General features: G+C 37.9%; 5 protein-coding genes across 5 annotated transcripts; 2 read left to right on the plus strand and 3 right to left on the minus strand.

The window, feature by feature from the left end:
• The first annotated feature begins 6851 nt into the window (after positions 1-6851).
• LOC108054400 (homeobox protein OTX2-A) lies at positions 6852-8929 on the plus strand. Its single transcript, XM_017137336.3, has 2 exons — positions 6852-7067; positions 7776-8929. Exons 1-2 carry the CDS (start codon positions 6861-6863, stop codon positions 8346-8348), a joined length of 780 nt encoding a protein of 259 aa, XP_016992825.2. The 5' UTR covers positions 6852-6860; the 3' UTR covers positions 8349-8929.
• A 59-nt stretch (positions 8930-8988) lies between these two features.
• Ogg1 (8-oxoguanine DNA glycosylase) lies at positions 8989-10323 on the minus strand. Its single transcript, XM_017137334.3, has 4 exons — positions 10112-10323; positions 9735-10049; positions 9198-9684; positions 8989-9136 (listed from the first exon to the last, which is right to left on the minus strand). The coding sequence occupies exons 1-4, from the start codon at positions 10201-10203 to the stop codon at positions 9050-9052; spliced, it is 981 nt and encodes a 326-aa protein (XP_016992823.2). The 5' UTR covers positions 10204-10323; the 3' UTR covers positions 8989-9049.
• Positions 10324-10905: 582 nt separating this feature from the next.
• On the plus strand, positions 10906-13132 carry Ppt1 (Palmitoyl-protein thioesterase 1). Its single transcript, XM_017137384.3, has 4 exons — positions 10906-11520; positions 12462-12611; positions 12664-12790; positions 12853-13132. The coding sequence occupies exons 1-4, from the start codon at positions 11000-11002 to the stop codon at positions 12973-12975; spliced, it is 921 nt and encodes a 306-aa protein (XP_016992873.3). The 5' UTR covers positions 10906-10999; the 3' UTR covers positions 12976-13132.
• Positions 13057-22249, minus strand: CAH3 (Carbonic anhydrase 3). The gene is made up of 5 exons (XM_017137385.3): positions 21955-22249; positions 15459-15806; positions 14453-14966; positions 13787-13923; positions 13057-13712 (listed from the first exon to the last, which is right to left on the minus strand). Exons 3-5 carry the CDS (start codon positions 14925-14927, stop codon positions 13566-13568), a joined length of 759 nt encoding a protein of 252 aa, XP_016992874.1. The 5' UTR covers positions 14928-14966; positions 15459-15806; positions 21955-22249; the 3' UTR covers positions 13057-13565.
• A 509-nt stretch (positions 22250-22758) lies between these two features.
• Rubicon (run domain Beclin-1-interacting and cysteine-rich domain-containing protein rubicon) lies at positions 22759-27547 on the minus strand. The gene is made up of 4 exons (XM_017137392.3): positions 27173-27547; positions 24340-26129; positions 23738-23891; positions 22759-23677 (listed from the first exon to the last, which is right to left on the minus strand). Exons 1-4 carry the CDS (start codon positions 27431-27433, stop codon positions 23483-23485), a joined length of 2400 nt encoding a protein of 799 aa, XP_016992881.2. The 5' UTR covers positions 27434-27547; the 3' UTR covers positions 22759-23482.
• Positions 27548-51507: the final 23960 nt, after the last annotated feature.

The raw sequence follows: 51507 nt of genomic DNA on the forward strand, positions 1-51507 counted from the left end.
GAGAAATTTAATAGAGTATTAGAAATAATGAAAATTTACTTAATTTTATTTAAAAAAATAAAAGATTCCTGTACACTTATCATACAATTTGGTTTTACTTCAGGAATAAACATAAACAGTTTTATAATTCGAAATGGTGGAGGTAAGGCAAAATTCAAAAAAAAAAATTTAAAATTATTTAATGGTAAAATAAAATAGGCTGTTATGTATTTGTATGGAATTATTTTACCATTTACACATTTTATGAATAATACACAATAGATTTGAATAAATAGTTAAATTAGTATGAAACTAAACTCAAGATAAGCACACAATTATCAAATGAAAACCTGAATCCTTTCAAGAAAAACGTAGCAAAAAAAAGTGTTGCCTACTTAAGAGCGAACATCGGGCAGACGCCATTTTGTTTCTGTTTTGGCGGCATATTAAATCAAAAAGCGGTAAATAAATGGAAGCAGCAGAGGGGCGATAACGAGGGGGGCGGGGGCAGAGAGATAACGAGAAGCGGAAGAAGAGGAGCGCGCTAAAATAAATAATTAACAACGGCAGCAAAAGGCAAGAGAGAGAGGCAACACAACAATGGAGAGCGCGCTCACTCACTCTCACATACATGCAGGCAAACAGGAGCTCACACACACACACACATGCAGAGTGAAAGACCAATCAGCGCGACAAAACAATGGACACACACACACTCGCACACAGGAAGAGGAAACGAGCAAGAGAGAGGGAAAAGTGGGTGGGAAAACTCCTCGCTCAGGTGGAAAGCGCGTTGCCTAATGAATTCCAGCAACAACAACAACAAAGGGAAATGGGGAAACAGGAAACAACCACACGCGCATAACAGCCCAGCATCAAATTACAAAATTAAAAATGGCGCTGAGGGAATGCCAGGAAGAAAGTGGGAGAAAGGAAGGGAAATGGGTAAGAAAGCGGGACGCAGGGTATAAATAGACAGTTAATAAAGCGTGTAAGCTTGCAAGAATTTCAAAGTCTTAGAAAATATTTAAACTTAATACTTACATTTTATACAAAATTAAAAAAAAAAAATAAACCTTTTTATACACAAAATAGAAATTCATTACAAAGTCAACACAACATACTAATTTTTTGTTGTTGTTTTTTGTTTGTTTTTTTGCTATAACTTGGTCAAAAATGGTCCTACACCAAAAATGCATACTGTTTTGAACAGATAACTAAAAAATAAAAAAATCCATAACACTTTCCGGGTGATCCTGCAAAAATAAAATTTTTGCCAATTTTCAATTTTTTTGTAAGGGGGTACCTTATGATTTTTTACGAAAAATGGCAAAAAAATAAAATGTCCGGGCTTAAATGCCAATCGATAGGAAATTTTATAACGAGTTCAGAAAGGTATGACATTCCATATTTGGATCAATATTTCCATTGTAACGGCAAAAAAACGAAGTATTTTTTGTGAAAAATTTGGATCTGGGTTTTTTGGGAAAAATTTGAAATTTTTTCTTTTAGTTTTTTGCTGTAACTTGGCCAATAATGGTCCTACACCAAAAACACATACTGTTTTGAACAGATAACAAAATTTGCTATAAATCCATAAAACTTTCCGTGTGATTTTGGAAAAATAAAATTTTCGCCAATTTTTAATTTTTTTATAAGGGGGTACCCCATGATTTTTTGCGAAAAATTAAAAATGAATAAATTGTCAAGGTTTAAATGCCAATCGTTAGGAAATTTAATAACGAGTTCAGAAAGGTATGACAATCCATACTTTGAATCAGTATTTGCTTTGTTTTAGCGAAAAAACCGGTTTTGTTTTTTATTTTTGGAAATTCGGGATTTCAGTTTTTGACAAAAATTGAAATTTTTTCTTTTGGTTTTTTTGCTGTAACTTGGCCAAAAATGGTCCTACACCAAAAATACATACTGTTTTGAACAGATAACAAAATTTGCTATAAATCCATAAAACTTTCCGTGTGATTTTGGAAAAATAAAATTTTCGCCAATATTTAATTTTTTTATAAGGGGGTACCCCATAATTTTTTGCGAAAAATTAAAAATGAATAAATTGTCAAGGTTTAAAGGCCAATCGTTAGGAAATTTAATAACGAGTTCAGAAAGGTATGACAATCCATACTTTGAATCAGTATTTGCTTTGTTATAGCGAAAAAACTGCAACGTTTTAGCGAAAAAACGGGTTTGGTTTTTTTTTGGAAATTCGCAATTTCAGTTTTTGACAAAAATTGGAATTTTTCTTTTGGTTTTTTTGCTGTAACTTGGCCAAAAATGGTCCTAAACCAAAAATTCATACTGTTTTGAACAGATAACAAAATTTGCTATAAATCCATAAAACTTTCCGTGTGATTTTGGAAAAATAAAATTTTCGCCAATTTTTAATTTTTTTATAAGGGGGTACCCCATGATTTTTTGCGAAAAATTAAAAATGAATAAATTGTCAAGGTTTAAATGCCAATCGTTAGGAAATTTAATAACGAGTTCAGAAAGGTATGACAATCCATACTTTGAATCAGTATTTGCTTTGTTTTAGCGAAAAAACCGGTTTTGTTTTTTATTTTTGGAAATTCGGGATTTCAGTTTTTGACAAAAATTGAAATTTTTTCTTTTGGTTTTTTTGCTGTAACTTGGCCAAAAATGGTCCTACACCAAAAATACATACTGTTTTGAACAGATAACAAAATTTGCTATAAATCCATAAAACTTTCCGTGTGATTTTGGAAAAATAAAATTTTCGCCAATATTTAATTTTTTTATAAGGGGGTACCCCATAATTTTTTGCGAAAAATTAAAAATGAATAAATTGTCAAGGTTTAAAGGCCAATCGTTAGGAAATTTAATAACGAGTTCAGAAAGGTATGACAATCCATACTTTGAATCAGTATTTGCTTTGTTATAGCGAAAAAACTGCAACGTTTTAGCGAAAAAACGGGTTTGGTTTTTTTTTGGAAATTCGCAATTTCAGTTTTTGACAAAAATTGGAATTTTTCTTTTGGTTTTTTTGCTGTAACTTGGCCAAAAATGGTCCTAAACCAAAAATTCATACTGTTTTGAACAGATAACAAAATTTGCTATAAATCCATAAAACTTTCCGTGTGATTTTGGAAAAATAAAATTTTCGCCAATTTTTAATTTTTTTATAAGGGGGTACCCCATGATTTTTTGCGAAAAATTAAAAATGAATAAATTGTCAAGGTTTAAATGCCAATCGTTAGGAAATTTAATAACGAGTTCAGAAAGGTATGACAATCCATACTTTGAATCAGTATTTGCTTTGTTTTAGCGAAAAAACCGGTTTTGTTTTTTATTTTTGGAAATTCGGGATTTCAGTTTTTGACAAAAATTGAAATTTTTTCTTTTGGTTTTTTTGCTGTAACTTGGCCAAAAATGGTCCTACACCAAAAATACATACTGTTTTGAACAGATAACAAAATTTGCTATAAATCCATAAAACTTTCCGTGTGATTTTGGAAAAATAAAATTTTCGCCAATATTTAATTTTTTTATAAGGGGGTACCCCATAATTTTTTGCGAAAAATTAAAAATGAATAAATTGTCAAGGTTTAAATGCCAATCGTTAGGAAATTTAATAACGAGTTCAGAAAGGTATGACAATCCATACTTTGAATCAGTATTTGCTTTGTTATAGCGAAAAAACTGCAACGTTTTAGCGAAAAAACGGGTTTGGTTTTTTTTTGGAAATTCGCAATTTCAGTTTTTGACAAAAATTGGAATTTTTCTTTTGGTTTTTTTGCTGTAACTTGGCCAAAAATGGTCCTACACCAAAAATTCATACTGTTTTGAACAGATAACAAAATTTGCTATAAATCCATAAAACTTTCCGTGTGATTTTGGAAAAATAAAATTTTCGCCAATTTTTAATTTTTTTATAAGGGGGTACCCCATGATTTTTTGAGAAAAATTAAAAATGAATAAAATGTCAAGGTGTAAATGCCAATCGTTAGGAAATTTAATAACGAGTTCAGAAAGGTATGACATTCCATATTTGGATCAATATTTCCATTGTAACAGCAAAAAAACGAAGTATTTTTTGTGAAAAATTTGGATCTGGGTTTTTGGGAAAATTTTGAATTTTTTTCTGTTTGTTTTTTTGCTATAACTTGGCCAAATATGGTCCTACACCAAAACTGCATACTGTTTTGAACAGATAACTAAAAAATAAAAAAATCCATAACACTTTCCGGGTGATCCTGCAAAAATAAAATTTTTGCCAATTTTCAGTTTTTTTGTAAGGGCGTACATCATGATTTTTTGCGAAAAATGGCCAAAAAATAAAATGGCCGGGTTGAAATGCCAATCGACTGGAAATTTAATAACGAGTTCAGAATGGTATGACAATCCATATTTGGATCTATATTTCCATTGTTACGGCCAAAAAACTAATTATTTTTTTGTGAAAAATTGGGATCTGGGTTTTTGACAAAAAATTGCCTTTTTTTCTGTTTGTTTTTTTGCTATCTTATCTTGGCCAAAATGGTCCTTAATTTTCTGAAATTAATAACTTAATTAATAACAACTCTATAATTGGATTTCATGAAATATTTTAAAATTTTTTAAGAAATTCCACAAGTAAATAATTACCGTAGGGCAAAGGGAAAAGTAATTTGAAAATGATAAACATGGCTGAAACAATGCAACATTTCTGTGATAATTTCGCTTAATTTGAAAGAGCCTGTCAACGTCACGCTGTCAGTTGTTTTCAGCTCGTTATCCTCGTTATCCTGGTCAACCCTCACACACACACACACACGACGAGCACTCTCACACACACACAGCGATAAAGGCACCAACACAGGGACATCTGCTCTCGCTTATGATTGGCTTGTTGGCAAAAGGAAGCAAATGAAATAAAAGGCGGCACACAAAAGCGACGGCAGGTGGCGAATAAGGGGGCCGGGGGGCGGCGGGGGGCGGAGTGCCACGCCTATTCTTCATAAATAATAAATAAATATAATTTCCAGCGCAAGCGCACCGCAAAAAAAAAGCGAAGCGAAAAAGGCGAAACAAAAACAAAGCACAATGCCAGGCAAATGAGAAAATTACATCCCTTCATTTGTTTAACACACACACAGAAGAAGGGGAGAGGAGAAGGAGAGACAGTCATTGTTATTGTTTTCCCCCTCCCCTTTGTACTCCCCCCCCCTCCTCTTTTACCCCCCTCTCCGCCCTCATCTTCATCATCAGCTGTGGTGGCAACCTCATTTTCTTATGCGCCCTTTGTGCTTGCTCTTCCTTCTTATCCCCACTCACCTCTCCCCCACCACCCCTGCGTACGTGTGTGTGTGTGTGCGGGGTGTTGCCTTATTGTCATTGTCCTTCTGCCGAAGTCGGCGTCGCTGCCAACGCCGCTGCCGACAGCATTAAGTGATTTGAATTTTATTATTTACAGGTACATTTTCATATACGAAACAATGCAGGCGAAGGCGGCACAGTGGAACAAATAGGTAAAAAATAACATAAAGATAAAGGGTTTTAAAAAATGATTTCAATTTTTTTAAAAATATGAAAAATAAATAAAAGAATAATATAAAACTAGGGTTTAAGTATAAAAAGAACTTAAAAAAATACTTAACAAGGGAAACAAATATTTCTAAAAATATAAAAAGTTAAAAAACTTAAATTATATTTTTATTACGGATCCAAAGTTGAGTTGGGATGTTTTAAAATAGACCTTATCATTAATTTTTGGTTGTCTCTTTGATCTTAATCTGCGCTATTGATATAACATGTCTTCACAACACACAAAATTAAACTATTGGTATAATCGTTTTTTTTTTAATTTAAAAATTCTACCTTATTTTCTCTAGTTTTAGCCCACTGTTCGTCAGAACAACAACGCTTATGAGGTTTTTGTGCTTGTGCCGTAATTTAACGAAGTCAAAACGAGAAGACAATAAACAACGACCAGCCGGGGAGAAAGGAGAAAAGGGAGAAAGCTTTGGCTGCAACAAATGAGAGAGCGAGATTAACAATCGGAGGCTGCGCAGCGTGGCCAAGGAAGGAGAGAGGGAGATGGAGATAGTCAGAGCGAGTGAGAAGGCAAGAGAGCAGGCCAAAAGGTATTTCTATGAAGAAAAAACACTTTATTTTTTAATATAAAAAATAAATAATAAATGTATAAAATAAATATAAATTTAATTTTTTTTAATTTAAACTTTATTCCGTTTTTACAGCAACAGTTAACCGGATTTCAAACTGTGTGGGTAAGCTCCTTAATTATAAAGCGAGTCGCAGGCGCACCCTCACACACACACACACACTGAAACACTTGCACGTATATATTAGCCCAAGTCCTTTGGCAGCTGCATAAAAGCCGCAGGATGCTGCCTGCATTTCCACAGTCGCTGGCCAAACGCTCAGCGAAAAACAGCTCTTCGATAAAATTAAACTAAAAACAATTTCATCGCCTTTAAAAATATATATTTTTTTGGTGGCGCCAACTGGCAACGATTTGAAAAATCAAAATTCAAAAATTCCTTTTTTTGTTTTGTGTGCCGTGAGTGAAAAAAACATGAAAAATAAGACAAAAAATTGCTAAACATAAATAAATGATATAAAACAAACAAAAAACACAATATTTTCTAGTAATCAAAAGTGGAAAATACATAAAATGCAATCTACCATATAGAAAAAGTCGAAATTAAAAAAATATATTTTTTTGGGTGGAGAATTTTGTTAAAGAAATATTAAATGTACGAATATTTTGATCATTTATAAATTTCAAAATACCGTAGAAAAAGTATACTTTAAAAATATCTTCGGAGGACTGAGAACAGTTCTGGAAAATATAAAAAAAAATAAGAAATCCCAGAAAGAGATTGAATAACTAAAACAAAACGCCTATAATGGCTGGTCCGTTTATATCGCCGCTGCCCGGCGATCTGCTCACGGAGTATATGTTCGGCCGGAGGAGGCAGCGCCGGAATCGGACGACCTTCACCCCCCAGCAGCTGCAGGAGCTGGAGGCCCTGTTCCAGAAGACCCACTATCCCGACGTCTTCCTGCGCGAGGAGGTCGCTTTGAGGATCAGCCTCAGCGAGGCACGCGTCCAGGTGAATCCCCCTAAAGAGCAGGCAAAGTATCCAGCCAGTTGGCCAACCTACCGACCTATCGCGATCCGAAGTGATCAGCATCAAAGGATTTCCGAAATTCAAAATTAGTAGCATACTTTTTGGGGTCCATTTCTGATTTGATTTTGTTTATTGATTAAATTATGTAAACTTTTTATTTTATATTGCTTATGGATCGAATATATTTTTGTAAAGCATCTTACTGTTTCCCTTTCTTTTATTAGTTTTATATTGATTAAATAAATATTCATTTTTTTTTGTCTGAAGAATAATTTTTAATTTCGAAGAAAAATTCGACATTAAAAAATGTTATAAAATATTTTATGTATTTAACGTTTGCTTGATTATTTCACCAGTAACTTTTTAAATTATAAAATAAGAGTACTATAAACTTGATTAAAATTCTTTGATAAACTATGCAAATTATTAAATGTGAATATTTTCTTTTGGGGATTAAAAAATAAGAAATTATGTTTTTTAAAAATCTGTGTAAAAAAGTATCATTTTTTATAGTAGGTAATATAAATAAATGTTAATTTGAGTCATGTTATGAGAAAGAAATACTCCTAAAAAATTTAACATTAATTAAAACTAAAGTCACTTCATCGAGTATAATTTCAAAAATTAAAAATAAAAGAAATATATCATAAGTACCTTTTATTAAACGCTTTTCCACCTTGTGATCGGCAGGTGTGGTTCCAGAATCGGCGGGCCAAGTGGCGCAAGCAGGCGCGCCTGCAGCTGCTGCAGGACGCCTGGCGGATGCGGTGCCTCAGCCTGGGCACGCCCCCCGTCATGGGCGGCGGGTCGGTGCAGGGGGGATCTGCCTCCGGAGCTCCTCCTCGTCCCAACAGCCAGACGCCCGAGAACCTATCCTCCTCCTCCGGCAAGGACTCCGACTTGGGGGAGGTGAGCAATGGACCCAGTTCCGGTAGCTTCACCATGATGCATCCGGCATTCCAGCAGCAGCAGCAGCAGCAACAGCAGCAGCAGCACGGCCACCAGCTGGCCCAGGATCAGGAGAAGCTATCGAAGACCTACACGGAACTGAAGCTCTACAAGGCGCCCACGCACGGCATGGAGCTGGGCGGAATGGACGCCCTCTCCGGCCACTCGGACGAGGGATCCGATGGCTCCGATTCCGAGGAGATCGATCTCACTTCCGGCGCCTGCATTGACTTCTCGCAGAGCAGCAAGCTCCAGCAGCAGCAGCAGAGCAATCAGGGGGCCGCAGGATCAGCGGAAGCGAATGGTGTCCTTTAGACAAGGATATTTATAGGGATTGGAACGAATAAGGATACAGCTACTCACACTCGTACAGTGCTCACTCGCCTTAGTGTATTTCTATTCGAAATTCCCTTTTCAAAGCGTAGAACTTTATCTAAAACATGTAGAACATGTAATCGAAAATTTAATAACTTTTTTTTTATTTTTAAAATATCAAAAAAAAATTTTAGAAAGTCGCCAATGGATTTGCTTTTCTGGCAATTATTTTCTATATTTCTGGAACATTTCTTAAATTTTGATTAATTTGAAGAAAATTTTCTTTACCAGTAGAAAATTGTTTTTATTTTAAAGAAAAAAATCGACAGTTAAGCAAATCCATAGGCGATTTTCTAAAATTCAGGGCGATTAATTTTTTTTTGAGTGAATGTAATGAATTTTTCTTTTTTTTTATATTTTCTGTACTTTGAAACCTGCATACCATTTTTACTATATTTCGAAAACTGCACTCCCAAAATTTCGAATATCAAAATTCCTATTTTGAGCGATCACTGTACACATAAAAATGGCGATGTATATAACGGACATTTAATGTGCATTTTATTTAACCATTTACATCTGTATAAGGATTTTTGTTTAGCAATAAAAAAGAATGTAAAAACATGAATTTTGTTTCAATTTTTATTGAAGTTCTTAGAAACCAGCAATATTGCCCTTAAAAACCAAGACTACAAAAATGATTATTTTTTAAGCTTTTTACTTGATTTTGTTGTACAATCAACAGTGGATGTGTTTTGAAATTGTCCTAAATCCGCAGAGAAAAGAATCTGCAATGATGATATAATAAGAGGATCATGCAAACAATAATTCCGAGTCAAGTGAACTTACTGCTTGAGCCCAACCAGCGTATTTTCCGTGTATCTCTTGAAAGTGATTGGAAACTTCGTCATAGATCTTTTTCGATACGTTCTTCTGACCCGTGAGATGTGGCAGGTAGTATTTCTGGGCAATCCTGTAGATGTGTATGTCCACGGGCACGGACTCCAAATGGCCCATTGACATGAGGCAGATGCAATCGGCCACTTTGTAGCCGATTCCGGGTAGTTGGGTCAATTCTTCGCGCGCTTTTTCAAACGGCAAACCCCTCAGTCTTATAAACCAGTTCTGTCCCCCCTTCTTCTGGATCTCCTGCAGAGTCTGGGCTATGAACTTGGCCCGATAGCCGAATTTGGCGGCCCTCAACTGGGCATTTAGATCGTCGCACGAGATGTCCTGGAATCTGTTGAGTGTGGGAAAGGCGAACTCATCGCAGTCGTTGAAATGGCCAATTTTGGCGCCAAAAGTAGCACAGAACCATTGGATCATAGATGATATCCTGCAAGAAATTTAATTTAATGATGGAATAATTTTACTGATTGATAATACCTCTTGATATTATTATTTTGGCTGCAAAGGAAGCTGAAAATGTTCTCGAATGGCTCCTGGGAAAGAACGCGTACGGGTTTACTTAGGAACTTTACAAAGTTCTCATCCCTGTTTAACCAATCTTTTTGGTTGACTTTCAAATCGAAATCAGCCCGCAGATAATCGGATATTAAAGATGTGTAGTCCACTGGGATCAAAGGAGTTGCTCCGTAGGCCTCAAAACTTATAAAGGACTCTTCTGGCTCGAGAACCCAGTAAATGTTGAAAACAACTCCGGAATATTTCGTTCTACTGCCATCACAAATTGAACGCCAGCTGAAAAGTAAGGTTTTTCTTTAAAATTTATAACAATATTATTATTTTTTTAGGCAACCTACCGAAAACTTTGACCTCCCAGCAGAGTTCGTTCCAAATCGCACTCCTCGAGGGATAGTTTTATATTACCACGCTTTAGTAAAATAGCTTTCATGATGGAACTTTAAAACGCAATTAAATCTATAACAAGAACCGGTTTCTTAAGTTTCATTTGGGAGGTTTTCACAGGAAATTAAACGGGAAAAAACTAAAATGCTTGTGCCATCAGCTGTTTTGCGTTTGTTTACCATTTACCAGTTGGGGTATTCCCCTATGTTGTTGAATTTCTGCATGCCGCCAGTGTTGGCAAAGGTATTTGGTTTATGTACCTGTGCGGAGTACATAAACAAGTACCTAAATATAAACATTTAAATTTATAACAATGTTTGGTTCAATTTTTAAACAGATGTTTCATGTTGAGAAGTTTGGCGGAACATAGAACATGTAAAATTAGTCCTTTTTATTTTTAGTTACTGTGTAAAATTGTTAGCAAGGTAAGAAGAGCTACAAATATACTTTCGAATTTGATTTTAAAGTAGGTAATGCGTACTGGTGATACTTAAATGTTACAAAGTTGACATGACTTTTAATAAAATAAGCTGACAACTGTGGTTTTCAACGATTCAACAAAGTTTTAAACAGCCGATCAACAGGTGACCGAAATGTTAGAATTTAAAATTTATATAAATTTAAATAAAGAATTTAAAGCGGTCTAGGGAATTCCCCTAATTGATTTAAGTATCGGTATTTGCGCACGAAATATCGGTACTTTCGGCCATCGCTAGGTACAAATGAGCCCAGGAAGGGGAATACCCCCAATACTGGTCACAGCTGTTGCGATTTTATCACTCCGGCGCCGCTCTTTGTTTTTATATATCTTTTAATTATTACCAAAAGTGGGCTTGCCAAAAATGGGCTGGAAGTTATGGCTCTTCCTGTTACTGCTGGCCCTGGCCCTGGGCAGGATTTGGTGGCGGAGCCAGGAGGGCGGCGAGAATCCGGACGTCCTGCCCGTCGTCCTGTGGCACGGAATGGGCGACACCTGCTGCCTGCCCTTCAGTTTGGGCTCCATCATGAAGCTCATCGTGGAGCAGACGCAGGGCGCCTATGTGCGCTCCCTGGAGATCGGCGGGAATCCGGTGATGGACTGGCAGAGCGGCTTCTTCATCCATCCCGACCAGCAGGTGCAGTACGTCTGCCAGCAGCTGCTGCAGGACGAGCGGCTGGCCAAGGGCTACAACGCCATCGGCTTCTCGCAGGGAGGCCAGTTCCTGCGGGCGGTGGCCCAGCGCTGCCCCCATCCGCCGATGCGCACGCTCATCACTTTGGGCGGCCAGCACCAGGGCGTCTTCGGGCTGCCCATGTGCCCCACCCTCAGCCGGAGTACCTGCGACTACCTCAGCCGGCTCCTCAACGGTGCCGCCTACTCGGAGTGAGTCCTGGTCCTTCTAGCCATCTATTGTCATAGTTCCTATGGCTTAATAGTAAGATGTGTGGTATAAAGGATGAGATTTTGCATCCAGATCCAAAATTATTTCATTACTAAGCCCTTAAGAACATTTAATCCGAGTTCGCATCGTCTAATCATCTAATATCATAGGAAAAAGTATGTTTTCTGGTCAGAAAATAGTAAGATAGGAGGTATAAAGGATGATATTCTGCATATAGATCCGAAATTATTTCATTACTAAGCCCTTAAAAAGATTTAATCTGGCTTCATATCATCGGAAAATATGGTTTCCGGTTCCATCCTAGTAAAACAGATAGGTTTCTGCACCCAGATCCAAAATTATTGTATCAAAAAAGCTCCAAAAGACTTCATTTTAGTTTTTTTTTTCGAAATAATATTGTTTCCGTCCCCATATTAGTAAAATAGATTAGTTATGTGCATCGAAATTTAAATTTATTGTATTAACTAAGTTCATATCCACGGGATAAGTTTGTTTTTGGTCCTATAATAGTAACGTAGATCAAATTCTGCATACAGATCGGAAATAATTCTATTAATAAGCTTCAAAAGATGTCATCTACATTCATATCACCGAAAAAATATGGTTTCCAGTCCTATAATAGTAAAGTAGACAGAGTTATGGATCAGATTTTATATCGGATCCATAAGAATTGTATGAAATAGGTATTTCTGTTAGAAAATGAAAGGCATGCAATATCTTTTTCGGCAACTTTATACAAAAGCTAAACAGAAGTGTAATGTTTTCCCAGGAAAAAGAGTTACTAAACCAATAAACTTGAAAAATAAAGCTTAGGTCAGTCAATTTTAGGGATCCGGATCCGATTGCTTATGTTTATGTTACTCGATACGTTTCGAGTTCTCTCCGTCTCTTTCTAAACGATGTTTATTTTCATTTTTCATAGGGAGGTCCAACAAAATCTGGTGCAGGCGACGTACTGGCACGATCCGATCATGGAGAACCATTACCGCCTGGGCAGCACATTCCTCGCCGACATCAACAATGAGCTGTACTTAAACACGTTCTACGTGGAGAATCTCCACAAGCTGAAGAAGTAAGTTGGATAGCTTGAAGTAAAATAATATCTAATATAATATCCCTTGCAGATTTGTGATGGTAATGTTCCTGAACGACACGATTGTCCAGCCGAAGGAGTCGCAGTGGTTTCAGTTCTACACCAGCGGCCAGGACAGAATCATCCAGCCGCTCAACGAGAGCAAAGCGTACCAAGATGTATTGATATATTTTTTCCATATTTTCGTAGATCTAAATTCTTTCTTTTCCCCCCAACACAGTTGAAATTGGAGAGGATGGAGCGCGAGGGAAAACTAGTCTTTCTGGGCGTCGAAGGTGATCACTTGGCCATATCCAAAGCTTGGTTTATCAAGAATCTCGTGCCCCTGCTACTCGAGAAATGAGATGGGTTTGGGTTTTGGAAACTAAGCAGCCAAACGTGATAGATTAAAATATGTGACAAAGGATTTAAACTCGTATTTAAGTATGTTTTTTGATACAGTATACACCTTTTTACATGTTTAATTAGATATTTAATAAATTCAGTTGGGACATACAAAATGTGTGTGTGTTGGTTTGCTTTTGCTTTTCTCGATTTCTCGCTTTCACTGTTTAACTAATTAACTTAAACGTTAGGATTACGTCTCTTTTAGATGTCTTAAGTAGTTGTGCCCGATATTTCTCTGAAATATTCAATGCAAGGCAACCGCGTGTTCCGACTAAAATGATTCCATACACGTAACCGTATCGTAATTACTCCGTATATATAGTATATTATATATATGTATATGTATGTTTGTTAGGTATATAACGCTATGTACATGAGGCAAATAACAAAAGCAGCTTACAGACAACCATAGACAAAGATATAGGCGTACATATAGAAATAGTTTAGTTAGGATTCACTTTTCACAGGCGATTGATTGGATGGGAAGGGGGGGAAAGTTGGGAGTGCAGCTGGTTAGATCGTAGATTTTATCGCATGGCAAGCACATCATAACTTGGACTTTGGATTCGGATTGGTGTTGCGGGCGAAGAAGATCTCCGGGTCCTTGTGCGGCCGCTGGATCTCGCGATAATTGTTGACTATCTTTTTGGACTCATCTTTGGGACACGATTGCAAATTGCGAAACACCTGAACCTGCAGAGTAGGGAAAGAGTTAATGGGGTTTTAAATGGAGGCTTTCTAGGGGATCCTAGATGATCCCAACTCACCTGACCGCGCGACACGTAAATGGGGGTGCGGTAGATGATCCAGGTGACACTCTCGAAGTACGGCGCCGTGGTCAGCGAACCCTTGTACGTGTAATAATGTTTGCTCAGCTCCTGCAGACCAATCCACGATAGGCAATCTAAATGGGGGATGGATACAATAATATAATAGATTAATTATTTAAAATTCGGTATAGAAAATACAAGATAATAGCTCAAATAATTAAGGGATAGATAGAATAATAAAATTCGGTAATATTAAATAAATAATTAAGAGATAGATAGAATAATAAAATTCGGTAATATTAAATAAATAATTAAGGGATAGATAGAATAATATAATGCATGAATTATTTAAAATTCGGTATAGAAAATACAAGATTATGCCTCAAAAAAAATTTAAAAATTCGGTATAGCAAATACAAGATAATACCTCAAATAATTAAAGGATAGATAGAATAATATAATACATAAATTATTTAAAAATCGGTATAGGAAATACAAGATAATAGCACAAATAATTAAGGGATAGATAGAATAATATAATACATGAATTATATGGTAAAAACTCGTAATTTAAAATTAGATAACATTAAGGAGTTATTAACAGATTTTACAATAATTTATTTTTGATTATTTTAGCCCCGGGAAAAATCATTCCATACGCACCGGAATCCAGCGACGCACTCGTGTGGATCTTCTGAACGATGCGGATGCCCTCGGTGATCTTCTTGAACTCCGGACAGTCCTTCTCGCCGCAGGCCTGAATGAAGAAGGCGACGACGGCCAGGCCGTCCGGTTTGTTCTTGGCCTCCGCGAAGTCCTTGTACTTGGCATTGTAGTGAACGGCATGCGCCTCCATCGAGTACTTCATGCCCTCCAGCGTGTGCTCGCAGCCGGATTCATCGCAGTCCGACCAGTGGAAGTGCAGCTGCTCGAACACATACATGTCCGTGTCCAAGGCACCGCCGATAATGTACGGCTGCTGCTTGCGCTTGCTGAACGTGACCATGGCCGAGGTGCCGGTGTTCTGCACCCGCGCCACGCCCACCGGCTCCCAGTGGCCGTGGTACTCCAGCGGATCGACATCGTCGATGTGCTCGATGGCACGGTTGCTGATCTCGATGGGGGATTGTACGGGCATTGCTGTCGCTCGGTCGCCTTCTCTTGGTTATTAATTATGCTAGAAATAGACAATGAATAATGTTTAATTAGAATGCATATTTATATATATTAAGATGGTAATCAAATTAAAACAAGAGAGAACGCTATAGTCGGGTGGGTGTCCCGACTATCTAATACCCGTCACAATTTTTTTGATTACGCATAACTTTTAAATGAATGGTCCGATTTGAAAAATGTCTTCTACATTTCGGTAGGTATAAAAATACACAACAAAATTGCATTTATACTTCTCGGAAATCTTTAAAGGTGTGGGCGCCAAATCGTTAGTGGGCGATTGTGGGCGTTAGAGGGGGCGTGGCGATCGGCTGAAATAAACTTGCGCTGCGTAGGAAGCCAAAGAATATGTGTGGGAAATCTCAACTATCTAGCTTTTGTAGTTTCCGAGATCTCAGCGTTAAAACGGACAGGCAGACGGACCCTTTAACTCTACGAGTAACGGGTATAATTAATCTTTAAAATATCCCTTAACAATAAGAAAAGTGAGCCCAACCTTTTTCCAGTTTCGAACTCCTAATCCTAACTCCTAGCACCGATATTCCTAGCACCCAGTCCGTCTCCTCCTCCTGGGAATCCCTATGTGATGTGGGCCGCGTTCAGGTATTTCTTCTTCCGGAGCTTGTAGACACGCCCGCGATCGTCGGCGCTGGCGTCCAAATGCTCGGCTGGTGACAGCAGCGCGGCTCGCGGCGGCGGCGGCGATGTCGACGTCGTGGTGGCGACTGCTCCGCTGGGCGCTCGCGTCTCGGAAAAGTTCTCTATGCCGGCGCCTCCAACGACCGACGCCTGCTCCTCCTCTTCAGATCCGCGGATTGATTAAATCCGAGTTGGAGAGTTGCACCTGGAAGAGGTAAAGATTGCGATATAGTCGGGTGTATGAAAAGTGACTTTATTTCAAGAAGAATTGAAAAATGTATAAATCTTTGAAATAAACGCGAATTCTTTAGTTTCTTATGGCAATTAATCAGAAGTAATCAAGTTGAATCAATCTTTAAAATATATATAAGTATAATTATCATATTGAGTTCAAAAACTAGAAACGCGAATTCTTGAGCTTCCCATTGCATTCAATAGAATTTATATATTTTCCCATACAAATCGAAATTTTAGTATTTCGATCGGTACTTTTTGATCAGTCTTTGTTTTATGGCATCAATAGTTTTTATTTTCCACTTGCTTGTCCTATTTGTACGCTTGATATATCTAGTAATATCGGGTTTCTAAAAGCGGTAATTTCCCGTATCGGGAGGGAAACGGGAGCCAGCGATTCAGGGCCACGGAATCAATTAAATGTTTAGCAATTCGCGTGCTGGGGATCCGCCCTTCCCGCCCTCCCCTTTTCCATTTCCCGTGGAAAATTGACACCGCTGCCCAATGCATTTTCATTTTCCACCGCCCATCGGCGTTTGATTAGCAATTTGTGTAATTAAAGTGCGTTGGAGGACGGCAGACAGAAGTCGGAGAAATGTCTTTATTCACACAGAAAAAAAATTCGATATGAAATGGGGTCAACTCTACCTTATTTCATATCAACAAAAAAAAAAAAATATCAACTTGATATTTTATTATAACATATAAAATACCAAATTTAGTTTTTTTTTTACAAATAATGTAATATAAGATAAACATAATCCTTATTCATATCAAAATGATATGAATATTAAAAAAAATAAAATTGAACAGCACATATTAATCTGATCTTTTGTCAATTTTTTTTCTGTGCAGTGGGGAAACCTCCTCTTTTGCCGCTGCTTAAATATTCAGGCGTCGAAGGAACCGCAAAGTTGTCATCTTGTTTGCACAATTTTCCTCGTTATAAAGCAATTTTCATCTATTGATTTTCACTTTATTTCTACTTTTAATAAAACACAATTGAAGCCGGGTTACGAATGAGAACGGTTGGCGCAATTAAATATTGATTGGCAGGGAAATTCTTGCAATTGAGGCAACAAAAAAAAGTGTTATAGGGGAGCATATCCACAAAAATCGAAGGCCAACAAAATATATGGCTATTAATCTAATCGATTTGGGTATGATGGGGGTTTGATGGAAAGATTTGCTAAGAATAAGTGATTAAAGATCATAATAAAAGTAAGGGCTGGCTAAGGATTCCAAAATATAATATTATATCCCAAATAATCAACGACTTTAATACCCCGCAAGTGTCTCGTTTATGGGATTTTATATACGTATGTAAACAAATAGGTAATTTCTAGGCAGGTGTCGAAAGGTAATTAAGATAAGAACTTCGGAAACCCAGCACATAATGTATGAAAGTTACATATTAAATGGCATTTCACAGCTTTTTGGGTCAATGACAGTTTGTTTTTTTGGTTTATAACTTAAAACTAGAAACTCACTTTAACTTTATGCTTTATGCACTTAACAAATTTTAATTAAAACTCCTCAAAACCCAGACAAGAGTGCCATAAAACAAATGACTTTCCTATCGATTTATGGAACTGCTTAGAGCCAGATTAACCCGACGACCAATGTTAAATATTTGCCAACAATAAAACCAAATATGATTTTAATTGGCAGTTTTATAATCCGCCAACCGACGCACTCAGAGATATAGAAACGAATACACTTGTGGCTATAGTCACAGACATCGTACAGGTGCAAGTGTCAAGAAGGCAGACGTGTGAGAAGTGAGGAGCTTGAGCTTATCGCCAGCGATAGGAACTCGGGCTACATATTTACGACAGACATAATGGGGCGACGGCGACTCGAATAAACGAATCGATCATAACGAAAGCATTTCCAGATAATAACTTCTATTCCTATTCCGATTCCTATTCCGTTTCGATTCCCAATCCGATCCAAGGCTAGAAGACTACACAGAAAAAAGATACGATATGAAATGAGGTCAATTCTACCTTACTTCATATCAATTTATGATTCAAACATATCAATTTGATATTCCAAATTCAGAATTTTTTGAAAAAATAATGTAAAAAAAGATAAACATAAGCTTTAAGAAGAACTTGATCTTTAAAAAATATAAAATTGACCAGCACATATCAATCTGATCTTTTGTTAATTTTTTTTTTCTCTATAGGAACTTTCGGCCTCGATTTGATGGTAACCAGAAACTTCCAGAACCACTTGACTCAGCTAAAAATTGCAAAATGCATTGGTCATTGGCCTCTTCATCGTTTAGAAATGCCAAATAACATACATCTGATAGCGATAGCTTATCTGATATCCGATTATTTCGTATTTCGCTCCATACTTTGCTCTCGACGTCACTGATATATATAATACTTCACGTACATAGATGTATCGTTTCTTCTCACGTGATTCTTCGCAAGATTTGATCGCTTGGGGGTAACAAACAAACAGTTTTCAATTAAAGTAGCTATCTTATCGAACATTTTTAATGGATTTTTGTCCAATTTCTTAATTAATAATGCCTATTTTAGACCTGCATTTAATTCGGATTTAAAAGAAATCGTTTCACATATACATCCATTTCGTATTTACACATTTCAGTTATATTTTTATGTTGCGTGCTGAGGCCACTTGATAAGATCTTATTCAACTAATTAAAGCCACTTGCTTTATCCAGTTTTTACCGACATTTCTGTTTGACATATAGAGAAGCGCCTGATGTTTTCGTCCTTATCTTATCCAAGATATATATGATATTTTTTTTGTATCTCTCTGACATCCATATGCATTTATCTTGTATTTGTATGATTCTCCACACGAAGACACAGTGTCTGCCAATTGTATTGCATTGTCTTCATAAAGATTTTTTTATTCCAATTATTATCCTTATTTTTAAAATCTAGCTATCTAAATCCTTTTTCAAATTTTCTTCTTATTCTCTTGGAATTTTGAGGCCTATCGTTATCCACATGGCGCCTACAGTTCCGACCTAAAAAGCAAAGACAGATTAGAAATGGTTTATAGTTCGAGATATCTGCGTTTTCTTACCTTCCCAATTCGGGTTCCAAAGTTCCAAAGTCTCCTTCTCATTTTCGTTTTTCTCCCACTGCAATGATTGTGGTTACATGTCCACTATCGCACTTAACGTTTTTACTATCTGCATAAAATTACACAACTAATGGTGGGTAAACACAGCACACACGGAAAATCGTATTTATAGCCCGGTATTTGCGTTATCATTATGATAGAATTTGCATAGAGTGGAGAGGATTTTATTTTCGGCCATTGATAAGGCGTTGGATTCGGATTGATTCGATGGGTGGAAAATTAACGGAGCCGAATTCAAGTGGCGGATTGATTCAAGTGCCTTCAGCACGTCAACGGAGGCCTTGGAGGGGTGCGATCTGGGTGCGGGATAAGGGGCGTGGCCGGCTAAGTTAGGCGTTTCCACCCAGATAAAAAACGAAACATGACAATCAGTCATGTTTCCGCTATCAAATGACTCTTTGATTTCCGATTCGAATCAGGAGAGTCTTGCAAATTGCTTTTTTTTTATTTAATTTCGCGTTCAAAGGGTACGTTTGCACTTGATAGTGGGATAATGATATAATGGTATTGTGTCATAAGTTAAATAAAAATTTCCATTTCGTGTCATAGCTTTAAAATCGGACTTTGTCTATAGATTGGGGTTTCCAATTAGAAATTAAGTACTACTGTTCTTAAATATTTATATTTCTGTTTAAAAATATTTTCCAGAAACTAATAGTTTAACTATTGGTTATCTTCCAATTAGTTCCAAGATTCGCTATTAAAAGAAATACAATTTATCAATAGTACATTTTCAATTGTCTCCTCATCGAAATCTAATGATATTTTCGTGTTACACATTTTGTTCGCCGTGTAAATTCCTCTTATCGAGATCATGTTGAAGCGAAACGTCAGCAATTCCACTTAGTTGATATCGAATTTGGAGCTTATCGCACCAGATGAACGACTTGTACGTCCGGATGGGAATGGGGATGGTATGGGATCAATGTCTCTGGGGTGGGCGTGTGGAATCAGCGGAATTTATGCGGTTGCAAGTGGCCGTGAAATGGGCAAGTTCATATGTACATGTATATGTACATATCGTATGCGCGGTCGGACCAAAATACTCCGCAATAAATAAATGTGGTTAAGTAATTGCATTGACCGATGGCCCCAGCGAAAGCAAATAAGTCAACAAAACGATACACTAGTCGACGAAATACGAAGTACTTTTGGAAACAGATGGACCTTGAATTCCCACAACTATTTTTAATTAAATCTATGGGGAAAACAAAGCGACTGATGGTTGGAAAAGCTTAGAAAAACCTCAAAATACATCGTTATAATTATTTCAAAAATTGAAATAAAGTAGTTTTAGAGTTTTAGTGGACAGTTCCCAGCCACCTATGACCTCATCCATCCATCAAACGCGTTATCCAACTGGCCATCCAACTAGCATTATATATGGGCAAGTCAACGTTGACGAGGCGGCAGAAGGAGCAACAGGAGCTAGCTATCGACCAAATAACAAATATCCTAACGACTCAAATCCCCTGAATGTCGGAGGCGGGGGTATGTGCATATATATAGATTAAAAGCTAGGCAAGTGCGAAACACTAGACTAGTTGTACTTGTATCTAAAATATATGTGTTTTGGTTTAATTGAAATTGGAATGTTCAACTTGTATAAAGCAAATACCCAAAGGTTCTTTGGGTTGTTATTTTGTCAGAAAATTTCCAATGATTTTGGACATTTTTAAGAATCTAAAAAACAGTTTCTTGTTATATTTTTTAACTTTTCTAAATGATTAAATTATTAATTACTGTAAACCTTATGATTACAATCTTCTTGTTGACCGCATTTAAGTATTTTCTAAGCATTAGAAAATAAGATGCAATTTTCTAAAGGCGTTTCAATTTACAATTGATTATTTCTATTAACACACTGACTCGAATAAAGTATAAATAAACCATTAAAAGGCAAGCAAAAAATCGCATAGTGAACACTCTTATTTGGGGCTTGATTACTTAGGTTGTTCATAAATCCCATAAATCTCAAAACAAATTAAATATTAATTGACTCATAAATCAAATATTTTAAACAGGAAAAACACTAAGTATTTTTATAGTTTACCTAATAAAGTGATATTCAAATTTTAAATGTTTTTTTAATGAGATAGCTTACTATAAATACTTGATTTTCAACAAGTCGCATTACAAAGGGAAATCAAAGCCTAGATACCCTGTAATTTCCAATAAATTGGGGACCCAGTTTTGTATGGATTGTTTACGTTTACGCATGTTCCCCCTGCCCAACAGATGGCGCTATCTTCCCCAATCTATGTATGGGCTCTCTTTTGTTCTCTTTTTCTGCTCTCATTGGCGCTTGTCACGCGACAATTAATGAAGGTACCCTGCTTTTGCAGGGTATTTCGAGTTTAGTCACTGCATCAGCTGTTTTGATTGTGCTTTTTGTGCAGGAAACCGCAAGAGTAGCGAAACAGCGAAATAAAATGAAGCAAATCAATAAAATAATTTTTTCAGCTCCAAGTGCAGGGTCAAAACACACACACACACACTCAACGTTGACCTTCACATGGATGCAGAGGGGGAGAGCGCGAGAGAGAGGGGGAGAAAGAGTGTGAAATTCACGTGAATAAGAAAAGTTGCTGAGTGGGTGGGAGAGGGAGGGGTTTGTAAAGTTATGATTAACGGAACAGCAGACAGCACATATGTATGTAATATCTGCCGCTATCTCGCTCGCTCCTCCGCCGCTCTGTATGCTCTTTTTTATTTTTCGCTCTGCTCGCTCATTCATTTGCATTTCGGTTGTTATTTTTTTCGGTTTTTGGATTTTTGGGACAAGCGGCCGGCGTTGTTGTTGTTCTTTCCTGCTAAGTGTTTGTTTTTTTCCGTTGGCGGCGACAGACATTTTTAATAACCAACATACACACACACACACACTCCTAATTTGCGCATGTTTCCGCGTGTGTGTGCGAAGAAGAGGAAGAGCGGAGTTTTTTGGAAGTGGAAGTTTTGTGTCATCTTATTTCGCTGGCAATATTTACCTGTTGATTTAGTTGGGCTTATTTCTATTTGACGGTCGCCGCTTTTCCCGGTTTTCCTCAGCACTCGCCTCCCCGATAATTAATTAGCAAACAATTGACGACGGCATTTATTTATGCTCGCAATTTCGCATTTGCCGCCGCGCACCGACACACATTTACACACGCACTGCGCAAAAACAAGAACAAAAATCATGTACAAATGTACAGCGCGAAATTGAAGCGAACTTGGGGATTTCAGAACGGGATTAATTCAATGCGCGCAGCGGTGAATTGATTGCGATTGGTAACTAAATTGGAATCATGGTTCACTTCACGTATGAACATATGAACTTGAGCTAGTTCCAAGCGCTCCGGTTCCGAAGTTTATGCGTGCGCCAAGCCACGAACTAGCTGTAGTTCGTGATTTGTGGGGGGTTTTTGATGGCTATGATGTTTAATATGAACAAAAGCAGTAAATGTAGCCTATAAACGAACAATTAAATTATAAACTTTTCTCTAACTGCCATCACTAATTTTTTAAATTCAGGGAAATTCACAAACTAATGACGTGTACCCGCATTTCCAGCAGAATGCACTAACGCGTTCGGTAAAACACCAAGGAACTGGTTCTTTGCGGAACGGAACTAGAATTTAAAATGGGATCTTCGGGATTTTCAAATCTTAAACTTTAATGTAAAAATATAAAAATGTTAAAAGAAAAACAAATAAAAAAAAAAATTTCCCATTCTTATCTTTCAAATATTTCTTACTTATAAATCCCTATACTTACCTTCAAAAACCGCACATAATGCAACTGAGTCAATATGACGGTTAAGAAAATAAAGTTTTTAATCATACAATAAAAGTATGCAATAAATATTCATATCGTAGTTGTTATATATGTATAAAATCAACATGGGTTCTTATCTTTCGCTTGAGGTAAACGATTCTCGTAACAGTTTTGGTAGTTTACACGGTTATGTACAGTATTTGTTTAAATAATTGTAGTTATTATGCAAATGTATTTAATCACTATATAATTCGATCTTGGAAACTATAGGCAAAATATCTGTTTTGGGCTTCTTTACCTTTTTTCTTTGTTAATTTATTACTGGGGATTAAGAAAGGTTTTAAAGGCCTAAACAGATAATATGAATTTCAATTCATTTTAAAGAGAAACTCGGAATTTTCAAACATTCTTACAGATATTTTCAACCAAAAATTTCTTAAAGAATGCAAGACAAAAATATCAAATAAAATAAAAATAAGATTTATAGGACTTTTTGGCCCAAAGAATGTGAATTTGAGACTCATATTGCCTATTCTTAAATCCATTAACAAATCTAGCATAACTAATTAAAAACAATACCATCAGTGATGCAAAAAAAAAAAATGTAAATATTACTATACAACTTCCGAGAGGATTATATTCTAACCCTAATACCAAAATTGTTTTTAATCCCATAGTTTCCAAGTCGAATATTGGCTTCACTTTCTAACCACCCCTTCGATTTTTGGGTTGTTTTCCCAACTCCACGTTGACCGGATGCTAGCTGGCTCGATTCTGGAGACGGGAGCACCGGGGACAGGGGTCGACGAGGCTGCGGCTCCGACTGCTGATCTTCCAGCAGGCGTTGTGGAAGCAGGCGCCGCATCTCTCGCATCGCTGCACCTTCCGCTGCCACGGGTAAATCAGTTCGCCGCCCTTGCAGTGCTCGCAGAGGAAGGCACGACCCGTGCAAAGCTATTTAAAATATATACAACAATAAGTATTAGGTAAAATCATTCCATTCCGATCACTAACCACGCAGTTGTGGACATGCTGCTCGCTGAGAGCAATCACCTCCTTGATAGAGCGATTCATGCTGGTGTTCTGCACGTCCACGAAGTCGCACATGGACCACATGTCCGGATCCTGGGTGATGTGCGCCGGAATGGCCGTGAAGAAGGCCTGCTCCCTGCAAGATCAAGGAAAATGGGTTAAGAACAAAACAAGAGAATAATACAATTTTTTTTGATTGCGCATAACTTTTAAATAAATGGTCCGATTTAAAAAATGTCTTTTACATTTCGATAGGTATAAAAATACACAACAAAATTGCATTTATACTTCTCGGAAATCTTGAAAGGTGTGGGCGCCAAATCGTTAGTGGGCGATTGTGGGCGTTAGAGTGGGCGTGGCGCCCCAGCTGAAATAAACTTGCGCCGCGTGGGAAGCCCAAGAATATGTGTGGGAAATTTCAACCTTCTAGCTTTTGTAGTTTCCGAGATCTCAGCGTTTATACGGACGGACAAGAATATATACACTTTATAGGGTCGGAAACGCTTCCTTCTCCCTGTTACATACTTTTACTCCACGAGTAACGTTTATAACTAGTTGGCTATTTAAAAGAGTGAACTACCAACCTCGTTGCAAACCGACAATTGGCTATGAATCCCTTGACCGCCCTAAGCTGCAGTCGCTTCCTGCGCGCCTTGGCCAGCTCCTTGTGCCTGTAGAGCTGGGCATTCAGATCGGGGACGTGGAAGAGCGGAAAGGCGTACATCTGCTCGATGAGGCGGTAGGCGAAGGAGCACACCGGATAGCAGCGAAAGTCCCAGGAGCGCAGGATGCGGGCGGGTATCGCCGAGATCTGGTTGCGATGGCACCCGGTGCACAGATATTTCCCCAGGTAGCTGCAGTAGCGAAAGTGCTGCTGCAGATGCTTCGCCACCCGCATTCCGCAGCCGGCACAGCGGTGGTTTTGTTTCTCGAGCAGCTTGCCGCGATTCTCGGCGGGATGTTCGGTGAAGATGATCTGCTGGCGCGGCGGCGCCCAGCTGGAGGTGCCTCTGGTGAGGCTAGCCTGCTCCTCCTTTGGCAGGGGCAGCGGCAGCAGTTGCTGCGGTGCCTCCTGCTCCGAAACCAACCACTTGAGGTGGCCCAAACGCGGCAGCTGTTGGTCGCTAAAGCGGCTGATTAGTTGCAGGCCCACCGCTTCGGCACTGTGATTTTGGATAGCACCTGGTATCTGCTCCACATAGGGCATTAAATTCGGTTCCGAGGGATTCATTCGGACCCCTGGATTAGCAGACATGCTCCACTTGACATGCTCGATGGCCGTGATGCAGGCCTCCGAGATCCGAAAGTGGGCATTCTCCTTCTCCAGCTGCGTATTGTTGTGCGTCTGCCGGGACATTTGGAGGAAGGAGGCCAGCGACTGCTGGTCCATCTTGTCCGCGCTGCCCGGCGTGAGGCTCACCGAACTGGAGGTGGAGGTGGTGGAGGAGCAGCCCTGAATGTCCCAGGGCGACGAGGGAGCCGCCGACGTAGCCGCCGCTTCGTCCAGCATGCTGACGCCCTCGAAGAGCGTCTGCTGCTTCTTCAGCTTGCGTCCGTTGACGGGGAGGAAGGTGTCCAGCATGCCGCCGTCGCCGGAGGCATTCAAATCCTCGCCCACGCCGCGCTGAAACCAATTGGTGTAGAGGGGAGGCGAGCTGAAGAGGCTGCCCAGATAGCTGCCCACCGAGGAGGCAGTTTTGGGTGCTTCTAATGCCTCCTGCTTCTCCACTGGCGCAGCTTGAGTTGTTTGATCCGTCCAGATCTTGATGTCATCGCAGTTGATCAGCTGGATGCGCCTAGCTGGACTGGAGCAGGAGCTATCCTCCCTGATTTTCGGACTCCTGGAGCTGCTGAACGTTTGGCAGCGCCGCCTGGAGGAGGCTCCCCTCTCTTCCAGCTCCTCCACCGCCTGGCCGAGATTAGGCAGGCTCTTCAAACGCCGCAGGAAGCTGCGCCGCTGCAGTTGCTCCTCCTCTGGAACCACCTGCAACCTCGGCGAAACGCTGAAGTTGGGCTGCGAGCAGGTGCGTCGATGGCGCAGCTGATGCCGCACCTCTAGCTGGCCCAGCAGGCCGCTCTGGTTCAGCTGGACGGCCGTGAGGCAGACGAACAAGGCGGTGGCATCCGAGGAGCGCCGCAGGAAGGCCTCCTCGCTGGGATAGTAGAGCTCCATGAGCTCCGGATCGGCGACGAGCGACTGGAGGCACTGCGACAGGCAGCGGGCGCGCAGGCAGCGCTTGGTCCACTCGGACAGGAACTCCTCCACTCCGGATGCACTGACTCCTCCTCGGGGGCAATCGGGGGGGCGATTTCCCGCACTCGCCAAGAGGAACTCAAAGTCGTCCGCCAGTCGACGCAGTTCCACGGGCTGCAGCTGATAAAACAGAGAATATACAGAAAATACAGAGAGTGCGGCGTTGCATAAATACAATTCGATTGCAAAACAATGGGGGAAGTGGGAGTGCAAAAGATGTGGCTAGCTGATACCCTCTCTTGGTTTTTTTAAAACTCAAAATCAATTTATAATTAAGTAAATTATATACTTATATAAAAAGCAATGGAAAATCTTTATTTATAAATTTTAAGCATTTTTATAGCCATTTTTAAGCTAATATTTCAAGATTTATAAGTAGGAAGCCTTTTCTATAGAATAAATTTATAATTAAGTAAATTATATACTTATATAAAAAGCCAAATTTTAAGATGTTTTATAGTCATTTTTAAGCTAATATTTCAAGATTTACATATATGTAAGTAGCAAGAATTTTTAAAATAGACTGTCTTCCATTTAAGTTTTATATTTACCAGAAACAGGTTTAAATTATATATTTTTAAGAAAGTTTATTCAAATATTTATTAGAAATGAAATCAACTTTAAATTTTTTATCTATATATATAGAATATATATATTCTGGTTTTAATACAAAACTTAATGATGATATATTTTAAGATTTTTTAATTGTTTAATATATTTATAAAAACAGTATTAACAGATGAATCATATAAAATGGGTTATCTCCGTAATGAAAAGTAACGAAACGCCTTTTGAAACCAATATGCCCCCTCCAAAGAGAAGGGTATCCCTGTTTATAGGGTGTGTTTATATTTACCAGAAATATAAGTAATTTTAAGAAAGTTTATTCAAATAGTTCTTAGAAATAATAAATAAACCTGTATTGCTAAATAATAGTTTGTATATATATATACAATATTTTATGATGATATATTGCAATATTTTTGAATTTTTTTATACACATAAATAAACAATATTAACAGATGAATCATATAAAACGGGTTATCTGCGTAATAAGAGTTACGAAACGCGTCTTGCAACCAATATGCCCCGCCAAAGAGAAGGGTATCCCTGTTGATAGGGTGTGCGTGATGTTCTGGGGATTTCCAGGGCGATTTACTCACCAGTCCATGTTGCAGAATCCGGGTGCAACTTTGGGCCAGCAACTGCAGTCCGTCCGTCGATTTGGCCCGGAACCAGAAGTTCGTCGATCTCCGCAGATCCGCGAGCAGCGAATTCCTGGCCACCTGCGATTGCTGCTTCTCCTTCTGCTTCTGCTGTTGCGGATTCGGCTGCGGCTGCTCCGCTGTTGCGTCGCCTGCTGTTGCGTCCACTTCCACGGCTGCGTCCACATCTGGAAAGGGGGGCGGCGGGGGCGTGGCCATTGCTGCACACTGTCACAGGGGCGGAGGCGGGGGGCGGTGGTGCAGCGGTTGCATATTCGCGGTGCAATTAAATTGAAATTAATTTATTTTGATTATTTTTGTTAGTGATGGCACAGCACTTCAGGGCTGCCAGATGATTTTTGTTAGTGGTGGTACGCCACTTCAGCGTTGCCAGATGAAAATTCAAAAAATCAGTTAATTTGAAACATGTACAATAAATTAGAAATATCTCAATATGATGTTGTAGAAATGTTAAGATTGGAAAATTGGTATTAGTATTAATATTATTTTTTTGATAGTTTTGAAATGTTTTAGGAAGTCACAATATTTAGTGTTTTTGTGGTGCAATGGTTGCTGTCTGTGCTACAAAGAGTAGCTAACGAAAATGCCCGCCAGATGGCGCTGGTTGCCTTGTAAAATTGAGTATTCTACATTTTACTTTTATTAGCCATTTCCATAGTCTACATATACATACACATTTATATAAACCTGCTGTTCCCACTATTACCGTTATTTTGTGTGGGCGTTACCTTCCACTTGCCATCCACACTTTTGATTGCGCCAAGCTGGAATTTCAAAATGTCAAAACGCTGGCCCCGCCCCTTTTTGCCCCGCTTTTTCTTTATTTTTCCCATTGACTGCGCTGCTTTTTGCTACGCTCTTCTTCCTCTTCTTCTTCCGCCTCCTGTGTGTGTGTGTGTGTGTACGCTTGTTTGTTTGTTTGTTTGCGCTTCGTTTGTCGTATAAGTGATGAGTCAATTAACCCAACATTCCTTTCCTGGAGGCACATATTGCTTTAATTAAACAGACAAACAAAATTGCAGCAAAAGCAGCAACAGCAACAACAACAATATCGCACTACTTTTGCCACCATTTTGTTCTTGCCCCGCCCACTTCACACCGCCCCCTTCCGCAAATTCTGACTTTTGCCAAATAAATATTTGCATTTATTTCCACACAAAAGCACACGCACACGCACACGCACACACAGCATACATACACACGCACACTTGCAACCTTGAAACAAAAGCAAGAAGAAGCATCCTGCTGGGCTCTTAATTAAACTTTAATTACTTGTAATTAATAAAGTTGATTGATTTGCCGGCCATAAAATAAACGCACTTTATTTGTACTTTTTTTTGGTTTTTTGTTTTTGTTCTCCTTGTTGCCATGTGAATAATGCACTTGTAAATAATGGCGACTTTTTTTTTGGTAATATTTGATTGGTTCTCCGGCTATTAAAAGCTTACAGTTTTTAACAAATTTATTGTTCGTTATGGCAAAGCTTTTAAATATTTTTATATTTATAAATTTCATTAGAAACCATCTGCTTCTGTTTTTATTTTACACATTTCAGAATCATTTCAAATTTTAAATTTAACCGGAGGTTAAGAGGCAATTACTTTGTTATATTTTTAAATGTTGTATTTTTATTTATATTTATAATTTGGCTTATTAGACATTTGGCTTAATTTAGAAAACAGCTGGTTTTCTTTTTTTTTTACTTAATCTAAAATCATTTTAAATTGGAAATTTAACTGAAGGTTAATTTCCTATTCCCACTATCTGCAGGCAATCCCTTTACTCGATGGTCTAGACATCTTTTCACAATCTTGCAATCAGATTCCCCAACACTTTGCCACAGATAAGCTCTCCTTGTGCAGCAATTAAAATCCCTTGAGCCGGAATCATTCCCTGGATCCTTCTGTAATTATTTCAATGTACCTACCCACCTTCCCCTAGAACCAAAATAAAAAACCCCCCGAAATCTGCACCCCCAAATGTATGCAGCAAATTTGCTTATTAGCTTGCGAAACTTTTTAAACTTTAATTTCAGGGATTTTAATTAATTAAATATGGGAAAATTCCTTAAGATAGAACAACCATTTCCAACTTTTCATCTTTAGATTCCTTTGGCATTTACAGTGCTGTTTTTCCCCGATAAAACTATTAATTTGTAATGCCTGCCGTTTCGGGTTAATTTGAGCCAAATATTTGGACTTTAAGTGGCTCACTTTTGCCTGCCGAATTATGGCCATCAGCCATAATTCTCCGATTTGCATCCAGACAAATTGCCGACTCGAGGGACACTCATTATCCTCCGGCCGCAAACATTCTGCTCCGCAACCACGATGATGATGATTGGATGGATGGGATGTGGACAATGCAGCGTATGCAGACAGAAGCAAGAAGGGGGATTTGGTATATGTATAGATATAGGGATAGGAATAGGGATAGTTAGGATCCTGGAGAAGGGGCATGCAAATTGCCCCGGCCAAATGCAATTGAAAGGAAGCGAGACAAAGGACACAGCAGACGCAAGTAGAAATAGAAATAGAAACAGAAACAGAAGCCGAGAAATGTTGCCACTGCACAGTGGGAAATTCACAATGGCCGAAGCGGAACAATGGGCCCGAACTGAAAACAAATTTTGCATGCTAAATGCAACAAACAAAAATAGTGAGGACTGTCGAAATGGGAATGGGAATAGGAGTAGCTGAATATCGCACTCAATAAAGGATTTCCACTTGAATGTTTTTCGGGAAAAATACAATGGGTAAAATGGGAAAACAAGAAAACAAGAAATCTGGAAAATGCCAAACAAATGGCAATGAAACGAAGCTGCAAAACGAATTTTCTCTTTCGATTTTTTTCTATCTCTTTTTCTGGTGGGTTGTATAAGCCGCAAACTGCGAGCAAAGTGCGTTTCAAAAATGTAAAATAAAAGAAAAGGGAAATAAATCAGTAGTAGAGATGGTAAGTTATTTTATATGATTTATATTCAGCAATTAAAAGAATAAATTAAATATTAGATATTTTTTAGAAGTATTTTAGCTTTATTTACAAGTAAAAAATTAAAAGATTATCATTTTGTTTTATTGAACTTATTTTTAATGTAAGAATGTTGGCCAAGGATATTATTATATTATTTTTCCTGTTTTTTCTAGTATTTATTTACTTGATAAATATTTTTTTTAATATTAATTAATTATAAAATTAGGTATTTAAAATATAAATAAAACACCTTGGAAGCAAAAATACAAAATAAAATAAAAATGTTTAAAAAATCAGCCAAGCAAAATACACTCACGAAACGCACTGTGGCCATGGCCACGAATTCAGATACATAGATATATAGATGCAGTTTCCAGATTGCAGATACATCTGCGCGACGCATCCACACTTGATCGACTTCTGACTTAACGCAGCTCGGGCGTTCAGAATGCAATTTAGCGAGCCTCGCAAATCTCGCCAAGGGGAAAACAAAAAACAAAAAACCGAAAAGATAAAGAAAATTGGGATATGAGAGGGCAATCATCAAATAAATATGTGAGTGCCTCTCCAAAGTCTAAAGTCCCGAGTCCTTTATTTTCCTCCCCGCCATTCGCTATTCAGCATTCGCCAGTCGACAGCGAATGTAAATAGAGAGGAGCTAAAGAAGGAGGAGGATGCAAACAAAGGGAAGGAATGAATGGAAAAAAAGATGAAAAAATCGAGGCCCCGTCAAAGTCGAAGTCCTTTGAAGATATTTGATACAAATTGAAAGCGATGATCTGGAAACGTCGAGTTTCTGTTTCTCAGATGGAAATGGAGATGGTATCTCCACGGCGACGACGATGATGATGATTGTTTATTTGAGGGAATTTAATTCGCCAGATCGATTGCGGTAGTTGATCTTTGGAACGTAATTTGTGCGACTTCCAAAGGGGTATTTTTATATCGATGGATTCGATGGAGTTGCCTTCGTTGATTCGAGTTGATTCGAGTTGAGTTGGCCAAGCGAATGGAATCGTGGATGAATGAATTTCGAGTCCAAGGAGGTGGCATCATTGGATTCATTGAAATGTGAATGGATGAGAATCGTGAATGGAGAAATATGAGTATGTGAACAGACAGGGCAAAAATGAATAGTAAACCTAATAAAATAGCCCTAAATTGAATGGATTACATAAATCCATTAAATATGGCCAATTTAACTTAGTAAGAGATTTTTAAAGAAGAAAGTATTCATCAATAAAATAAATAAAAATTAAACATTAATAAAAAAGGAAAATAATATTAGATCATAAAATATTTTTTTATAACTTCGAAAATAAATGTTATGCCACAAATTGAAGTAAGTAAGAAATTCAATCAAATAAGTAACATATTTATCAGGTAAATAAATATTTAAAAAGGGAAAAATAATATTTCTTATCACACTATATAAAATTTACAAAGTTCTTAATTTTTTACCCTCCTTTTTTCAACACCCTTTCCGCTCTCCGATATTTATGGGATTCCTTTCGATCAGGCATCACTAATACCAATCATTTGCCATCTGCGAGTCCTCTTACCAAATACCAAAAAATTTCCCCTCCTAAAAATGCGCACCTCTCATTTTTTATTTTTTATAACTTCCGCTCGTTGGCCAACACACAAAAAATTGCATTAGGAAAAATCATTTTGGGCACGCATGTGTCCTGCGTCCTGCGTCCTGTTTCCTCTGACCCTCGCTTCCTCGATTTGAAACCGATTCGAAACGAAACCCCCCTCCGATCTTATTCGTCCCCGATTTGGTGTATCTTTTTGTTTTTTGCACGTCGCGCGCCGCCCGCGACGAATTGAATGTCCTCTCCCTTTTTTTGGTATCTCCTCTTCTTCTTCTCCACTGCCTCGACAGGATCCCCGTATCCTTTGTTCCCCCTCCCAGAGAAAAGATATACCGTATATCGGACACGTTTTTGTATCATCTAAGATCTGTTAATATTAAATATATTTTATATCAAAGTCCTTTGAAGATATTTGATTTATAAGCATTGATTACATTTTTAATTTGGGGTTTATAATATTTTTTTTATTAGGTCTATTTTATTTGGGTCTATTACAAAAATGTCTACTTTTTAAGCTAACAAATATAACTGGGTTTTGGATATATATTTTTTAGCTTTCAATCAAAAATACTTTTTAACTTCTTAGAAAAAATTAAGTAGTTAGCACATTTGTGATTATTAAATTAAAATATATACTTCAATTGTTTGAAATAAATAGTTAACCTAACTTACTTAATATTATAATAATAATAAGTAGGTAATTTAAAGATGACATCAATTTAGAATATTTAATACTCGGGTTTCTTTAAATTAATTTAAAATAGTTTTTGCAGCAAAATAATGAGAAAGTGATGTTAAATATTTGGTAAATATACAATATATTTTTTTTCAGTGTGACCATTCTTTTTGTTGCTTTTTTACTAGTGCGTGTGCGTGTGTGTGTGTTCGCCGAGGACAACGACGACAGTTAGTCTGGGCAGAGCGGCCATCATTTGGGATTAGTGTGAGTGCGAGTGTGTGTGCGTGTGTGTGTGTCCAGGCGCGTGTATGTTTGACCTTTTGCATCTGCCAGAGGTCGCTGGGCGTGGGGAGGGGAAAGGGGAGGTGGAGGGGGGTTGCTCGTAACCGTGCTCGTTACGGAGTCACGCTCGTTTTTAGCCGCTTCTTCTTCTTCTTCTTCTGCAGCCCCGACTTCTTCCATATAAATTAAGATCCCTAAATGCTGACAAAGGCCACTAATTCAATGGCAATAAAACGGATATTAAACACACATCGAACTCCGGCTACCGACGAAAGTCAGCCAAAAGGGAGGGGAGAAAGACGAAAGGGGGGGGGGGGTTGGTGATCACCCCCCATGGCTACCGCCCCCCGCCCCTTAATGCACTTAAATAATTTCTTTTAATTTAAATTGAATACTAGAAATAAATACTAGTTTAAGTACTAGAACAATAAATCCTGTTTCTGCCTATTATAAATGTAAGAATATCCTTGAAATAACTTTGTTGAAAACTAAATATATTTTAAAATTTTGGAAATTTTTCTTTGTGTATCCTAGCCCACTCTTTCTATTTCGCCGTGCATCGTTTGCATTAATGAATTAAAAATTGGAGAAAATGGACGGGGGAATATGGTAGCTATGGAAAAATGCGTTCAACGGTTGCTTCTGCTTCTTCTTCTCGCTCCAAACTGCTTCTTTTTGTTGTATATTTTTTATGAAAGAAACAGAAAAATGTGGCAAGAAATTGGTGGGATATACCCTGTAAAAGGGTGTCAATTAATTGGGGAAATTATGAACTCAATGTTGGGGATCACTAAAAAATGTTAAAATATTAACTTATATAAATTTGTAAAAAATAATATATTGAAGAATTTCTTCTCTCGTTTTTCATAGGGGAATTTTTCAAATATTAAAAATCGAAAATCCCAGGGAATCTTCGCTTCGATTTCCCCCTCCTTTGCACTTTTTTATGACCCGGCATTCGAACTGATCACTAATTCATTTTTCTAATTTTCCAAATGTCCAAAGAAAAAGGTGAACCGCAGTGTGTGGGGGTTATCGGAAATATCGGAGGGTCCGAGAGTGGCGATCGATTCATTATGTGCGGTAATTTATGTGCCGCTGTCAACTGTGAACAATTGCGCGGCTGCAACTGGTCTTCAATAGTCTGTCCCCCGCCTAAATATAATTTTCCAGGTTTTCCTGCCCCACAAAGGTCACTCACATCGAATCAGGTGCATCCTCTCTCTCTCTCGTTCAGCGGATCGGGCCTCATAAATTAGCCATTACCAACCAATTATCAAGGCAGCCGTGGACAAAAGGCTGCGAAGAGGAAAACTCTGGGGGAAACCCCGGGAAAACGGCAGGGAAAACAGGAAGTTATCGCCTCTGTGTGTCACCGCTCTTTGTTCCTTAAGGAGTCCCATTCCCATTACCGAATTCGAATGAGAATACTTTTGCGGGGCAGTGTCCAAATCCGGTAGCCGACTTTCACCAGGTCCCTGGATTCACACAAAAAAAAATATACAAAACACATAATTTACCATTAATTATTATTAAATTTAATAACTGTTCTGTTTTTTAAAAATTAATTTTTAAAGTTCTGGAAAGAATCTTTTTGCATGTATTTTTTAGGCATTAAAAAGTTCAAATTGTTGTTTAGAATTTAAAATCGAAGTCAAAATTAAAGTAGTTTATTTTTTATAATTATTATAATAATTTGTGGTATAACGCAGTGTCGTATTTTTCTCGGTGTAGCTACTGTGCGGTCGGCACATTGGAAATGCTTCGATTCTTTGCGCAAAATGCGGCCAAAACATCGATGACAGGAGGTGGAAGCCAAAAGGACGAGGGCGAGTCCTTGCGGAAGTTGACCGGATATTGAAGAGTCTTTGATGCGATGGTCGGGGACGGGGCATCCCGAGATGAGCACTTATACACAGGTGGGTGGTCCGCAAGTCCAATTCCACGGGATCTAACAGAATAATCAGTGAGTAGGTAGTACTTCATTTCATTAAAGGTGAAATGGTGGAGGAAATTAAGAAGAACACTTTATTATTTTATTAAATTCGTATTTTTAAAACCATAGATTTTAGGTATGAAAAGAAGATTTTATTTATAAAATCAATAAAAGACTAGTATACCAATTATTCAACAAATTAAGGCACTTTCAATTAGATAAATCAATAAAAATACTAATTAATTTTGGTTTAATCTATTACATATAATATTCAATAATGCTCAATTAATATTCCCTAAACACTCAAACATTTACCAATTAATTGATGGTTTTGCCGTATTTTCCCAGCCTCCGAAGCCTTCGATTTCCCAGGCTTTATTTGTTATCCCAACCGAAGCGAAACGCATGTTCTATGTCGCACTCCCCGTGACCCCGACTTCCCATATGCCATGTACCATTTACCATTAAGCAAATCAAAAATCATTAAACTTGACCAAACCAAAGCAAAAGCCTCTCGTTCCAAATCAATCAATTTGGACAGAAGTAAAACAGATGCGTTTGCTCTGAAAATTTCCCCCTTTTCCCGCTTTTTGTGTGCGACTACCAAGCGACTACCGACTACCGACTCGATTCTCTGGCCAAGTTAAGGGCGACCACCCTGGGCGCGGCCAAGCAAAAGTCCGGCAGCAAATCGGAGGTAAAAATTTAGGTATTTTTATATGGAGAAGGAGGAGGATGAGGAGGAGGAGGAGGAGGAGGGGGAGGAGCAGCTGGAGAAGCTGCAACCGGTCGCCGGTCCCGAGCTGTCTGCAGCAGTTGGAACCTTTGGTCGCGACCCCAGCTTCAGGGATTTTCTCCAACCTTAACAACTTGGGACTGCAGCTCGTGTGGCAAGTGTCTCGCTCTGACCTTACACTGCGAGAAAATTGGAATGGAAGTTATAGCTTAAAAAATAATAATAAATATTATATTTAAGATGTATAGTGTTAGAAAGGAATACAATAATATTATATTAAAAATTTATAGTAGGTGATATTAAAGATAATTATAATGCTCTAAAAAGGAAACACTTTTTTTATTAGACTGTTGGGTCTTAAATACAAGAATTTTCTTGGCTACCAAATTTTATTTAATAAATCTATAAATTTTAAAGCAAAAGCCTTCAAAATAGTAAGGATACTGTATAAAAATATAATTTATATATTTAATATATTATATATTTAATAGATATCTTTAAAGTTAAATATTTTTATATAACTTTTTTAGGGATTGACTTGGTTTTGGTTGTATATATATTTTCTCTGTATGTATTTTATTTCCCCAATTCCCCCTTACCCCCCGCAGATGCCATGCTGTGCCGCTTATTAATGACACACAATTTTTGTATCATTTACGGGTCACAATAATGTGGCCCGCTTTTCGATCGCTGCGTTTCTACAGACCCAAACTCCAAAACTTCAAACACCCAACTCCCCAGTTCTCAGTTCTTAGTTCTCAATTCCCGATTCTCAGTTCTCATATTTTTTGTTCTCATTTTTTTTTGGGGCCTGCAGTGCACAGAAGCGCATTCTTTAAGCTCCCTGCCCGTCCATAATTTATTATGCGAGAAATCTTATTCACGTGACTTATTTGCTTCTGAATGCCGCCAGAAGAATCGAAATCAGCGGCGGACTCCGAGTTCGAATCTGAATATTCCAAAACGAGCCAGAATCTGTGTATGACTCACCTGAGGGACTGGGAAGCGGAAAAGGGAGGGACTTCGATTCGGATTCAGACCCAGCTAGATAATGGCGGTCGCCTTGATGTGGGTCCCCGATTCCAATAACAATTTCGATACCCACACACCCAGCCAAAACGATCCCGCGAATCCCATTGGGGGGCACAATACATATCAGCAAAAAAAAGTCGAAAAAGAAATAGTTTTTAGTTTCTTGTGACGACAGCGGGCAGAGATCACAAAATTGGTTAGTTAATTCGGGAGAGATATGTGCAAAATACAGGAAATATTTTAAATACCTTAAATCATAATTGAATGGGTTAGGGGTTTGGTTTTTGGATGAAACCTTAAGAGTGGTGAATAGTCCATATTATTCATTTATATGATAATAATACATTTAATAATATTGAATTTAATTGTTATACAGTGCATCATAAAACTCAATATTTTTCTAAAAAAAAAATCATGAAAAATAATTATAATGATAATTATTAGGTATTTAATAAAGGTTGGAATTTCTTTTATTTCCTTAAAGGGCATCATAAAATTCGTTGTTTTTTTTAAATACCTTTCCTCACCTCTCCTCTTTCTCATCCATTTAATATAATTTCTCTCGCTTCGCCTTTGCGCTTTGCTTTAATTTATTTTCATTTGGGGCCGCGTGCGATTTTTATGCTCATTTTTGTCGAAGACATTTAATGATCGCATATATAATTTGAGCGAATGCGCAAAATGCACAGTCGCAGTCCGATTCCCTGGCATTATTGAAATGAGACTGTGGATCCTTGGATCCTCCGTTCTTCGGCTCTTCGGATGGGTGATGGAGTTGCGATCGTGCTGTCTCTGTCGCTCCCCTTTCGCTGCAGTTGCTCATAATTTTATGGGAGCTGCTTCGGCAAATACACTCGCTAAATTTATGCACATTCCTGTCGACCACCCCCCTTTCCCCTTACCCCTCAACCAATTCCCATAACCCATAAGCATGGGCCAAGCTTCCCTCTGCCCCCGAAATACAGCCAATTTGCATACCGAAAGGCGGAACTTGGTCCATTAAGTGGCCACATTTTGATACCCTTTATAGGTAAAATATATAGTTTTTTGACCGTAACAATGGAAATATTAATCCAAATATGGATTGTCATACCTTTCTGAATTCGTTACTAAATTTCCAATCGATTGGCATTTAAACCTGGACATTTTATTTTTTTGCCATTTTTCGCAAAAAATCATGATAGACCCCCCTAAAAAAAATATCAAAATTGGCGAAAATGTAACTTTTTCAAGATCACCCGGAAAGTGTCATGGATTTATTTTTTGTTTTATTATCTGCTCAAAACGGTATGTATTTTTGGTGTACGACCATTTTTAGCCAAGTTACAGAAAAAAAACGAAAATAAAAAAATTCAAATTTTTGCCAAAAAATCAGAACCGAATTTTTCACAAAAAATAATTCGTTTTTTGACCGTAACAATGGGAATATTGATCCAAATATGGATTGTCATACCTTTCTGAACTCGTTATTAAATTGCCTAACGATTGGCATTTAAGCCTTGACATTTTATTTATTTTTAATTTTTCGCAAAAAATCATGGGGTACCCCCTTATAAAAAAATTAAAAATTGGCGAAAATTTTATTTTTCCAAAATCACACGGAAAGTTTTATGGATTTATAGCAAATTTTGTTATCTGTTCAAAACAGTATGTATTTTTGGTGTAGGACCATTTTTGTCCAAGTTACAGCAAAAAAACCAAAAAAAAGAATTTCAATTTTTGTCAAAAACTGAAATCCCGAATTTCCAAAAAAAAAAAAACAAAACCGTTTTTTTCGCTAAAACAAAGCAAATACTGATTTAAAGTATGGATTGTCATACCTTTCTGAACTCGTTATTAAATTTCCTAACGATTGGCATTTAAACCTTAACATTTTACATATTTTAAATTTTTCGCAAAAAATTATGGGGTACCCCCTTATAAAACAAATAAAAATTGGCGAAAATTTTCTTTTTTCAAGATTACCCGGAAAGTTACATGGATTTATTTATTATTTTGTTATCTGTTCAAAACAGTATGCATTTTTGGCGTAGGACCATTTTTGACCAAGTTTCAACAAAAAACAAAAAGAAAAAATTCAAATTTTACCAAAAACCCTAAATCCCTTTAGAGATCATAATATTTGCCCAATCGCTAGAACTTTTGGTATGCAGTCAGAGAACTGCTTTAAAAACCTGGAACCCATACACCCCAACCCCAAAACAGGGTATTTTTCAGTATACCAGGTGCACGGACAACGGATCCCCCGGCACTAAAAAGGAGCCGCTCGCTCAGTTGGAGCTCTTAACAAATTTGTTCGGGGCAACACGCCCAAAAAAATGGCAACAGATCGCGAGGGAGATCCAATATGTTAACCCTTCGGTGCCTTAACCCCGCCTGCCCACATTTCTAATTACGAGCTCGTGTGCTGAGCTGCGTTTCGGCTTTTTTCCGATTTTTATATTTTTTTTTTTGATTTTTAGCTTTTTTTTTTTGTTGGTTTCGATCTGTTTCGTTACGCTTCTGGTTTTTGGTTTTCTTTTCACTTCTGCGCTGCGGTGACAACATGAAGAAGAGGCAGAGGCAAGAGCAACATCTGAAAGGCCGCAGCAACAACAAACAAGCAGGGGAAAAACAACACGGGAAAAAAACATACATATATGTATGTATATAGGGACAAACATATATAACAACAATGACAACGCCTTGGATAAGCTGGGTCAAATTAGTAGGGAAAGAAGAAGAAAAAGGGGGGTTTTCGGTAGCCGAACAACACTTGTAGGCGCGGCACTGATTGACCCGCAAGTCTGCCCCTTTTTCCACACTTTTTCCCCCTTCCGAATTTCGAATCCCATAATTTTCGACCAATATCCCCCAGTCCCTTTTCGGGTTTTTTATCTGACTTACGGTACACTCAAAAAAAAATTTTAGAAAATCGCCTATGGATTTGCTTTACTGGCGATTTTTTTCTATATTTCTGGAATATTTCTTGAATTTAATGAATTTTGATTAATTGGAAGAAAATTTTCTTTACCAGTAGAAAATTTTTTTATTTTAAAGAAAAAAATCGCCAGTGAAGCAAATCCATAGGCGATTTTCTAAAATTCAGGGCGATTCATTTTCTGAGTGTAGCTGCAACATCACTTTTTCTTAAGTGGCCAAGATTGAAGGATGTCCATTTGCGCCACACCCTCAACGAAAATGTGGAAAACTCCGGGAGAAAGTGGAAAAGATAAAGGAAAAGTACCTCTCTAATCACTCTAAAATATATCATTCCATTTTATTTTATATCTGGAACTATTAAATATGTTTACATTTTAAGAATTATTTTCTAGAATATATTATTCTTTAACTTACAAATTCGACACCTTAAAGTGAGCACACTCCACGCCAAAGGATCAATTTCGTGTTAAGGATCCTTGAGATCAGATATCTGATATATCAAATGGCAATCTTTTCACCTACTCAAGAACTTGCGAAATATATTCCCTTTTTGAGGGCGATGTGCCAAAAGTCAGGCCAATGTTTCAGCTGATCTTTGACCTCCTCCGAACACTCCTCGAAAAAACACTCCGAGATTCAGATTTCCCATCTATAGATCCCCGATTGCGATCCCCTTTCAATTAGCCAGGGGCGTTGGCCAGGCTAATTGGGCGAGGATCAGAGCCAAAAGATATCCCATGGAAATTCGATCGCCGTTGAATATTGCATTTTCCCCCGAAAATATGAGAACGATTCCTAGGCATTTTCCGGAAAATCGAAAATAGAAAATAGAAGACAGATCAACGACAACAATTCATCTCAATATGCCAAAGTCGCTTTCAACGATCCCATTGTTTGGACATCGGGAAGAAAGGCTGAAAATAAGGGTCCACCGAACCGAGAGAAGCCGGTAGAAAAAGGGCAGACTTTGGGTCGCCCGAAGACCCAATTTTCAGATCGAGAAGTTGCCGGCAGCTTAGCAGAAGAAAGGCGAAAAGAGAAAGGAGAGCCCGAGCGGGAAGAACAAGAACAAGAGCCGAAGAAAATGAAAATGAACAATAGGGGAAGGATTATCCCGGCAATGATCGGCGGCCATATAGAATGAAGACATCATCTTCCAAACAGTAGGCCAATTCTCACACCGAAAGAGACGGCCTGAGGGCGAAGAAAGAGAGGGGGCTCACAACTGGGCTACACAGAGAAAAAATAATGTTTTAGCATTTTAGAGTTGGGATAGTTTTATTCAGACCTTTGAATAAAATAAATTATTAGATCATATGATTATATCATAAAGTTGAATATATAAATATTGTTTTAGCTTGTTAGAGTTGGTATATTTTTATTCAATCTTTAAGAAAGTAATTTCTTAAAGGGTGTAAATATTAAAATCCTTTTCAGATCTTATAATTAGATCATAAAGATTAATATGCATAAATTCGTGTTCTATTTATATATTTCTTTAGCCGTAAAAAAAGTATAATATATTTAAATAAAGTTTTAGATCATAAGATTAGATCATAAATAATAATTTATAAAATTCGGTTCTATTTTTCTTTTCTGCTCTATATTTTCAATGTAGGTAGATTTTTCGGTAATAATTTCCGTATTCCTATTATATATATTATATCAGAGATATTTGAACACATTTTTTGCTCAGTGTAGACGGTGAGAGATCGGTCTAGTTTCGGGCCTAACGTTGAACAACTTGTGGCGGAAAATGGAAAGGTTAAACAAAACAAAGGTCGAACGGTGGGTAGGGAGGTTTGCGGAGGATGCTGATGAGGTGAGGTGGAGTGGCCAGAGGGGAGGGGGCGGGGCAGCGGACAGGTAACGTCGGTCGCCGATGAAAGAAAGTAAAAATCAATTTCAACTCGAGCAAAACAATTACTTACTCATATTGCATTCACACAATGCACTGGGAAAATTACCATGAAGTTGGAGAAATATTGTTAGTAATAATTAATTATAATAATCAATATAATATTATCATAATAAATATTAATAATATTTATTTGAACTAGAAATGGTATATTTTGTTTAAAAGTCAGCTATAATATTTTTTTCAGTGCACTTGTGTAGGCAGCCAAAGTCGAAATTCGGTTCGGCTGTCTTCAATCTTCAGTCTTCAATCTGCACACACAAATAGTGTATAGTGTCAATCAAAAAAGGTTGCACAACTCGGTTTTGGGTTTTGGGTTTTTTTAGCTGCAGATAAACCCGAAGAAACCCGTTGCACCGTTCTCGGCATTCCAGGAACCCAGATCTTCTATTATGTATACAGTATACGATATACCATATAAGTATATTTAGCCCCCACTCTCTCACCACCTCACCCCATTGGAAAATGTTTGGGAAATTCTCCGCGCATTGACAACATTTTGATTTGATTTGATTCGATTCGATTCGTTTCGATTTAACTTGCTGCTGAGGGACTTAACTGAAAACTGAATATGCCCCATAAGGCAATCTGTCCACTCGCCATTGTTCATTGTTGTTATATTCCAGTTGGTGTTTTGTCAGCATTGCTTTTTAAGCCAGGGAGAAATACAAAAAAAACCAAAAAAAAAAACGTTGATTGACAACGCTCATTGTTGGACGGCGACGATGATGTTGGATTTTTCCGGGGAAAACGGGGGGAAAATCGGGGTCACCTGCCACCGAATTCGAATCCGTGGGTTAAGTCTGCGTCGAGAAATCGAGAAATGACTGAAAACTTTTCATGTTCAACGCAGCCAATCGGAAATGTTTGATTGGAAATACGAATGTTTCATTTCTCCCAGTCAATCGGAAATGTTTAAGTATACTTTTGAGATTTTTAAAAAACAAATGTTATATACTTGGATTACTTGTAAGGAGTGAACCACTCTAATTTAATGGCTTCCATAAATTAAAATAAATTTGTTAAAGCAATGCTTTTACTACCAGAATTGCATATTTAAATTTCCCACCCAAACGCAGAAAAAATACAGTATACCATTCAATAACAAACACAACTGCAAACATTTTCGCCACGCCACTTGTAAAAAGTTTTTCACCCATTGAAACTTTTATGAAAATTGCGCATACGCCGCGTGGCCTCCTCGGCCCGCCGCTCTTCCCTTCTCTTTCGCTCGCCGTCTACCCGTCTCTTTCGGTGAAAACGTTCAACTGTAAATAACGACGGGGAAATTTTCAATTCGAAATTCCAATTTCCAACAATAACACACAAAACTCCAAGCCGTCGAATTCGGTATCTACATATCTTTGTATTTGTTATATTCTGATTTTTTCGGCCTTTTTTCGTTATTTTTTTTTTGGTTTTGTTTTGTAGACGTATTGTGTAGGCATTTCCGGTGCGCGGCTATGAAGGAAATTTTTATGACGTCAACTCACACATAAAGGCGATTGGCTCCACCAAAAAAGAAGTAATGAAAATGGAAATAATAATAAAATAAAGTTGAAACTTTAAAGTTTCCTTCTTTTTTCAGCCGCTTGCAAAGCAATAAAAAAGTTTTCGAACAGAAAAATTCGAAATACTAAGCAAATTTATAGTGGTTGTTCGATAATCTATAAAAAACCGAATTAATTTTTATTTAAATAAATATTTAATATTGTCTAATGTTATAATTTTTTTACACAATTTTTCCAAATTTATTTTATACATTTTTTCCACGCTTTATATGTCTTAAATATTGCTGTCTTATTTTTCTTGTATTCAGTTTTGTATTTTGGCAATGAGCCTACAAATTGGCTTGCTTGTCTTGGCTCACACATGCATAATTAATTTTGTTTTATTTTTCTTTGACAATACCCCCCCCCCCCTCCCCCCGTCCCTTCGCCGGTCTGCCTCATCATTTATTTTTCTATGCAAGCTTCCGAGCAGATACAACAAAAAATTAATAACACAAAGCGATCCCTGCGACGCTGTCTTCCCTTTCTTCTCTTCTCAAAAAAAAAAAAAATAAAAAAACCTTTTTCGCTGGGCTTTTTTGTTTAATAATGAGACGACATTTCGAACGCATAAAATCGTCATAATAATTTTTGATATATGAAGCAGCACAGGGCGATACCAGAGCGCTAATATCAAACGAATTCTTTTCAAGATAAAGCAGCCTACAACAACAACAACAGCAAAAGCAACAGCGGTGGCCGAAGAAACCGAAGACTCAACGAGGAGACTCCATCTCGAGTCTCAAGGTGATGCCCAAAATAAAGCGGAATATTAAAAATATGAAATATTGAAATTGATGGCTAAACATTCTTGTAGGTGTAAGAAATGTTCTTCCATTAAAATAATACGTTTGAGGAAAGGGATCATTTATTTAGTTTCCAATGGCTTACTTTTTACTTTTAATAAATAGTTTAATTATAGTAATAATAATACAATTTTAAAGTTTGTTAAGATTTTGTAATATTTACGATAGCCTTCCAAATAAAAATGATGAAATCTCAAAAAATCTAAATATATTCTGCATTACTGCGTTTTTTTTAACTACTTACTTTTATAGGTAAACTTATATTCAAAATTGTAATATTTTGACTTACCCCCCATCCCCAAAAGTAGCCAGATTTGGTTAGAAACAAGCCAAATGGTCAGAACTCTTGGTCAGTTGGAAACTTGATTTAGTTTTTGTGGAGCGACAGTAGCTCAGTTGAAAATGGGCGGGGTACGAGGGGGGCGGGGGGCGCAAATGGGAGGGGCAGACTGATGCTGACGCTGACCAATTCTTATAAGAAAAGCCCCAAAAGACGCAAAAGGCGAGGGACATAAATAAATAAAACAGCCACAGAGAGTCAGAAAAATCGACAATAACAACAAGGGGCAAGGAGCGGAAGGGGGGAAAAGGGGAGGAAAGGAGTGGCGGGTCAAAAAAAAAAGAAAGAAAAAGAAGAAGCATTAATCGTAACAATGTTATTAGTCGTACAACAGGGGATTAGGCTACCGATTCGTGCATCCAAGGAGATGGAGATGGGCACCCGGAGAACGTCGCTTCGAAATGCCCCCTCTTTATGGTCGACCTTTTTTTTATCACTCTGCCTCGCTCTTGCTGGTCTTTCTCGCTCTCTCTCTCCTTCTCTCTCTCGCTCGCTCCCCACATACAGTTGCTTTTGCTTTTTGGGGCGGGTAACCTGCAGCTGCCATTCTGCTGCTTCTCCTCCTTCCTCCTCTCTCCTTCTCTCTCCCCTCCCACGGATGCTGCTGCTTCTTCTTCTCCTTGGTCTTCTTCGCGGCTTCTGATTTCTTCAGCTTCTGCTTCTTCTTCCTTAGCTTGCGTTCTTCTTTGGATACCCCTTATACGAAAAACTATGGTATGTTATTATGTCTGATTTTACGAATAAATACAATTAAAACTTATAAAAAATTATATATTTAATAAAAATAAAAACAATACATAATATAAATAAATATAATATACAAATTATTTTGTCCAATAATTATATAAAAAATACATTAGTTTATGAACATAAATAAAATAATTGTTATTGAGTTTTGACCATATCAAGAAAGGATATATTCTAAAAGAATTATAATTTGTTATTTTTATTAAAAATAATGAGAGATGTCAACAAGTTCAGATTTTATATTTTTTTAAAAAAGGTCTATATCTTAAGATTTATTCTTGTTATAATCCCATTCCAAGGGGTATATCCAAGTCAGGCCAATTGCCATTTAAAGCGATTCTACTGCTGCCTCTTCCCCTTTCCCTTCTCCCTCCCCTTCTCATTTTGGGTGCGTTTTATGGACAATCTTATGGCGGTGATTAAATCATGTTGCACGGCGAATGATGCTGCTAGTGGGAGGGGTTTTGCAAGGGGTTGTCAGGGGTTTGCAGGGGTGGCGGACGAGGGGTCGCTGTTTGTTATTCCACCAACGCCAGATGGGTCATGATTGTGATTGTGCGATAATTGCAAGTCACGGTGCGCAGAGTACCCTATACAAATTATTGAGTGGCACAATTTATTGTTGCTAATTTCATTTCAGGCCTCGTTTTGAACCAGCGCATAAATCACAATTTTTCATTACTAAATATTTAATATAATATCCAAGTATATTTCTTAATTAAGGTAGTAAAATGTTTAAAAATCTAAATATTATGTTTTTGAAAAATATTCAATTATTTTTGTATTTTCAGTCTAATTGTTAAAAATTTTCAAATCATAAAGACATTTATATTTGTCGACTTTATCATACCCAGTTTTATTATACAACTCTATTAGCCCCCCCTTTTTACGTAACTCCCACTTGATTTTATTACCCTCCTCTAGAATGTTTCGTTTGTTGTTCTCCTAATTGCATTAATTAAATGCAGCAGAAACTCATGAAAATGTGAAGAAAAAGCTGCGATTTCAGGGGAAGAGTGCGGAAGAGCCCTCGCGAATAAGATGCTTCTCCTTTCGTTCGGCAAAGTTCTTAGCATTTTTTATGGTGGTCAGTTTGCAACTTTGTTGCTTGATGGCCCAAACAACTTTCACTGCATTCCCGGCCAACAAACAAATGAGTTAAGCCTTTGCATTGGATTAATACTAAAAAATATCAGTGGGAAATTCAAATGTTTTAAAAAAAAGAATCGAAAAAATATTGTTTTATTTGTTTAAAATTTTAATTTTCCAATTGTTTTCGATTCTATAAAACTATACAAAATATAAAGAATCTACAGAAAACAAAAATTCTCATATTACCCAAAAAGACGCAAAAGACAGCAGTTAATGAAGTCTTTAAAAATCCCACCGCCTGTCAACACGTCACTCCCCTAAGGGCCACGCCCATTGCAAGTCCGCAGAAACACTCAATTGAAATACGGCCAAAAATGAAACCCTCGGGGGAAAGGCAAAATGGCACGGCAATCGGGGAGGGGTAACCGCAATGATCGATGGCTATCGATCGATTGGGAGGATCTGGGGAAGTGAGCAAAACAATAAAGGAAAACAAGGAGGCGCACTCACCGTAATTGCCGAATAATGGCACCAGGACCTCTTCGCTGCTTTAGATCCTCATCTGATCCTGGCCCGAAGCGATGTTGCTCCTTTTTTTTGCACTACCTATTTGCACATCGGGTTACCGTAGTTCTTCTCTTTTTTTATGATTCTAAATACACACAGAACAATGGGTGTTCATTGTTTCGCTTCTGAAATATATTTATTATATACAAAAATTTTGATTGAGTGTGGACTGTCACACGTTGTTGAGGTCGTAATTTGATTTCTGATCGATTGGCATTAAAAGATATTTTTTTTTTTTGCCATTTTTCGCAAAAAAACATGATGTTTTTTTGGCCAGAACAATCGAAATAATGGTCCAAATATGGAATGTTATACCTCGTTGAGCTCGTAATGAAATTGCCTATCGATTGGCATTTCAATCTGGACATTTTTAATTTTTGCCATTTTTCGCAAAAAATCATGATGGTACCCCTTATAAAAAATGCGAAAATTGGGTCGAAAGTTAATTTTCTCAAATCAGTCGCAAAGTGCACTGATATTAATTATACGGTTGTAAGCTGCACAAAACAGTATGCCGTTTTGATTTTGGACAATTTTTGTCCAAGTTACAGAAAAAACCCCATTTTGAAAATATCAAATTTTTGTCCAAAAATCAAGATCTTAATTTTTACCACAAAAACAAACAGTATTTTTGCCATAACAATGTAAATAATGGTCCCAATATGGAATGTCATACCTCGTTGAACTCGTAATAAAATCCCTATCGATTGGCATTTCAACCTGGAAATTTTTAATTTTTGTCATTTTTTGCAAAAAATTATGATGGTACCCCTTACCAAAAATGCGAAAATTGGCCAACAATTTTATTTTTCAAAATCATTAAGATAGTGATGAGGATTGTTAGCTAATGTTGTCAGTTGTCCAAATCAGTCATTATTTTTACTATAGGACCATCTTTGGCCAAGTTATGCAGAAATCCAATCTGAAACCATCCGTATTTTTACCAAATGTCGTAATCGTGATTTTTTAGCCAAATATATCAGTATTTTAGCTGTAGCATAGAAACGATAGACAGAATAAGACGAGGTATGACATTTTCTTGTTGAACCCCTCTCTCTTTTCCCTCAGTGCACCTTTCAGGCGGTTCAGGCAAGCGTAATTAACGCGAGTCGAGTAGTTGAGGTGCAAAAAAGGTGTTAAGAGAAAAGGGATCGAGGAGCGGGGCTGACCGAGTTTTTAATTGAATGCATCTTAGCGTAAGAGGTGAAAATACTTTGCCTTCCCTTCTCGGCGCATTTTAAACGAAAGACAAGAAATAAAAGAGGAACAAAACATTATGGAAAAGTAACAAGTAAGTGTGTTAGTTTTAAACTTGTATTTAAAAATATAGAAATAATATACTTATACCCTTTTAATAACCAGGCATTTTTTTATTTTACTTGTGATAAAAAAAGCTTAATTTATTTGTAAGAATTTTTGTTGTTGAAGAAGCCCTTCCATTATCAGGTATTTTCGACTGGTTTTTAAGTTTGGCAACAAATTCAGTATGTTGTTTTTTTTTTGGAGGAAGTTGTCGCTTTAAAAGGGAAACCCTAGGCAGGCCCCCACCACCTCCATTTCCCTCGCTTTTCCGATCCCCCAACCCCACCGCCCCCTTTTTCATCGTTCATCGTCGACTAGCTTGTGGCCTGTTTGCTTCGCTTGCTTGCCAATTTCCACTTTTCCGGTTTTAAGCTCTCACCAACACACATGACTGGCGCTCAGCTTTCCATTCATCCCCTCCCACCGCGCTTTTCCAACCCCCCAGCCCATCCCTTTGGCTCATTTTCCATTCGCTTATGCATTTTTCATCATTGCCGTGCGTTAACAAAAGTTCTTTAAGTAACTTTAACCAACTGTTAATGGTGCTTTGGCCCCCGAGACGCAGGTCCTTCATCATTTTAAAAAACAAAAGCAACAAATACATCAACGAAGGGATTACAGGTGAAAATATGGAGTGGGTAGGGGGATTAACTCTATTTCGACAAGGTAATCAAGTTAAATACATTTTGTGTACCTATTTGATCTGAATATCTTCTGATGATAAGAGATCATAGAGATTAATTGCATGAAAACTCTTTAATAAAATACCTTATTGGTAAGTTAGTAAATAAATTTACACACATCTCCCCGATTAAGGCGAAGAATGTGAAAGTGAGTGGAAAATCGCAATGATATATGTACGATATATGGCAATCACGTTCATAAGATCGGTGTAAATAGCAACTGTAAACATTATGGCCTGTTAAGCACACCTCGCTTGATTAACTGCAAATTGCTGGCCAAACATCAACCGAAATCAGCGGCAAATTTATGGGTCTATGCCCCCAACAATATCCCCTATAAATATAAAACTTTTCGCATCCCAAACGAACCGAAGAGGTGAAAGATGAAATACGGTGGAAAAAACACCATGAGAATCTCCGGCGAAGCATGCAACAATTAAGTTTTTCTACCAGAGTCAGGAATATGATTTTCATTAATAAAAGTTGGGAGTGAGGAAAAACAAAGATTGGGTTGGGGAAAACCAACCGAGAAAGAAAGGAGAAAAACAAAAAATAAATCAGCTAAAACCAGAGGAGGCCGCAGATTGTCGCTTGTCTCTGGTTTCTCGCTGTTTGATCGACAGTCTCCACTCCATCTTTCGGATCTTTCGGATCTCGAATCTCGCCGTCTCTTTCCCCCGCAGCCCCTAGGCCCCTCTCGCCCTCTCGCTCTTTCGCGGACCACGACGACGACCGTTCATCATATACCCTTCAGTCCATTTAACACGTTTCTGACACTAATCCTGCCTTGATGAAACTAATTTTTTTCTCCGCTCGCTGGTTGCTTTTTTTTTCATCCATGTGGCCCCCGAAAACCCCGAAAACCCCCTCCCCCCCTGGTCAAGCAGCCAGTTGATTTATTTCAGCGTGCGCTGCTGGTGATCTCCGATGCTTAGACAAAGTATATGGCTATATAAACTATATACTAAACCGGCCAGGCACTGCGACAAAAAGATTTCGAAAGTTCAGGCTACTCAGAGTATTTTTTATAATATTTCCAGGATGGAAGTTTTTTTTTTATTTATTTTATAAAATTTTTATTTATTTTATTTTAGGAATATATATTGAAATTATTATTTCGAAAGTGTAGGGCACTCAGAATATTTTTTGTATATATTTTATAATATTTTTATTTATTTTATTTTAGGAATATATATTATAAATTATTTTTTTCCCACCCCAGTTTTCTCCAAGTGCACCGAGTGACTGACAGCCGACGTGTTTTCATTGCCGCAGCTTCTGCTTCGGCTCATCGCATCTCTTATTTTTTCTCAACGCAACTCAACTCAACTGAAGTGAACTTGACTGGCTGAAAGTCGGCAAGTCGGGGACCCAGCGATAAGGACGGAGACGAGGCCGGAGAATTGGAGAATCTGAGACTGGGACTCCGCGATGGCTTGCTGTGATATGTATGGCTATATCTCTGGCATGATCTTGCCACAAATTAGTTTGGTTAGCTGCCGTTGCCAGTTTCGATGGCCTGCTCTAAATGTGGCACCGCAGTCTCGGAGGACTGCCTCTCGGGCCTCTGTTTATTTTCACTTCTTTTTTCTTTTTTCCTGATTTTTTCCTGATTTTTTCCATGGCTTTTTCTCTGTTTTTTTTTTCTTTGAAAAGAGAACCCCATACCATCCTCCGTTGCCCTGTCAATCATTGAAATGTTTGCGGACCCAAACTCAAAGTCGAACTCAAAAGTCGAAGCGTGGTTAAAGCGACTTCAAGTCCGGTTCGGTTTGGGTTTGGGTTTGGTAGGTGTTCTGTTATAGTTTCGCGGGTATGCTGGATTGCATTGCTTACAAAACCATTTATATGGGGTTTTCAAAAATATTATAAAGAAATATTAGTAGACAGAAGCCAAGAAGCTTTATTTTTGTGTAGTTTTTCCATAGATTAAATATTTTACATAGTGATTTAGTACTAACTAACTGGAATTTAGGAATATTCTTGTAATAACACCAAAATTTTCTGTACTTTTTGCATCATATTGTAGAATCTTGAACTATCCAAAGTACGTTTTATAGCCAATAAATTGGCTAATCAGTGTATTAAATTTTATGTGTTATACTAAAAAAAAAAGGGAAATCCAGTTGACAATTTATTTTATTTATAGATTAAATATTTTAGATAGTAAACCAAATAATCTAAACTAACTAACTGGAATTTAGGAATTTTCTTATAATAACACCTAAATTTTCTGTACTTTTTGCATCAAATTGTAGAGTCTTGAACTATCCGAGGTATCCCCAAGTCGATGATCTTTAGTTATCCATTCCGTTTCTGGTTCTTCTTCGGACATTGCAATGTCATGCTTCATTTCCTGGGTTGTCAATTTGTCTGGCAGTGGTCTTTGCTGATCGGCAGCGAGTGGAAATCAAATGAATTATCGCTTAAATGCCAGCAAATGATCAAAACAGCAGGTGTACGTAAAAGGAGTTGGGGAACTGGAACTGGGAACGGGATCTCCGAAAGGGGGTTGCCTAGGATATGATATCCTGGGACGGCTTAAGGTCTTACTTACAACATCATCTGGCCTAACAACCAAAAATCAGAAATCAGAAATCACAAGGCGCAAATCAAAAGCGAGAAATGAGAAAGCAACCCTCGCAAAGTTTTGATTCCGTTTCGGATGCCAAGTGGATTGAGATAACTTAATTGCTCCGGCTGCTGCTGCTGCAAAAAAAGGGGGAGGACTTCCCCCAAAAACGCCCGCTTGATTTCCAAGGGGTAAAAACGTAAATCTCATTATCGATAACGCGATAATCGCCTGATAATCGGCCATGTTATCATCATCATCATCATCATCATGAGGCGGCGGCGTCTTGGGCCCTTTGTCATCAGGTCTTTCAAGCACTTCCCGAAGGGGATTTTCCAGCGAAATCCGTGCGCATCATAAACTCATAATCACCTCGGTAGAGAAAAGGGTTTTCGGATCCGAAATCCGGAATCTGGAACCTGGGGGCTTAGTTCTCGGGCTTATTATACGGATAGGTCAGTTTCGGTCTTTGGCAGCAGGTCACTTTGCCATCGGCAGGTCAGGTTGATTTGCATCTGTTAGTGTTCTATCTATGAG

This window comes from Drosophila takahashii, chromosome X (assembly GCF_030179915.1).
Source record: "Drosophila takahashii strain IR98-3 E-12201 chromosome X, DtakHiC1v2, whole genome shotgun sequence".
NCBI lineage: Eukaryota > Metazoa > Arthropoda > Insecta > Diptera > Drosophilidae > Drosophila > Drosophila takahashii.

Excerpts from the sequence above, each read along its gene's own strand:
- LOC108054400 (XM_017137336.3), top strand. The coding sequence starts at position 6,861 with ATGGCTGGTCCGTTTATATCGCCGCTGCCCGGCGATCTGCTCACGGAG. Across the intron at positions 7,068-7,775 it reads TCAGCGAGGCACGCGTCCAG|GTGTGGTTCCAGAATCGGCG; the intron begins GTGAATCCCCCT and ends TGTGATCGGCAG.
- Ogg1 (XM_017137334.3), bottom strand. The coding sequence starts at position 10,203 with ATGAAAGCTATTTTACTAAAGCGTGGTAATATAAAACTATCCCTCGAG. Across the intron at positions 10,050-10,111 it reads CTGGGAGGTCAAAGTTTTCG|CTGGCGTTCAATTTGTGATG; the intron begins GTAGGTTGCCTA and ends CTTACTTTTCAG. Across the intron at positions 9,137-9,197 it reads ACGCTGGTTGGGCTCAAGCA|ATTCTTTTCTCTGCGGATTT; the intron begins GTAAGTTCACTT and ends TCATCATTGCAG.
- Ppt1 (XM_017137384.3), top strand. The coding sequence starts at position 11,000 with ATGGGCTGGAAGTTATGGCTCTTCCTGTTACTGCTGGCCCTGGCCCTG. Across the intron at positions 12,612-12,663 it reads AATCTCCACAAGCTGAAGAA|ATTTGTGATGGTAATGTTCC; the intron begins GTAAGTTGGATA and ends TATCCCTTGCAG. Across the intron at positions 12,791-12,852 it reads AGAGCAAAGCGTACCAAGAT|TTGAAATTGGAGAGGATGGA; the intron begins GTATTGATATAT and ends CCCCCAACACAG.
- CAH3 (XM_017137385.3), bottom strand. The coding sequence starts at position 14,927 with ATGCCCGTACAATCCCCCATCGAGATCAGCAACCGTGCCATCGAGCAC. Across the intron at positions 13,924-14,452 it reads GAGTGCGTCGCTGGATTCCG|ATTGCCTATCGTGGATTGGT; the intron begins GTGCGTATGGAA and ends TCCCCCATTTAG. Across the intron at positions 13,713-13,786 it reads TTTACGTGTCGCGCGGTCAG|GTTCAGGTGTTTCGCAATTT; the intron begins GTGAGTTGGGAT and ends CCTACTCTGCAG.
- Rubicon (XM_017137392.3), bottom strand. The coding sequence starts at position 27,433 with ATGGCCACGCCCCCGCCGCCCCCCTTTCCAGATGTGGACGCAGCCGTG. Across the intron at positions 26,130-27,172 it reads GGATTCTGCAACATGGACTG|CTGCAGCCCGTGGAACTGCG; the intron begins GTGAGTAAATCG and ends CTGTTTTATCAG. Across the intron at positions 23,892-24,339 it reads AATTGTCGGTTTGCAACGAG|GGAGCAGGCCTTCTTCACGG; the intron begins GTTGGTAGTTCA and ends TTGATCTTGCAG.